Source organism: Ammodytes marinus, assembly GCF_949987685.1.
Source record: "Ammodytes marinus genome assembly, chromosome: 10".
NCBI classification, from domain to species: domain Eukaryota; kingdom Metazoa; phylum Chordata; class Actinopteri; order Uranoscopiformes; family Ammodytidae; genus Ammodytes; species Ammodytes marinus.
In genome coordinates this window covers 4445951-4518039 of record NC_137214.1, presented here as the reverse complement: position 1 = coordinate 4518039, position 72089 = coordinate 4445951, and the positions used below count along the sequence as shown (strand labels likewise).

The 72089-nt window shown below is 40.5% G+C and overlaps 4 protein-coding genes across 4 annotated transcripts; all 4 read right to left on the bottom strand.

Moving 5' to 3' along the window:
• Positions 1–22177: 22177 nt before the first annotated feature.
• Positions 22178–24459, bottom strand: foxi3b (forkhead box I3b). Its single transcript, XM_080035138.1, has 2 exons — positions 23618–24459; positions 22178–23442 (listed from the first exon to the last, which is right to left on the bottom strand). The coding sequence occupies exons 1-2, from the start codon at positions 24216–24218 to the stop codon at positions 22877–22879; spliced, it is 1167 nt and encodes a 388-aa protein (XP_079891264.1). The 5' UTR covers positions 24219–24459; the 3' UTR covers positions 22178–22876.
• A 13640-nt stretch (positions 24460–38099) lies between these two features.
• LOC307256634 (protein Wnt-8a-like) lies at positions 38100–39984 on the bottom strand (the record flags this gene model as incomplete). The annotated part of the gene is made up of 6 exons (XM_080035668.1): positions 38100–38657; positions 38752–38894; positions 39083–39208; positions 39562–39691; positions 39794–39827; positions 39926–39984. 6 exons carry the CDS (start codon positions 39982–39984, stop codon positions 38100–38102), a joined length of 1050 nt encoding a protein of 349 aa, XP_079891794.1.
• A 606-nt stretch (positions 39985–40590) lies between these two features.
• LOC307256633 (protein Wnt-8a-like) lies at positions 40591–43496 on the bottom strand (the record flags this gene model as incomplete). The annotated part of the gene is made up of 6 exons (XM_080035667.1): positions 40591–41151; positions 41351–41493; positions 41600–41725; positions 41991–42129; positions 42270–42303; positions 43480–43496. The coding sequence occupies 6 exons, from the start codon at positions 43494–43496 to the stop codon at positions 40591–40593; spliced, it is 1020 nt and encodes a 339-aa protein (XP_079891793.1).
• Positions 43497–47732: 4236 nt separating this feature from the next.
• On the bottom strand, positions 47733–49688 carry tmsb2 (thymosin beta 2). The gene is made up of 3 exons (XM_080035158.1): positions 49566–49688; positions 48383–48487; positions 47733–48065 (listed from the first exon to the last, which is right to left on the bottom strand). Exons 2-3 carry the CDS (start codon positions 48480–48482, stop codon positions 48028–48030), a joined length of 138 nt encoding a protein of 45 aa, XP_079891284.1. The 5' UTR covers positions 48483–48487; positions 49566–49688; the 3' UTR covers positions 47733–48027.
• Positions 49689–72089: the final 22401 nt, after the last annotated feature.

Below are 72089 nucleotides of genomic sequence, written 5' to 3'. Positions count from 1 at the left end.
AATAACACCCAATTACATCTGCCTCCTGTCCGTTTGTCATCTAACTAGCATTGATCCCTTCATCCTCAGGGATACTGTGTATTGCTATAGGCAAATGTTGTGTTGATACAATATTAATATGGATTTCACACCGCATTACACGCTACTCATTCGTACTACATTTATTTTGGCCAATGCGCAAGCTCAGTGTAAGCCTCCTAGCTCCTGCCTGCTCTGCCCTCAGGTCAACCCAGGCTATTATAAAGCTGTCAGCGGCATAGACTGACACAATGGACAGTCATCATATACTTTTACGCCTGAGTACAATTCTGATGCAGATGATGATGATGAATTGTAATTTGCCAGAAACGTGTTGTCATGGTGTAAAAAAATTGTCCAAAAAAAAAACTTTATAGTTCTCACAGTGACATTGCTGAATCTCCTCTTTTCAGCCTCTTTCTGAAACGCTCCGTTATAGAGCCTCTTTCTTTAGGCCCCGCCTGCTCTGATTGGCCCTGAATCTAACTCCCGGTTGCAGGGGGATCTGTTGGGTGTACTTATCACAGGTGGAGGTATTGCTAAGTTAAGTTGGTTATGAGGGGGCTTGGCGTCATAAGGAGAGAGTAATCTGACTGAATCGACATACTATATCATCTTTAGAGCATCTCATCTCCTTTACGGTTAAAGATGAAGACATGCTATTCTTTTAAACAGCAAGCCAAAGAATACTTGTGTGAGAAGCCCAAAAAAAAGGTGCATTTTGTATTAGATATTATATCAATAACAGTCTACTGATCTGTAGAGGGAAATTCATTCACAAGCTACCCAACAGTCTGTCAATGAATATATTTCAAATATGTTTGAATATATTTAATTATCCCCATATTTACAAGATGAAAGTGATGCACACAATTACTGAAGGGTGGATTCAGTGATTCTGGAGAATGCTTGTTGTCAAAATCAGTGAATATCTCCTCACAATCCGCTACCTGTCCGTACTGTGTGTGCGCTGAAAAAAAAATCTGCAGACTAGCTGTGGTGGGCCCTCAATGTTTACATACCAGTTTACAAAGCCTAGGCTGTGTATTTACACCAGATTTGTTTTTCAACGCACACACAGTAAGGACAAGAAGTGGATTGTGAGGAGATATTCACTGATTTTGACAACCAGCTTTCTCAAGAATCGCCGACTCCACCTTTAATAATTATGACCCAATAATAATTTTCCTTCTGAAATGGGTTATCATGCATCATGACTACTTTTACTTTTAGTACTTTAAATATATTTTGAGGCTAGAAATGTTGTGGTCCCATTGTAAACGCAGGAGTATTTTAGTTTTTTTCTGCTATTCTTACTTTTACTTTCGAATAGGGTTGCAAAATTCCGGGAATTTTCAAAATTGGAAACTTTCCATGGGAATTTATGGGAATTAACGGGAATTTGGGGAATTAACAGGAATAAACGGGAATTTACTCAATATAAAGCAACCCAAATGCACTAAATTATTCTAACTATGTTATTTCAGTCCTGGCAAACGTTGTAGACTGTAAAAAGCAGTTTTTTCAACTAAGTATTAGAATATTTATGAACATTTAATTTCTAATCAGATTTTTTTAAAGCCTATTGAGAAACCCAACTTGATATCATATATTGATTTTTACTAGACTAGGTTTACAGAGGCTTAAACAGTGATTTTAAATATAGTTTGGTAAAATATATTTTAGCATAATCTTGACTTAAAACAACCAGATTTTATGCAAGTACACTTGGCAAATTGCACATAGCACACTGCTTACTGATGGGGTACTGAGGCCACGCCCCCTACATGCACTGTGCATTCCTCCATCACACGGGGGGCATTTTACTTAATTTATTGAATGGGTGGGGTGAGACATAACAAGTAATATTTTACTCAACATTCATCTTTTTGTTTTCAGTGAAATTATTGATTGTTCATAAAATAATCAAAACTTGATAAAGTTCTACTTACAAATACATCTGTTCAAATGTGATGTTTTTTAATTGTTTTAGTTTGCATGAATGTCTGTCTTCCTATGTCAAAATATAGTGTTTATATGTTTATATTTATGTTTAGATATGAAAAAAATCATTTAAATGACAGCCATTAAGTTAATTCCTATAATTCCCCATTTTGAATATTCCTAAAATTCCCGAGCGAAAGTTCCCTTGTAAAGTTTCCGGAATTTTACCGGAAACTTTCCACCCCTTTGCAACCCTAGTACCCAACCAACACACTTGTAAATTATTTCACACAGTTGTATTTTCTGTCAATAAGTTTCTCAAACAAATCTTGTGCAATTTTGATTATGTGAACTCTAAGGACAAATTAATTAACTACTATATGTAACGTAGTGTCACTACTGTCACAATACTGAATGTCATTACTACCACATCACCAAGACATTATTCAACCCCACCAGTGACCCTGCCTCGCCTACTTTGCCTGTCGGGTTGGGTTGCTTCTGTCACATGACATAATAACACAATGATGAATTCCAAGTGAACGGTGTGGAAAAACATTCATGGCTAAGTTGGGTATTATTACTACCATTTTTGCTGAAACTAAACATAGCTTGGGGTTCTTATACTGACTAAAACTAACAGATACAAATATATTTTGTCACATCAGTAAAATCTCTAACTTGAAATGTGAGCTCAAACATTTGACAACAAAAATCCAATAGTTAAAAGGCAGTGAAAATGTTAATGTTTAATTCAAGATTTTAAAATCAGATTTGAAATTATAAATGAAAGTGGACTGTGGCACTCAATGGAACATCTATCATAAACACGTATTAACCAATCTGGAATTCATAGCAAGTTTAAAAGCTGTTTGGAATGCTATTAGTGTGCAGCCATTTTGTTATTATTTGAATAAGAGATTGTTATTTTGAATGTACTGATCAAAGGAAAATAGAATGTGTCATCAAAGTTACATCAAAGGAATATTTCCATTGCATGTGTACTATGACATCATCAATAAATTCTATGAGTAGAACCAGCTCTACAGCCAGTCAGATGATTTCAAACCTTTCAACAGGTGACACCACTTACAGAAAGCAGAATCTTAAAAAGATAACAAAGGAAGACCACTGATTAAGACAACTGTTCAGTCCATTCATCAGAGACCAACTACAATTGTTAACAGCAGCATCACTTTGAAACTTAAACAGCCAAAGAAAATGCAGCCAGAAAAACACTCAAGAGGATATGACAGGACCTACAGACAGCAAGGCACAGGTAGACCTCAGCAGAAAAACTTCAGGGAGTGCGATACACCTCATGAAGAAGTTAGGAAGCTTAATGACCTGTTAGATAAAACAAAAGAAGAGTTGGAACGGCAGAAAAGCCTAAAAGAAGTTTTTATAAACAGAGAAAAAGAAGCAAACAGAAAGCTAGAGAGGCTGCAGAAGTACAGTTCTGCAGAAACTCTCAGCGCTGCCAAGATCGCTAATCAGGTGAGCGATACAACTAAAAGAAAGAAAAAGAAACTCCTGCAAATTGACTATGAGGAGCTTAAAGTGGCACATATCACCAGCCAAGAAAAGCATACAGCTGAGCTCCAGGGTGAGAAGGAGAAGAACAAACTTCTCAAAGAAGAACTGGATAGACTCAGAGTTTCCCATCATGAGGTCAGCCAAAGGTGTGAAACTGATGTCCTCACTGCCAGACAGGAGGCTGACAACCTTAAGCGTGAACTTGAAAACAAAAGCAAGTCACATACATACAAGGTTATTGAGTACTGGCATGTGATCCACACCTTTCTAGCTCAACAGGAAGCCCTTCGTCAAACGATGGCCAGGGAAATCAATATCCTGCAGCACAACGCCTTTGAGAGGGAGAGGGTTTTCAGGAGAGAGATGGAAGAGTTGAAAGCTCAGCTCAACAGCCAGATCTCGCTCAACCTTGAGATTTGCAATGAGCTAAAGGCTGAGAGAGAAGAGTACCAGCCATCCAGACGAAACATTGGCACGATTCAGCAGAAGCAAGATGATGAGTCATCCAAGCAGGAAGAGCTTCCCCCTCATGGATCAGCCACGGAACTCCTGGAGGAGGCCAAAGTCTGTGAAGATAAGCCATGTCGACACACTGAGTCCCTCCCCAATGAACCAATCCTGGACATTCTGAAGGAGGCCATAGTATCTGAGGAGAAGCCGTGCAGGCAGTCCCTCCCTAATGAACAAGCCCTAGATTTTCAGGAAGAGGCCGAAGTAGCTGAAGAGAAGCAGGATGACTCCCTCCCCAAAGAACCAACCTTGGATGGTCTGGATGAGGCCGGAGTATTTGAGGAGGATCCAAGCAGGCAGGAAGAGTCCCCCCCTAACGGACCAGGCCTGACACTTCTGAAGGAGGCGGAAGTATCCCAGGACAAGCCGTGCAAAGAGGAAGAGTCCCTCCCCAAAGAACCAGCCTTGCACATTCTGGAGGAGGCTAAAGTATCCGAGGAAAAGCCATGCAGGCAGTCCCTCGCCATTGAACTAGCTCTGGATACTCTGCTAGAGGCAATCAAATCTGAGGACAAGCCGTGCAGGCAGTCCCTCCCAAATGAGAAAGCCCTAGATTTTCAGGAAGAGGCCGAAGTAGCTGTAGAGAAGCAGGAGGACTCCCTCCCCAAAGAACCAACGTTGGATGGTCTGGATGAGGCCAGAGTATCTGAGGAGGATCCAAGCAGGCAGGAAGAGTCCCTCCCTAACGGACAAGTGCTGGAACTTTTGAAGGAGGCAGATGTATCCCAATACAAGCCGTGCAAAGATGAAGAGTCCCTCCCTAAAGAACCAGCCTTGCACATTTTGGAAGAGGCTAAGGTATCCGAGGAGAAGCCGTGCAGGCAGTCCCTCCTAATTGAACAAGCCCTAGATTTTCAGGAAGAGGCCGAAGTAGATGAAGAGAAGCAGGAGGACTCCCTCCCCAAAGAACCAACTTTGGATGGTCTGGATGAGGCCAGAGTATCTGAGGAGGATCCAAGCAGGCAGGAAGAGTCCCTCCCTAACGGACCAGTGCTGGAACTTTTGAAGGAGGCAGATGTATCCCAGTACAAGCCGTGCAAATATGAAGAGTCCCTCCCTAAAGAACCAGCCTTGCACATTTTGGAAGAGGCTAAGGTATCCGAGGAGAAGCTGTGCAGGCAGTCCCTCCCAATTGAACAAGCTCTGGATACTCTGGAAGAGGCCTTAGTATCTGAGGAGAAGCTGTGCAGGCAGTCCCTCCCTAATGAACACGCCCTAGATTTTCAGGAAGAGGCCGAAGTAGCTGAAGAGAAGCAGGAGGACTCCCTCCCCAACGAACCAACCTTGGATGGTCTGGATGAGGCCGGAGTATTTGAGGAGGATCCAAGCAGGCGGGAAGAGTCCCTCCGTAATGGACCAGGCCTGGAACTTCTGAAGGAGGCAGACGTATCCCAGGACAAACCGGGCAAAGAGGAAGAGTCCCTCCCCAAAGAACCAGCCTTGCACATTCTGGAAGAGGCTAAAGTATCCGAGGAGAAGCCGTGCAGGCAGTCCCTCCCCATTGAACAAGCTCTGGATACTCTGGAAGAGGCAAAAGAATCCAAGGACAAGCCGTGTAGGCAGTCCCTCCCCAATGAGAAAGCCCTAGATTTTCAGGAAGAGGTCAAAGTAGCTGAAGAGAAGCAGGAGGACTCCCTCCCCAAAGAACCAACCTTGGTTAATTTAGATGAGGCCGGAGTATCTGAGGAGGATCCAAGCAGGCAGGAAGAATCCCCCCCTAACGGACCACGGCTGAAACTTCTAAAGGAGGCAGAAGTATCCCAGGACACACCCTGCAAAGAGGAAGAGTCCCTCCACAAAGAACCAGTTTTGGATATTCTGAAGGAAGATAAAGTATCTGAGGAGAAGATGTGCAGGGAGTCCCTCCCCATTAAACACGACCTAGCTATTCTGGAGGAAATCACAAACAAACCACCCACTAAACTTCTTCAGGCAGAAGTCTATGATGGTAAACTCCCAACAACAGAGAAAACAAAGAGAACTTCAATCTGGAAGAGAGTCCGCCACTTTCTGGGGTTGAGGAAACCTCAGAAGTGGAAAGAGTAGAAGATGTCAACATTCAACAAAGGCACCTGAGCTGACTTTCCCTCCAGCACCCAATAATCTGCCAATGGATTAAAAAGAATAAACATCAAAAACAACAAAACATGCAATAAAATTTTAATTCCTGAATATACAGTTGTTTTCTGTAATAATTGAAAAGTTACGTTTTATTTTCCAATAAAAAGCTTTTATGGTTATGGGTAACGCACACTATGAATATTGAGCCTATTTAGAATATGTTTTGGCTAGGACAACTGATCAGGGCCAATGACCTGTGTTATGAACTGTGTTTACTGTTTAAAGCTGGGGTATCTGATTTCTGATTGGTCAAAATTAACATGAGCTGTACACTTTGACAAATCAGAGCGAGGCTCCGATTCTCTGTTCTTATTGGCTGTTGGGACTGTCCATTCACTTTGGCACGACTTTGTTGGTGTAGAGTGTGTCAGGGAGGGACCATAGGGGAGGGACCAAAGAGAAAAAGTGGAGCGGTTGAGGTATTTGGATTAGAATCTCTATCCCAACTGCCATTTTCTCCCCAAATCCTCCACCCCAACTTTAAGTGATTGCTGTATAAATATAGAGTGATTTAACATGTTTATTAACAAAACATATCACTTACTTCCCCTTTGATGGTCATTAAGCACACATGTTCAACTACCCCAATTTGCAGCCTCTCAAATGTGAGGTTTTGCTACTTTTGTCTTTTTCTATATCATTATAAAACTAGAAAAATCCCGCAGAGATTTTGAAAGTACGGACCACCCGGTGCCGACCGCCAGCCCAGCATCGGCGGCGCCCCACCCGTCTGCCCGGCTCGAACGCTTCTACAAACCGCCGCTGCACGCTTTCCTAACTCGAGTCCCAAGTTGTGGCCTTGGATGAAGAGTGCCTTGAAGGTTGCAATCGTGGCAAATATGTTCTAATGTGATGTTTTTTTTATTGTATTAGTTTGCATGAATGTCTGTCTGCCTATGACAAAATATTGTGTTTATATGTTTAGATTTATGTTTAGATATGAAAAAAAATAATTTAAATGACAGCCATTTAGTTAATTGCTATAATTCCAAATTTTGAATATTCCCAAAATTCCCGAGCGAAAGTTCCCGTGGAAAGTTTCCGGAAATTTACCGGAAACTTTCCACCCCTTTGTAACCCTACTTTCTAATAGGATTTGAATACATCTTCCACCACTGATGGAAGGGGATTTGTGAAGCCTTATAGCAGGAAAAAAGGAAAGCCTTCTTATCATTTCAGAAATCCAATTTTCCCCCTATCCATAAATGGGCAAACAGCTGTGGGGACTTTATATTCCCCTGTATCATCAAACTATAGCAACCACTTGGGAATCTGCAGGTCGGCTCCTTCTCCGTCTTGTCTAGTTTGGTCTGTCATAGAGATAATTCCACTGGCAAATGAAACGAAACACAACCAGAATGTGGAAGCTAGGGTTTCACATTTGAAGGGGGAAATGCTTTGACATGTTGTGTAGACATCAGGCTATGAGGAACCTGTGGGGATTCATTCACTACAGGAGGGTTCAGTGGGAATAAGAAAATGTAGACGCTGAGATACTGCACAGACATACAGCTCCGGAAAAAATAAAGAGACCACCCCAAATATTCAGTGTCTCTTGTTTTACTGTTTATAGGCATATGTTTGAGTAGAATGAACATTTTTGGTTTTATTATATAAACTACCGACAACATTTCTACACACAATTCCAATAATTTTTTTGTCATTAAGAGCTTTTTCAATAAGTAATGTACAGATGAAGATCGAAGAAGAATCCAGACTGGTCTCTTCATTTTTTCCAGAGCTGTATATTTGAAGGATTGGAGGAGGGTTAGAAAGCTCCTTTGCCCTTTCTGGAAAAGTAACCCCATCCTTATTAGCCATGCTGATGGTCATTACATAACACATCTCCACCTCTGTATCCTGCCTCTATTTTATTTGCTGTTTCTGCTCAACTTTGTTATCATATAGCATTGGTCTGATATCAAGAAGCTTCTTTACATTTCCCTTTATTTTTACATTGCTTTGTGATCTGATCCTGAAAGAACTCTCTCAAGACATTGAAGGAATAGTTTGACTATTGACATTTTTGGGGAAATGCGCTGATTGGCTCGTTTGTCAAGTGTTTCAAGAGAAAATGTACACCAGTTGTATTACTGTACAATAAAACGTGAAGGATCAAGACTGGTTGCAGGTTTTTTTTTGTCCAAATTTAAATATTCACCAAACAGTTAAAGCTTACTGATTAATACTTTGTATCTAGATACAAAGTGTACAATTAAACATGTGTCAATGTGCAGAAAAACAACCCTGTACATTGACAATGTGTGATTTAATTTTTATTTTATATTATACAAATGAGATAAACCATGCAGAATGGTATGCTTTCGTGGCACTGGTAATGGTCTTGTGTAAGAGTGGTGTTATAGACAGAATGGTATCCATCTCTTTATCTAAGTCTCGGCAATAACGCTGATAAACGATAAGCGTTCCAGCTATTTGCTTCCTTCCTCACGTCCATCTTTGGCCATTTCCTTTTTTTTCCTTCTCTCAGATGTCTCCATTCTCCCATCGATATTCCATTTGCCAATCCAGTGAGGTGTTTTGCCCCCCCACCCCCCATGCTCCTGTCTGTTTTTATTGAGTGGCAAAGTGTGAATCTATTAACCGTGCCTGGCCTCTCCCAGGGGATCTAGTGGTGGATCGGGTAATTTAATCAACCACAACCCTGGCATCAATAAGGGAAAAAAAGGAAAGGTCAAGGCTGTTAGGTTTAAGCTCTCCATCTGTGCCAAGAAAAACTGATGTGGAGTTGTGGTGTTTAGTCCTAACCTGGATATCTAGTCCCACATCTAGAACAATGTACGTAGGGTTGGACAATGAGCAATAGACCTTACCAACTCAAGGGGGCGGCACCAACGCATGCATTTCAAATACCACTGCACGCAATTGGATAGCCCTATAACCGACTACGACCAATCAGAGCAGTGAACAAGGTGACGCAAATTGAAATGTGCTAGCGGCGGAATCTGGACTTCCAGGGTAGATTAGTTCTATATAATAGGCTATAGAAGTGTGTCATTTTTGTGAGCTTGATGAAAATGGAAATTAAATTTATTTCATTTTGTAAAAAACAGATATAAAGACATCATCTTCACAAAGTACAGAAATTTAGAAAAGCCTTTATAACATGGACATATGTAGACTGTAGTTTTGTAGAATACATGGTATTTGTATTTATATTTGTAATATTTATATATGTATAGTAACTTACAATATACATGTATGGGTATTTATAATGTAATATAAATAGTTTATAGTATATATATATATGATTGTTTATTATATATATGTATATGTGTGTGTGTATGTATGTATGTGTATGTATATATATATATATGCACAAAATGATTCGGTACTCATGTATATATGCATTATTATAGCTTTTTATTATACTGACATGCTAATAACATAATCTATCCAAGCAAAATTGATCTGTTAAGGGGTAGGACTAGATAAGTTTTTTACTTCCTCCTACCCCCTTTCGAGCATGTCTGTTTTTCTTTTGCTTTTTTTAATTCTATTTCTTTGTTTTGCTTTTGTTTGTTTGTTATTTATTCATCTATTTTTTTTATTGCATGTTCGAAATAAAGACAATCAATCAATCAATCAATATTGTCCGTTTTATCATGATTTGCCATTAAGTTTATTTAAGAAAGTCGAGGTAAAAGAAGTTCATTATATGTGTGATGGAGAAATGTTAGCTTGGCTGTTCCAATATAGAACTTTTTTTATTGCTGACTTTATTGAAAAGGCGTGGGCTAAGAGGAATATGTCTCTTTATATTTAGAGTGTTTATTCGGTGCCGGATAAATTGTATTGTATAGTGTATCTTGATTGTGTATGTACTACACGCTTTGTGTAGTGACATTGGTGTCATGTAACCTGTGTGGGATGGGCCACTTGTGTGGCATGACACGGAAATAAAAATATTATTCATTCATCATTCATTGCTTTGCTTTTTGTACATGCTGTATTTCGCTTTCCCCTGACCTGCATCTTCGTATACTATAATAGTATTATAAGCTTTAGTCCTTTTAGTACTTGAGTTCATCATGGCACCCTTTACCTTTATCAGTCTACTGACCCGTATATTTTTCCTTTCAGACCTAACCCTCTCTCTCTCTACCCAGAAGCAAGTCCTGTCCAAATTGCCTTTTTCTAGTTGAAATTCAAATGAGTGGAGTGTCAGTAGTGGTTATCATCTGGTCCTGTGGTGCTATCTCATTTAATCTGCAGGATGGAGAAGAGGTGAACTGGGAATAAGCTCCTGTCCCCTAGACGGCTTGATGAGTCAATTGTACTGATTGTTGCCCACCAGGATAAATAGTATAGCCCCCTTTTCTGTGTTTAGAATATAATATATACTTTTTTGTCATTGCACATGAAGTACAGCTAAATGTGCTGTGCTGTGTCTGAAAACCACACAATAACAGTGCTTGTAATAGACATCCAGTCTTTTATTTTTTATTTTATATTATTACATTTTTAATCTAAATACATCATCTCACATACTCTCTCTCGCCAAGAGTTAGAAGAGAAAATGCATTGCCCATTGTAAAATGTGGTGATTAGTGAGCTTTACAGGTGCTGGTTGGTTAAATGTGGTATTCTTTGCAGTAGAGCGTATAGCTTGTTGTTTTCCTCTGTTTCCAGAGGGGGGACAAAGCTAAGCTAAGCTAAATTGCTGCAGACTTTAACCTTATAATTAACAGACAGACAGACACAAGAGTGGTATCAAACTCCTCATTCACTCTTATTGTTCTGTGACCTGTGATTCTCTCAATGATACTTCTAAAATGTTAGAACTCAACCACACACTGTTGCTGCTGATTTGTAGCTCTATGTAGCATCATAAACCGTAACCGCAACCAACCGTTCAGACACGCTATCACATTTTTTTACACACTCTCTGCTTTATTTGATTGGTTTTTAACACAATCAAAGTGATGACAGAGATTTGGAAAGCCTCTTGCTGTTGGTTTTTCTCAGAGCTGCTGACACATGGTTCCCTAGCAATGTTGGTGAATGTGTCAGCTTCTTCTTTGTCCTGACCAAACTGTGGAAAACGGCCACATTCAAACACGTTCGAGATTATTTACGATTATTTCTTTTTGAATATATATATAAAGTATCCACATAGGAAGTGTGTTCACTTCCTTGGAGTTTATTGTTTATTGTTTGTTGGATCCCCATTAGTTGTCACCATTGTGACAACTATTCTTCCTGGGGTCCCTAAAAAGCAAAACAATTCCTATACAGTTTTCCCAAAATAGGAATCACATACACAAAAAAAATCTGAAACAAGCAATTGCATTTTTCTCATAAAAAAGAAGAAACTCAAATCATAGCCTACATCATACCGTGTGCACACACACCCGCTTAGTAAAGTGAGTGTGCATGTGTGTGTGTGTGTGTGTGTGTGTGTGTGTGTGTGTGTGCGCGTGTGTGTGTGTGTGTGTGTGTGTGTGTGTGTGTGTGTGTGTGCATGCGCATGAATCAACTGTCCTCTTAGATAGATCTTATAGATCTATAGTACTGATGTGGGCTGCATGGTCTAGTAGAGACTTCTCCACCAAAACACACACACACACACACACACACACACACACACATGACACATGCATCCCTAGACATACTGGTCCTCCTTTTGCCACAGGGAAAAAGACACAGCAATTACTATGCACCAGTTGATTTAGTCAGGAACTGGAGGAGAGCCCAAGGGAAAGATCAAGATTCAGACGGCCAACGCTGTGTGACATGTCCTGGGTAAACATTAGAGTTAGACCTGCATTGTAGTAAGAATAATTACAAAGCCGTTCCTTGAATGTGAAATTATTTTTGTGTGAATTTCACCTAATTGGCCAATTACTCTGAAATGGGCTTGGAAACTCTCACATATGTGGTGCTATTCCTCTTTGGGGTCGCCAATCCTTTTTCTATGATGACGAATGGATGCAGAAGTGAAAGCAATTCATTTTCCCTTGTTGGGTCTACCCCGCGTCAATGTACTGAATATATGTAAATCCCAAATGAAAAGTCCCAGTTGGACCACTTACAGTTTTTGAGCCTAGAGAGTTTGAAGAATGTGTATGAACATATATGTATCAAATGTTATATATTTGTTATTTGTAAATGGCATTTCTGTCACTGAATTTATTGATCTCCCAGTCCAATATTTTATATTTATGTTAGGCTTGGTGAATATTTTTGTATTTTGTGTATGTATGTTATACTGTATGTAAGTGTGTTACAACAGTTTATTGTGCTGGCTGTGGAGGAAACAGGAATCCTTAGTAAATATATTCAGTTTTTGATGAATGTCAATTAATTTATTCCTGCTCTGGGAGCTTTGTGCCTGCTGTTTTTTTAAAGTGTGGTCACACTTCAGTGGCGTTCATTTTATACCATAGCAATCATCTGTGTTGTATTGCCCTCTGCATGTTTTACATGTTTTTACACTCTTCTATTTATACGTAGTCTGCACACTGTCAAGCCCTTTCAGTATATTGTACATTTTCAATTTCTTTAATTTACATATTGCACACATTTTCCATAATGTTCTTCAAATTGCATATTTTTCAATTTATTTCATTTACTATGCTGTTTTGTTGTTGTCTTACTTTTTGCACTATCTAGAATGTATTAAGTGTATTATGTACTTATCTTTTTTCATCCTTACTAATTGCACCGCGTGTCAGAGAGAAAGGCATTTTCGATTCCTCTGTATGTTGACGTCTCCAGTTGCCAAGATCAATTATTCAACGGTGCATGAAGGAAGTCCACAGAAGCAGCACACAATAAAAACAACCAATAATGAAAAAAAAGAATCAATCTCTCTGTACAAATGTCACTGTACGGATCCTATATTCTCAATCACTGTGCATAATTAATACTTTCTGAACACAGTATACACCATGCTTGCATTTGTTTAATTCCAGCCTTCCAGTTGATTTATTATGTATCCAGATCAGCCATCATGTGTGTGTAGCCTGTACAACCCTCACTTCACCAGAACAAAGCATTTAAATTGCCATCATCGATTCTTCCTTCGACCGCGCCCGCAGTCAAATGAATGAAAAAAGCAGATTGACTTGTTGGCTGTTGTATCTTCATTAACATACGGTACCTATGTGTAGTAAGGTTTTCTCATGATGCAGTGCAACATTTCATTCATTATTACATTTCATCTAGCTGATGCTTTTTTCCAAAGTGACTTTCCAATGAGTGCAGAACATCAAGAATACATTGACTTAATAATGTCAGAAGTTGACAAATGTGGAAACACACCCGAATGCACCACTGCTTTTGTATAAATAACACAAATGTTGAATGCAGTTAATTGCACAATGTATCAATCACTCAATTGGCCTTCTCTCCCATCAAGAAGACATCAACATTGGCTTAAATTCATTTTTAAATAAATTCATTTAAATTATCCTCACTAATTTAAAGCAGTTGATGGTTCTTTTCTCATCCACTTACCAACTTCGACACTCTTCACAATTCTTTTTTTCTGTTCCTTTTGTAACCAAAAGAATAGCTAAGAAAGCATTTATGTTCAAAGCTCCATCTGATTGGAACCATTTGCCTGTCAACATTTGCTCTATTCCATCTCTGCACCTGTTTAAAAATGCTCTCTCATCTCACTTTACAAACAGTTGTTCATGCTACTAATCATGTATTCTAATGAAATGTTTTACCTCACTTTACCATGTATTTATTTATTTATTTTTCTCTGAAAATATCTATGCAAGATTGATGTCAAGTACTTATTATGCGTGTGCGCGTGTGTGTGTGTGTTTGTGTGTGTGTAGGCATGTTATGTTATGTATTTTTATTATATATATTTTCTTTTTTTTCTTTCTGTATGTTAAAAATATGTTTTAATTTAATTTTTTTTCAAACTATTCAATTAAAACATGATCACCATCATGACCCAGCATTTCACACCAAACTATTTCTCAGCTGACACATCCTAAGCATTTAACCGTTTCCTGGCATGAGGGACACAAGCATTAATCTGTTAGAACTCATGGGCTTATAACAAACAGTATGCAGCTGCTTGATCAAAACAAGCAGTTCTTAAGCCAACGGAGCCGAACCGTAGGCAGGTGTTAAACCTTTTTAACTTAAACCAGATAACCAGATAAGTGGCAATATACAGTATGTGTAACCAACAACATATTGCCTTACATTAAAGAAAAAAACAGCATAGATACATTATTTTTCATAATTGTGAGTTTTGAAGCATCACAGACACATTTACTTTGATTATTATTTTTTGTTTATTTATATAACACACCAAATATCTTTAGGGAAACTACCAATCTAACCAGTGGAGTCAGGAAGCTTGTTTTTCTGCTTAGAGTTAGAGCAGTGTGTCATAACACGGAGATTATGAGGGCTTGGGAGACGTGCCTGGAAGATTATTTTTCAAGCATGCAGGTCCAAATTTACTGTTTACCCCCTACAGTACGTGACTTGTCTAATCTATCAGAGGTAACCATAAAAAAAATCCTCAAATAATCCTCAAAACGTGTTTGTTTGGACACTAATGGAATATGTTTAGCTTTTTGCCTTACTCTCCGGCTCATGAAAAAGAGACAGAAATGTATACTGGAAAGAAACCAGGATTTTTAACCTTTATTTATACAGGTATATCCCATTCATACCGAAGACTCTTTTGCAAGGGAGACCTGTTTTTCTTTCCCACGTTACCATTCACACACACACACATATTCATACACCGATAGCAGGCTAACTATCGACATTCACACAAGGCAAGGTGGGTGAAGTGTCTTGCCCAAGGACACAACAACTCTGACACAGGTGGCAGGGCGGGGATCGAACCTCCAACCCTTTGATCATCAGCCGACCCGCTCTACCAACTGAGCCACGTATGTTTTCGCTCTAAATTTTCATAAAATGTAAAAGTATAGAGGGCAACATAACGTGGTAAATAAACAAGTCCCAATGAGCACACAGGAGCTTTTAGTGACGTTCAATTTAACTTTTGACCTGCTCCCCTTGACGATCAGTGGGTGAGCTAAGCTAACCATTATTAGCGACCTTTGCCCATTTATATCTCAAAAATGCAAGCACAGTTACACGAACAGTTACTATTCCTTTAAAATCTCAGCCTCTGTGCTTCTTTACAACATAACACAGTGCCAGTAGTTTTTAAAATAACTATTGAGCTTGGACACTCCATGGTTAAGTATTTGGATTTCTCAGTGCATGTGGCCAATGCTGGTGTCCTAGTTTGTGCCAACACATGTTAAGCAACTACGAACAGTATATAATCAAAAAAAAATGTTCATGAATAGTTAGATACCTATGCATTGACTTAAAGACATGATTGCATTAACTGAATCATTTGCAGCTACTGGGTCTGAATGCTTTTCACAAATTGAATGAGGAGGAAGTGGAGGGGGAAGTCACTCACATTTTATGGACGAACCACAAGTGTCATCATTCAACCTCAAAACAAACCCATTAAGGAAACTACAGCCAGCCTCTCTCTCAGAATATAAAAGAAAGTGAAGTATTAGGTGACAGTGCCAAACGCTACACACCTTCGCATTATCACCCTTTTGCCGTAAGCTGACACTTTTAATAAAAGAAGAAAAAATATCTGAGTGTGCAAAGCCAATATTACGCTAGAAAAACTGCCTGAGGCTAAATTGCTGGAGAGAGTAAAAATGCCTGAAGGTCAATGGGGTGCACATTGCCGACTTGGAAACTGAGGCATATTTGTTTTTCTTTCTTTTTTTGTTTTTGTTTTTGTTAAGCAGTTCTATTCACCAATTCATCTTCTTTAATGGACAGTTGGATCTCCTCCATACTGCCTGGTCCAGTTTCAAACCATCCTAACAGTAATAAATCTTCCGTCACAGCCCTCCTTCGCGTGAGGACTGTATTTACTAAACCCAACCACTTCTCAACCCTAGTATGCGTGTCCTTTGAAAGTCCTTGGGACTTCAGATGGAATCTTCAAGACCAGCTCGGTTTTGTAGTCAAAGGCTAATGTTATTTATTTGTTGGGAATAACATTAGAAAAAGCTTTCTGAAGACAGTATGAATGTCACAGATAAACATTTTTTTTTTAAATCATAGTAAATCAGATTTTCAATTTTGCTTTTAACACGGCCAGCAAGCATTTACTGCGTAGCCCCGCTGTTTTACCAGAGACATTAACTGAGGCACCTAAATATACAATGAGAACACCCTCTAACTCTCACTGTAGCTCTTCCCAAATCTGTTCTCTCATGAATATTGTCTAGGCATGTTTTAGTGACCTTGGTGTGACCTTTCACTTGCTTTTAATAAAGTCACTGTGTTTTTGGACCCCAAATGATGTACTCAAAGACCACAACCAAAGTACAACAAACATCCTTTATTGATATTATTACAACTTTAATGTAATTTTATATAAAATGATATAAAATAAGTTATCACAATATTAAATAAGACAAGGATGCGCTATATATATATATATATATATATACAAATAAATCTATCTATCTATCTATCTATCTATCTATCTATCTATCTATCTATCTATCTATCTATCTATCTATCTATCTATCTATCTATCTATCTATCTATCTATCTATCTATCTATCTATCTATCTATTACCCTTAAAGTGTATTCATTTAGTCTGGAACAAAGAACACTTATAAAGTCTGAAAACGACTGAATGTGTGGACCTTGTGGTTAATTCTAAATAACTGTTAGTAACATCTCCACCCACACTGAACAACACAGGTGTGCATGTCTGCTATCAAGCCATCCTATCAGGTAACACTGTGAAAAAGTACCATTCCCAGTGTGTGTATTAGTCAATAAATAGGGACAATGGAAGAAAGGACAGGAGGCTTACATAAAACAAATATTCCAAATCCTTATATATCTCCCCAGTCAGTTGAGCAGATGTCCAATAAGATGTATACACTTTATTCCCCCACTACATCTCCCTTCTCTGTCCCTCCCTCACTGCAAAGCCCTGTTCATATCGGCCATGTTTACCTCATGTTGACATGGAAAATATTTTAGGGTGAAATAGTAAATGATTGATATATACACACACTCTCGCTGTGCTCTCTGTTTGTCTTTAAACTTACCCAATTCCCCAAATCGTGTATATAAGCCATGTTTGGGAAGGGGAGATCACTCACTGCCTTATTCTCCTGGGTATATGACACACTGGGATTTACACTACTTAACAAAGAAGGAGCGGCTGCATTTTTATATTTTTTTTTATGGATGATTTGAAAATGGGATTCAATCGGGGCATACTTGGAGTTTTTTCCTCTACGTATACATGGACTGAGAATGGTGGAATTTTTTGCTGATTTTGCTGAGTTTCTGAGTATTCAGGCGTTTTTTTTTAATGGATTATATTATTGATTATATGTTAAAAAACATTTCCATGTCTGTCAACGCTTCCGCCAAATGCTTTAGGATTAAAAGCCATGGTCTTAAGAAACTGGCATTCTCCATTGACCTCTACAGAGCACCTGTATAGAGAGTAAAAGGTTGTTCAATGACGTTTCAGACTAATAAGGGCAAGGTGTTTCAATCCTTTTATCACCTGTATGCGTGTGTCTGGAGTGTGTGTGGATGTTTACACATAACAGCATGGCTGCTACGGCAGGGCACTGGGACACTGGGCATGACCACATGTCTCCAGGCTTGACGTTCCTCGGCTACCGTTTACTAAACAGCCTTAATAGGACAAGACTGTTTTTTGTAAACAGTGTGTGTGTGTGTGTGTGTGTGTGTGTGTGTGTGTGTGTGTGTGTGTGTGTGTGTGTGTGTGTGTGTGTGTGTGTGTGTGTGTGGGGGTGCATGTGTTTTGGGTTGATTTTGACAGAGGACAGTTAGTTTTTCCAATCAGGTAGCAGTTATCCAAGAAAGACAAGAAAGTGTGTCTCCTCACCTTAGAGAAGGCCAGAACTTTTGATTAGATTTACTATAGCTGTCTGGATTGTAAAAAAACAAATACATCTTAATTCACTGCACAGTGGGGTGTGAAATGTGTTTTTTACTCGGCCATTATCAGGTATACGGCTCCTAACCATCACAAATCTGTCATGCATGGCAGCGCTGGTATAATCGTTTTCTCTTTGTCTGAGTTTATATTATAAACACCACGCACTTCCATGTAAGCCCCCCTCTTACCGCACAGACGCGTACGCACACGCGCAAAACAGTCCTGCTAGCGAGTGTGTGTGTGTGTATGGGTGGGTTCCGTTACATGGACAGGTGTGTGCCACGAGCAAGGCAGCAGGTGGAAAGAGGATTTATAGATTTTAATCGTATCACTCTGTTGAGCAATAATTCTAGCGCCCTGAGGCAGGCCAGCTCCATGGCTACAGTATACATGTGATTGATGGGTTGCCTGTGCATGGGTATCCCTCATCATACAGAAACTAGTGGCTTCCAAAATACACCAAGAACAGGCTTGGCTAAGGTTTTATTGTATGGCTTTGTAATGATGTATAAATGTAAATAATGTGGTGTACATGTGCAAATAGCTGATACCATTCTTATAAGATAAGTGTAAGCAGTTTTACAAGGGGATGGAATCAATAGGCTTTAGCTTCCTCCTGCTCCTTTTGGTACACATGCTATTGATTTATGCATAAATATTGTTTATGACACTATACAATACTAATTGTTTTTTGTTTGTTTGATCGATGTGAAAAATAAATGAATGGCCTGCAGTCTACAGTGGCACAGCTTCATTCGGGGAAACTGAATGCTGTGAATGTTAAGGATTACAGACAGTCAAACCGGTGACAGTTTTTAGAATAGTTTCTCTATTGTACTACAGATATACAAGCAAATAGCAGTAGGAACTTAGCAGTAGGAACGTAAAGTTATTGGATGTTAAGTTCAATCTGTGGATAGACTCATTTATCCAAATAAAAATTCATTCAGTAAAAACACACCAACTACACAAAAACTAACGAACAGACAAACAGACAAGGGGAAGTTCCAAAATATCAAGATGTGTTTTTGTTTGTTAAGCGTTTCCAATAGTGAGGTAATAAATCCCTAATATTTTTTAACCGTTCCTTATCTGCAGAGCCCCATCTGGAAACTGCACATTCTCCCCCTGACCCTGTCATGCTCGTCCCATGGTGTGATTAACGGCTGTACAAAATTTGCATCAATTTGAAACTGTCTGAATGAGACATGCAGAAGGTGACGTCTGCAATGCTGTTAATGAAGTTCTCCAAGACTGAAAAAAAAAGCCCTAGAATATTCCTGTTGACAGATAGATTCATAAGGAGCTCTGGCATGAGGCAGGAGGCTGCAGCCCTGATCCCCCCCACCCCCACCACCCAATCCACATCACCTGTCAATGTCTGAACAAGATATGGTAGAAACTAATTGGCTTTACAAGCTATTCAGATGGTTACATGTCAGGACAGTAATACTTTGTGTGATATTTACTAGAACTTCTGTCTCCCCCTCTCCTCTTCTCTGCCCATCTCCCGCTCCTTTCTCTCAAACTTTTCCTTTAAAAAAAAGAAGAAAAAAAAACACTCCTGATCCACTATTATATCTGCAGGAACGGATCTATTTGCATATGGATTTGGCACTGTCATAATTCCCCACAAAATGAGTACCAAGGTTTTTTTTATGGCATTCAAGTTTTGAAGGCGGGGACATTTTTTTACACAGTTAAATCAGATATGCTTGCAAAAAAAAAGAAAAGTCTGACACAAAGAGCATGATCCACCCCTAATCGCAACCCCATCACTTTTTTTTAAATCAGTTATGCAAATGTTGACAGGGTTGACCCTACTCACCCTCCAACCACTAATACACTTTGTCAATTGTTGCTAGGATGTTAAATTCCACTCGATCTAGGTTTTTTTAGAAGTGTGTGTGTGCTCTCTGCTTTCCTTGTATTTAGTGTAAATGACTGTCATGCTGCCTGTGTTTCGGGGTAAATAAAAGCCTAAGGGTAACACCGATCAAAGGGTTTATACTCTCTTTGGATAGTATGCAAGCAAAATAACAAAGTGAAGCAAATTAAAATCCTATTAATCACAGTTGAACAACTTTGATTAATAAATTAAACAAAGTAGACAATGGTTATCGCTAATTAGACAGTTTAGGGGATGATTTAGCGTGGAGAAAAATGCACAAGTTGGGGCAGTACATTCATGGACTCATTCCAAGAGTATAGATCTTATGTGTGGAATACAGTAGCTGCAACATGTCATTTAACGGACAGCGACTTATAAGCAATTTGAATTGATACATGAGAATCTACTGTTCAGTTTCTTGTTCCTGAAGTTCACAGTCCAACTTTCCTCACCATATCTTTATCTTTATTTTTGTATTTTTTCTTACTATTAAATAAGTAATAAATCACTACATATTACCCTATGTACAGTATATTTTTCTTTAAAGTACTTTTCCATGAATCGCAGACACAGAACAAAGCAAACCAAATCATTTTGTAAAGTTCAAAAACCTCTTTCTCTGTGCATATGACGATGCAATTTTTTTTAATTTAACACATATTCCCTGTACATTATGTTCTTGGTGAGTGTTTGAATACCTTCAGTTGTTTATGATGTTGAATAATGTGTCATAACGTGGAGAAATTCTTCCTAAAATGACACGTATATAACCAATGGGCATAGACGGATTATGAGATAATGGGCCCCTGGGCACAAACTCTTAAAGGGCCCCCCACTTGTCCCTATCTAGACAGGTACACTAACTTTTCCACACAGATACATACAATTAATGGCAAAAACATATAAAGGAAGTCAGCGTTTCCCACAGGATTTTGGGATACTGTTGGAGGGACCCTGTACCTTGTTGGGGGGTCCGGGGGCATGCCCGCTCGGAATTTTTTTACCTTTGTAAAGTAAAATGCATCAATCTGGTGCACTTTGAGAGGACATTTTAGAGGCTATATCAAATCCTGAGATGCAGAAGGAACATTAGTTTTCAGATTTTTCTTAAACAGGCAGCACTCTTTACTCTGCAACTGTAAAACAGTAGATTGGTCTGCAGACCCATGTTCTATGATGGAGGGGCCCATTTCAACAGATAAAGGGTGGATAGCTACTTTTTATGAACAATTTACAATTCACACATGGAAAGCTTATTTCTGTATGTGTGAGGGGGCCTTCAAGGCCCCTCATGGAGCCCCTTAGATATAGCTACTAATGTTGTTGTTTTTAACTTGCTTTTGTATTTCTCCCCTACTAGTTGAGGGAATCATGATGATTTCTATCTTGTTAACATTTAATGAGTATACTTATATTTAGGCTATTCCTTTTTGGACCCTGTTATTGACATGTGTGACTGAGCTCTTTGACTATGCAACATGAAAAGTTACTATCAGTATCTCTGGCTTAGGGGCCCCCTGAACCCTTGGGCCCCTGGGCCTGTGCCCGGTGTGCCCGTGCAGTAATCCACCCCTGCCAATGGGACGCGAGCATAAAAGAATAGCTGTATAATTTAGGCCTCTTTCCACATCTTTACTACATCTTTTTTACAGTTGGTCCCTCTCTCCTAAATAACGCTGCTTCACAAGCAGTCAGCAGTATCAGTGTATAGATGTTGTGACCGAGAGGTGATTTCAGTGTTTGGCATATATAGAGGGGCAGCAGCATGGGAATGTGATTTTTTTTTAACCGTTTAGGAGAATCAGTTAACCATCCATCACACAGGGATCGAGTTACACAGACATGCAGGTTACCGCACTACTGGTCACCGCTTTTCTGACAGGACAGTTTTCTGTCAGTGTGTGCTAACCGTCTTCTCTCTCTCTCTCTCTCTCTCTCTCTCTCTCTCTCTCTCTCTCTCTCTCTCTCTCTCTCTCTCTCTCTCTCTCTCTCTCTCTCTCTCTCTCTCTCTCTGTTTTATGTTGAGGGAAATCATAAAGCTTGAACACTTCTAAGTCATCATTTTCTTTCATTAGAATAAAACGAAAAAATGCAATTTGTACAACTCTTAAAACATTTTATTCATATCAAAAACACAGCATAATAATTAGCATTTACCATACATTAACACTCAATTTTGTACCAACATACATCAATGTATAACATTACACAACCCTTAACGTATTTACAAGGTCCAATCATCATGTATGTATCAGACACTGGGTTCAGCCATTGTTTAGTTTTAGTACTACAAAAAAAAAACATGACACGAGTGTCTACCTTTTACCTTTTTAAGAGCAGTGACTTCACACACTATGTACACAATGCTGTAATTTAACTCCCGTTCTAAATGTGCTGTCTGAGCGTTGTTGAGGTGCGATACCATCAAAGAAATCCCAGATAGCAGTGTGGAATGGCCTTTTGTCAGCAGATCAGATCTGGGGCCTGTTAGAAATGAGTCAGATCTGATAGAGACTTGGCTTAAATTAGAATAAAAGCTGACTGAGGAGCTGATAGTGGGGCTGACTGTGGTTTTAAAGGGAGTGACACTGGTAGTCTTTCGGCGCTGACGCAGCTGTTCCTGTGGGAATCAAAGCCTTTTTACTCTGCTGTCACACGGTATAGTGATCTCAACTGTCTCAGTCAGCGCAAACATACAACATAGTGTGTGTGTGTGTGTGTGTGTGTGTGTGTGTGTGTGTGTGTGAATTGTCTTTCACGACAGAACCTCTGTGAAACAAAAGTAACCAGACAGGTAAAGTCAAGAATCTTTCTTTTACCCAAACTCCCCCACCCCCCCTCTCTCTCTTAATGTCTTTTTTTAAACCTCTGTGCCCTCACGATGATAGATGATTCCTGTAGAGGCCAGTGATGGGTAATAATGCCCAGCGGACCCATTGTACTGGCTGAGGATGGGGCTGGTGTAGCCCAGGGAAGAATGGGTGGGTGAAGAGGATAGCACAGGGGGAGCCGGGCCTTGCTGTACCCACTCTGGAGCACCTGAGTTGGGGGAGTAGCTACTGTAGCTTGCGGGTCTATGGGGCCCATCTAAAGGAAGGTTTACATGCAGCGGTCTGCTCAGCCCGTCACCTCCCACCTCATTGGCCGGTCCAGCCGTCACTCCAGACATCTCGGATAGGAAGCTGCTAAGACAAGGTGTGGGGCCTGATGATAGAGGAGAGGGGATCCTGTCGGCTGTGGGGGACATGCTGTTGAGGGGATTGTGGTTGGGGCTGCCCCTCTCGCTGTCGCCCCCCGACTCCGGAGCCCCCGAACCCCCATCGCCACCGGAGAGGGAGTCAGACTTTCTCTTTCTCTTGCGGCGGAAGTTTCCGTTGTCAAACATCTTCTCACAGTTGGGGTCGAGAGTCCAGTAGTTGCCCTTGCCTGTGACAAAAGAGTGAGAGAGAGATTTAGTTTGTTGGTGAGGTTTTAAATCCAGGTTTTAAACAATGGGAAGATTAGCAGCACACCAAAATAAAATAAAAACACCACAGACGTGGAGAGAGAGTGATATTCAAAACATGAAAAAAAAAAACATTTGTATTGAAACGTATATTACCTGGATCGTCCTCGTCTCTGGGTACTTTCTTGAAGCAGTCGTTGAGCGACAGGTTGTGTCTGATGGAATTCTGCCAGCCCGCTTTGCTCTTGTTGTAGAAGGGGAAATTGTCGGCGACGTACTGGTAGATCTGACTCAAGGTCAGCCTCCGGTCCGGCGCTCCGTGGATGGCCATGGCGATGAGCGCCGAGTAGGAGTAAGGCGGCCGCACCAGCTTCATCAGGTCTTCTTGTGAGGGCAGAGAGAACCAGCTCAGCTCCCCTCCAGGCCCTCCGGCCCCGGCTGGCCCCAGGTAGGGCCTCTGCATGCCGTAGTGCTGGGGGACGAAGGGCGGTCCGGGGTTACCGGGTGGGCCAGTCGTGGCCAGGTATGGTGGTGTGTTGATGCCCGAGCCGTTGAACCACAGATAAGGGTTGGGAGTGGAGGTGGCGTAGTCGCTCAGGTCGTAGGAGGTCGGAGTGGTGCGCTGAGGGCTGGGCAGTGACGGAGGAGGGTAGTAGCAGTCGCTGTACATGCTGAGCTCGGGGGGCTCCTGGCCGAGGCTGGGGAACTGAGGGCCACAACGAGGAGGAGACTGGCCCTGGGTCTCAAAGGAAGACATTGCCAAAAACTGGTGTCTCACCTCTCAGACAGTCTCTTCTTAACTCCTTATGCCTTTTGGTTTGTCCTTCCTTTTTCTATGTCCGTAAACCTCTTTTTGTTCTCTCTATGATTTTGTTTAGATGTTGAAAGTCCTTTTCTGGTTCAGGTATTTGAGTGTGTGCAGCAGATCCAGATGATGTTTTTTTCCATATAAGATTTCCAGGTTGTAGGCTGCTCCTCTTCAACCCCTCTCTTGTCTGTTTGCCCTTGCCGTATGTCAAGATGTCACCTGTCATACCTGCTTTATCTGTTTCCCTGGAGACGCCCCCTGTCTCGTCTGATTGGTTGTTTTTCTCAGGTGAAGAGCCTGTTCCTGCTTTCTCTTTTTTTTCTCCTGCTGTCAGCTACTTCAGTTCCTCCAGGGGGTTTTTCACCCTCAATTAAATAATTTTCCACTCAAGCTGTTGCTCCGGCACTAATTGAGAACAGTCATGTGTAATCTTTTTTGATGATTAGGATGCAAATTTAAACAGACAAAATAGCCTACTGTTTTTTTAAATATTTTTATTAGGCTACATTTGAATCATTCTTTCTTTTGCATGCTACTCCTGCTGTCGACAGTTTAGTCGTTGTGAATATAAACAGACCTTTAACCTACAGTAAGAAGAGACGCAAACCCCCTGGTTAATGTTTATTTACTTATGGATAGGCCTATATGTTAATAATAAATGTTACCTTGATGAAAAAGTGATAGCCTACTAATTATGATGAACAAAATAGTCTGCAATGTTTAAAAAAATAGGACAATAAAAGCATTAAGCTACACTGATATGGAGTTGGATTTGGAGCGTTTTGATTGTGGGCTTTTCAGCTCAGCCAAGTCAATTGTTGTATTTCTGACTGTAGGACCAGTTATCCTATTAGGTAGGCGTAGGCCTAATATAATTTCATTTTTATTTAATTATTATTAATATTTGTTTAAGAGACCCATATCTAATGATAGCAATGAAACTAATCGTTTTCGAAAATTATGTTTCAAATCCTACTTCCTGACATTGTCCTTCCTAAAAATACACACACAACAGCAAGGGTTAGCTGTTCTTGTCGTAGTGACGTCATCCCTTTTTTAACGGAGAGTGCGCGTGACGAGCGCGAGAGAACTTGCATTTTCAACCAAACCTACTCACCGAAGAAGGAAAGCACTCTATCGTAAGTTGTTAGCACTTTATAAAGTCAGGTAATAACTCTGAGCTCCATACACGTCTGGTTAAAATAGCTGTATGTGTAGACACAGTCGTTCAACTTGAGAGAATGTCAATAAAAAAATATATTTCTTAGAAACGCCGTAGGTTAGCTAAACGCTTACCTTAGCTGCTGCGGCGAGAAGTTTACGGCAGTTGGTGTATTTTAGCAGAGAAGTCCCTTGTGTGACTGAACCATAGACATACAGTGCCGCACAGTCAGTGAAGCCATTACAGTAATAATGGACTGGACCAACACGGTGTAAAAAGTCACTTGCCGGTTTTTTAATTTAGATGGCCAGTTCATCTTCGCTCCCCGAGCTTCCTCAGAGCAGCAGTAACAACGACGACGACGTGTTGGAGCTCAACAAGGATTTGGAAAGGATGATAGAAAACGTCGAAACCATATCAGGTAGGTTTATGTGTAACTTAATCTTATTGCATCGGAGCATGGTGTAAACCCTGCTTCCTGGCTGATGAAAAATTATAGAGTTTCTTTAGACTACTACAATTAGAGGACAATTACCCTTAATCTATTTTCAATATTGTTATTTGCTAGGCTACTTAAAGAAAATAATTTCCCTTTTAGGATGAATAGGATATCTATCTATAAGTGTTGGATAACGAGTTGCTTTTCCTGTACACCTGTAGTGCAGCTGACTTGGATGGCTTATGACACAGTGGCCCTGCGGACCAGTCCAGAGCTGGGGGCTTCTAAAAGGAACCTGGAGGAAGCCTACAACAGATGCAGAGCTGCTGTGCTTGGAGACAGGACAGGAGAACAGGAGCCAGAGATGGGCAAATGTCTTGATCCACCTGCCTCAACTCTAACTCACATGTGATGTTAGAGTGTATTTATTTATTTATTTAAAAATAATTGTATTTTGTCAAAGATAATATTGCAATTGCTACGGCACTATATGTTATTATAGGTGTGGCATGTTTTTGGAATTGTGTACCTGACCTCTTTGCACTTTGATTGTTGTAAGTTGATGTGGGCATGTGTCCTGTACTAAAGTGTGCTCTTCCTGTTTAACCTGTTCAAATGAACAATAATAATAAAACAAAAATAATTAAATGAGAATGTGTTCTCTTTTTTTCTAAAGGTGATATGAATGTTCGGCACCTACATTTTTTATTGCACTAATGTTGTATTATGTTTAACTTTCAGTTGGACTCTTACACCAGCATTCAGAGTTGCATTTCAAGTTTGTTAGATCTTGTATGGTATGAAGTTATAGTTGACATAGCCTCTCTTTATTTTTTGCTTGTTGTGCAATTTCTTTCTTCTATCAGACTGCCTGCATGGATCTGGAAAGCATACTGAAAGGGCTGGACTCCTTGTCTAACTGCATGGATCAACTGTTATGTATGTACAACTATTTATCCCCACTCCGTTCCCTTCACACCTCCACAATTCCAGTAAGAATCCATTTTTTCCCAGAAAAGATGACCCAGATGATTGATTTGCAAATATGCAAAGCACTTGGATGTATGTAACTGTTTTACTAGATCTGAAATGTGATAGGCAAAAGTGGATTTTTGCCCACCAACGGCTTCGCAACTTAGCCTTGCTTGTAGATGTCAGTGGTGCAGAGTTACATGATGCTACATGATGTCTGTCAAAAGCGCACAGTGCTGATGGGCTAGATAGGAGTAACTGAAGGATTTTCACACATCCATCAGGTCCATTTGTTGTGTGAGGCATGATTTTCCAACTAGTTTTTTTTTTTGCCTGGAGGGACAGATGTGGGCAAAGACTCAGAAACAGCCTGAAACAAATAGCAGAGCTTTATTTTTTTATTAAACATTGTAAGGGCAAGAATTTGTAATACTTAAAAAATATATATTTATTTATTTACAGTATATAGTTCAATGTGTTGGCATGTAGTATACTAAACTTATCACAATCTTGTAGCAGCACAAACTGATAAAAGACATGCTTGTACTGAAGTCAAATTGTAATTTTAGAAAGCCTTTGCCGGTTTCGAATGTGAAAACCTACTAAAAACAAGTAGAAATGTATTTGCCCGGACATTTTAACAATCACTCATAGTCAAAGGGATATTATGTGCTTCTGTTCATATGTATGTATGAACTGTATGTAAGCATGCAGACTCCTGGCCTGGTTAGAATCCATGTGTAGAAGACAATAATATGGGAGATAACTTGACTCTTTGATAAATACAAATAATGTGCAATTTCTCATGGATTAGGGCAGAGTACTTTATTACACAATCAATATACCATTATTGCTTTATAAAACAGGAAAATATAGAAATGTATTTTATACAATAGACTATGTGACTATGCAGGTGATTTCCTGTTGAGCTCTATCATCCTTGATGTGGAACCTTTTCTATATGCTGCAATGTGACATTTTAGAGGCATGTGGACCTGAGGCGCTAGTGAAGCAAACGTATTTGTTTTTCTGCCTGCAGTGCGAACCCAGCTGAAGCAATGTGATCTGATCGTGGTAGTTGGCCACCCTGACAAGCTCGCCTTTCTCAAAGTCCAAGAGGCACAGAGACAGCATGCCCCCAGTATGGCCTGACACTGAGGAGTCAACAACACAGGTAATTCTGTGTGTCCTAAAAAAAAACTGCTTTAGCAAAAATATACAAACCATCCACCATGTAAAATTATTTTTTTCTTTATTTCATTCTGTTGACTTGACATACAAGTAATGTTACCAAAAAGAGGAATGACATAACAGTGACCTTTTGGATTGTTTGGATGTTCCTAAAAGGTTTTCTGAACAGGCTACATTGCATGCTTGCAAATGCATATACATGTGGCTTGCCTAAAAAAAAAACATAGATGAAAATCAAAGACCCACATAGCGCTTGGTGCCGGTCAGAGTCCCGCAGGGTGCAGCAGACAGCTCTGACTGTGCTCCTCACAGCTCTGGTTTGAGGCATCAATGAGCATCAGTGGGGTGTGTGTGTGGAGGCTTATCATCTCCTCCACTCCAGGGAAACTCTACAAGACAACATGACAGGGACCTAATGACGCAGCGCAGCACGAGTCAGCTTCAAAACTTCACTCCCCGAGGCGGGCGACAAAATGTCAACTTTTCCATTTTTACTTTGAGGGGAACACACTGCATTTTTATTCTCATTTTAACATTGTGTTATGGTACTGAACCTTTTCAGTTACCTTGGCGTTGTTGAGGCTATTGCCCAGGGAGTAAGAATGGCCTTGGTTACGGATCTTGATGTTGTAAATCTTGTCTTCTTTCAGTAGCATCAGAGTGTAGGGGTGCTCCACCGAGCCTTGTGAGCTGTCCCTTACCACAAATGCCCCGTCCTAGAGACACACACATGTACATGATGCATTATTCCACACACACACACGCACACACACGTGCACACACAAACACACACACACACAAGAACACACATGCACACCAGTTATTTTAACAGACAAAATCCTGTGTGATTTCAGCTGCATGTTTGTGTGTATGTGTGCGTCTGTGTCTTTCCACCAGAAAGAGAGGGTTGATTTAGAGAGACAGTGAGAGGCAGCACCTGACCTTGTTCACCTCTCTGAGAGCAACTTCAGCTTGATGTCTGCTCATCTGTCCTCCGTACCAGATGGGATCCAAGCCCTGCATGCACCATAACAAAAACAGTCATAGTAGGGATTCAAATAACCCTGCGTTCCAATACCCATACTTCCATACTATTTAGTATGCCAGAAAAAGATTTAGGATGTCCCAATACATGCACGTCAATTGTAGTATGCTGAAAATACATACAGTAAATGCCCCACTAACTCCAATAGCATTTTGGAGTATTCGTCTTTATCCTTAACATTTCTTGACATAATGAAAAAAAACTTCCTTATGTGATTTTTTATTCTCTCCTGTGGCCCTTAAACTCTTCTGTACTTTAGTATGTAGTGTAGTGAAAAGAAAAAGTATGTGATTTGGAAAGCAGGGATAGTAACCATTTCTTCTCTTTCTTTTCTGCAATGACAGAAATGTGTCTTATTTTTGTATTTTTTTTTACAACAGCACCATCTGCTGTTTCCCCTCTGGAAGTACTCGTTGTGTTATTGCAAAGAAATGTTTTCCATCAAGGCGAGAGAGACGCTGCAGGCAGATCTATTTTGCTTCCGTAACATGTCTTCTTTCTAGTATTAGCTCAAAAGGTCAAACAAATTTCATTGATGTGTTTATTTCACCAGACCTTGTCTGTTTACGTCTGGATATTTCCTCATGTACAACAATCTGTAACGCCCATTATCTCAACATAAGTATTTTTCATTGCTCTGAACCAAAAATATCAACTTCTTAAGCACTTCCATCAACTAAACTGTCCACAATCATTCTTAGCACTATTCTGACGGTTATAACAGAAATATTTGCACATGTTTTCTTCCTAAAATGTGGGGAAAAACGCATTTTTAAGATCTGTACATACATAGTATTTTTCGATTTATAAAATGAAAAAATGCTGTATCCAAAATCTGTTCTGTAAAAACTTTGGACACTAATAAGAAATAAAGATTTTGACTTTGGCTTTATCTCACGTCTATTTTTTTTTCAAAGAGATGCAAATGTACACATAATTAGTTAGGTATTGCCAAATTTGCACATTTATTATTATTTGTATATATATATGTTTTAATGTACGTAAACAACTGGCAAAGTTTCATGATGATATCTATAAGTAAAAAATGTACCCCTATTCAGCATGCAGTGTCTCGCCCTAATAGTATGTGTGTTGTTCAGCTAGGACAATATAGACGGAAAGCATAGTTATTTGTGTTTCCTTTTGACTCTCACCTGTCCTGGTACTGAAGTATTACACCTAGCAGGTTGTGTTGGCACCGGACGAGCTGGGACGAGTTTGCGTGCACTGGGAACAGGACATGATAAACATAGTAATAGAAAACAACTTGAGTAACTGTATTACCCAGAGTAGGCCTATTGGTCTTTGCTAGGCTCATTAAGTGTTCAGGTTGGCGTTGGCCTACCAGTTGTACACATCTGTAGGTTTGTAGCTTGTCTGTAGAGGTGGCTTGCTGGTGGTTGAGCCAGAAGCCTTGGCACTGCTGCCCTCTGGTGGACATTAGTGTGAAATACATTTACTGTCATGATAAGAGATACATTTAGCTGTTCAAGCACTAAAGACATGGCAATATTAAGCAGCACATACTTGATTTTTTGATATCCTTCTGGGATGGGCCAGGTGGGGCAGGTTTCTTGCTCCTGTCAATACTCAGACTAGGTCGGCTGCTGGCTGGTGTTAACAGTGGGAAAATATGTTTTTACATAAGGCCTAGAGATCATCAAAGTCATCAATTATTCAGGTGGTTGTGGAATTATGAAACATCTAGTCACCTGTTGGTCTGACATGTTTCTGAGGTGTCTGCTTGATTCTTGGTTGGGGAGGAAGTGGAGGGTTTTTTGAGCTCCACCCACTAGCGAGGGGTGGATCCGGAACAGGATCTACACATACATACACAAGTTGTTATAGGCCTGCAGGATACATTAAGCTCCTAATTCTGCTTTCTAAGTGGGGTGAACAGTAGCAAATACACTGAAATGTTTTTTCCAATTGACTACATATGGGCCATTCCACCAAATGGGTGACATTTGCATGTTGCAACTCTTCCAAATTAAACTTCTGATTTTTTATTTGTTCAAAGCTGAATCTCATAACACATATATTTAACCATTCAAAACATATATTGGTCAATCTCAGGAAATTGTATTGAATTCTTAACTAGGTTTATATATAAATGTATTAAAGTAACAGGACTGAAAGTAACAGGACTGAGTTTTTTAACATATAATTGGCATAAACATGCAAATATAGATACATAGGGTCCATTCTAGTAGCATGAGTACACTCAGCACATTCTGGTGATTTATTAAAAAGTATTATTTTAAAAATAAACAAATAAAATTAAATAAATAATTTAGGTAACAGGACTGAGCGTTAAGATGTACCCCGTCAACTATTGTTAAAATATCATCCAATATACTGAAAATAAAAGGGGGGAACCTACTTTTGGTCTTCCCATGACCTATCAGAAGAGCTACAGTGCTCATATTCCAGTTTAGCAAGGGCTGTTTGTAATGTTGCAAGGATTTTAGAGTTAAATGTGTTAGGGTAACAGGACTGAGTGTAAACCTGGGGACACGACTAAAATGTGTATTTTAACTAAAATGTTATGGATTTCTGATGACAACATTTGCATTAAAGCATATATTGAACATAGAATCACACAACAGTGCAAAAATATTAAGATTTCTGGAGGATTTTTTAAATTATTTTTCATAGTAAAGTGTTGTGTTAGAGAGTGGGGACAGGTTACAAATGCTATTTTTCAGTGTAAACTGTGGTTTTTATCAGTATTATAAAATACATATTTTAAATTCACAATCAGGTCAATGTGGAAGAGATATTAATTAATACATTAATGTATGTTATATTTAATTTTCATGCAAACGTATACCTTTGAAGGCTTGGGGACAGAAATGTCACCCATTTGGCGGAATGGCCCATATACAGCCGCGGAAAAAATTAAGAGACCAATCTGGATTTTTCTTCAATCTTCATCTCAACATTACTTAATGGAAATGCTCTTAATGACAATATTTTTATTGTGAATTTGGTAGAAATGTTGTCAGTAGTTTATAAGATAAAACCAAAATGTTCATTCTACTCAACCATATGCCTATAAAGAGTAAAACGAGAGACACTGAACATTTGGAGTGGTCTCTTATTTTTTTTCGCGGCTGTATTTGTGTGCATTGCTGTAGTCTTAGTTGCCTTTGTGTTTACCCCCTGTCATGATCCTCCTGAGGTTGTCCACCCTGGGTAGTGGAGGTGGTGTCACTGGATCAGGCACTAGGTAATCCTGCTCACTGTCTGGTTGGTCAGCTGCTGCTTGTGGCTGAGTCACAGAACACATGTAGCCGTCTCCCTCTCCCTCCTGGGGCCAGCCCTCAGAGTCAGCATCACTTTCGCTGTCCTGACCACATAGGACATGAGTATAGTGACTCATAGTCAACTCAGAATACAGATGACTATGATTTTTGGGGAAAAATTCCTTCTGGTTTATCTGCCATACTTACCCTGCGTTCCAATCCACATACTTCCCTACTATTTAGTATGCCAAAAAAAGATAAAGGATGTCCATTGTAGTATGCTGAAAATGCATAAATGCCCCACTAAATCCGATAGCATTTTGGAGTATTTCGTCTTTATTCTTGACATTTCTCGACATAATGAAAAGAAAATCTTCCTTATCTTATTTTGTTTCTCTCCTGTGGCCCTAAAACTCTTCTGTAATTTAGTATGTAGTGTAGTACAAAGAAAGAGTATGTGATTTGGAACGCAGGTTGTGTCACATTGGTACGTAGAGACAGCAATTCTGGAGATTCATGTTTGTTGACAAAATCCCTTTTTATCAAAGTAAGTGAATATCTTCACCTCACAATCTGATACCTGTCAGTACTGTGTGTAGGTGCTGAAACATAAATCTGGTGTTAATACACAGCCTATAGGCTCTGTAAACGGGCATGTTGCTTGCTATAGCCAGGTGGGTCCCCTCTGTTTACATTCCCTTTGTTCACATACCAATTTCCAGAGCCTAGGCTGTGTAATAACACTTGACTTTTTTTTTGCAACGTACACACACACACACACAGCAGGACAGGTAGCAGATCATGAGAGGAGATATTCACTCATTTGACAAAAAGTGATTTTAGTCAGCAAACATTCTCCAGAATTGGCTTACCCCACCTTTAAGTTTAATGCTTTGTAAAAAAGTATATTTGTTACACTTACAAACTCATCAGACCCCCACAATTCCTCCTCGTGTACTAATACTGTAGAAAAATATATGTCAAAAAGAATAGTATTGTTAAAAGCTGTCTCTATTATATCAGTTGCATAGTTAAAGTTGTAAGAGTGCTTTACCTTGTTTATGATGCTGCTGTGCCTTTGACCTGCAAAACATGGTAGTTATGTACAGTAATGTTGTACACAGTAACACATTGAGTAGAAGCTGCAAAACAGTTGTCTTACTTCAGACTGAATGTCCTCCTCTTCTTCCCCTTGCTGATTTCACCATGGATCTGAGTAATGATTCTATAAAGATAAAACATGAGCAAACCATTACAGAACTAGTATGCATAGTTAACTTTATTGAGATCAAAACTACCTCAGAATATATTTGATTGAGTCACCTGTATGCCACAGACATTGGCATTGTTTTATCAATTATTATTACTTTAGTTTTTGTTTTGTTTTGTGTCAGAGAGATAAATATATTCTCAGTCAGACTCACGGGATATATCGGCTTGGGAACACTTGAAGGTCATACTCTGTCATTTTCTAGAATAGATGATGTAGATTTGATTATTAATGGGGATTGGGGAGTAGAAAAAAGTCAGAGTATTATGGTTATTTGTAAGGTGGGGGTTACAGAGAAGAGAAAACATACTCACCATGAACTGCGCTCCAGTTATGCTGCCCTTGGTCACTACTCTGTCGCAGCCCGATAACTTCAGCTGAGAAGATGTCACACACTTTTAGTGTTTACTTCAGACGACAAATCGTTAGCCTCATAGCATAATTGCCTAAATCATATTTACTCTACTCTACTTTTACTGCTCTATTCTACATCTACTCTACTCTACATCTACTTTTCGTTAGCCTAATAGCATAATTGCCTAAGTCATGTTCTAAGGGTTATAGAGTAGGGTAAAGTAGATGTAGAGTAGAATAGATGTAGAATGGAGTAGAATAAATATGATTTAGGCAATTATGCTATGAGGCTAACAAAATGTATTCTTTTTTTCAAGTCTAGAGAATTGATGTGACTCGATTCATTTTGAACCACACAGGCTCTAAATGTTTTAGGAACTTATTTTTTCTTAGGGGCCTTCTTAACATCCTAAAAGCCTAAACAACTCAAAATCAATGTGTATTATAGTATTTAATGAGTGTAATAAATATCATATACAGCCCTTTTAATGATAGATATTGTCGCAGAAAATGTCACACGCCATATAGTGCTTGACTTTTGCAGATAGATATAACAACATGTTATTTAAGCCTGAAGATGCTGGTTTTAATACTCACCCTCCTCATGTACTCAGCTAGACTGTCTGGAGCCCATCCATGTATCTCCCTTTTAGAAGGAACATTGTTTGAACTCATGCTATCACCTCGCATGTATCACATAAACTGACACCTTTTGGTTATGCAGCGGGCTCACAAAACGTTCACTCTTCAACCTGCCTTCTTAAAATGAAAGTTTACAATAACCCCGTCTGCCCTTACAGAAAGCAATTGAATCATGTAATTATAGCACATGCACACACTGCAGACTAGATCTGACTCTAAACATAGAAGCTGTTCATTTCCTTTCACACACATACACCACTGACTGCTTGCATTTAGCTACGTACATGTGGTGGCTATCTTTATACATTGTTCTAACTTAATGTGTCTTGATTTCTGACTTATCAGCACAACCTTATCGTGAGATGCAGATTTGTCTCACACTATTGTAACTCTGCTTATCTAAATAGACCAGTGGGGTGTTACAGTGAAATATGTATTGTGATCTCATACATGAATGCTTTTGTAATTAATAGCATAATGGCATTGTTTTAAAGGCAGTTGTGTGTCCCATGCTCGTCCTGTCCTGTCCCAGGCCCTCTTGGTATCTCACACCCAGGTGAGAGAGGAGGGCAGCCTAGGAGAAGGGATGATCAATCACGCTTAAATCCTCCCTGCAACCCCCCAGGCATGTCTGGGTGAATACATGAGTCCTCCTGGGGGGTCCACCCCTCCTCCAGCCCCATTTTCTTTCTGTCCTGGTTGGGGCCTGAAATAAAGTAGAATTGGAAACTTTTAGTTAGGTGTAGTAAGTTTACTCATGATGTTCAGAGATTGTGGTTGTCCAAAAAACTGACCCTGTCTCTTCCTGGAAGGGCAACAATTAACATCTCTTTAAAAATGTCTGTTTACGTTTTAGTGTCCATGCTGCACAAATGTATAATGTTAAACCATGCATAACTCATAATATACATCTGTACATATCGCAAAAAAAATGTTTTATTATATTTTTCACTATTCTATGTACATTATCTCATTTCACTTCAGTTATTTTAGTTCCATGTGCAGTGTTCTGTTTCACCTATATTTCATTTCATTTTATCTACTTTATATTTACATGGTTCACCTTATCGCCACACTTTTTATCTGCACTGTGTCCTTGCACTATTTTTCTGTTTATTTGTTTCTCAGGTGTTGCTCTCTTCCCCTGTGTGTTTCTGTCAAACATTTTCTCCTTCTATAAAATGCATTGTCGAGAGAAACGCTGGGACTTTAGAATTAGCATTGCAGATGACTGCTGCTCTAACTGTTTCTTTCCAATACGACACATAAACCACCACACATTTGATGACCTCACACACTGGCGACAGCAATTATATGGAACCAAGATGGAACCAATATAGCGCTCAGTGGAGAGCAGAGATAAGGGGCGGGACCTGGCGGTGAGGGTTTCCAGTAGGGGAGAATCCCCTTCATTAACACACAGCAGGATAGCATGGGAAATACATGGACAGCACCACAAGCAAAACAGACAAATGGGACGAATGGGAGACTGTGACAGCAGTGTTACCAGCAGTTGTTTAGTCTCAGCTTTTTTTACATCCTTTCTTTTAAAGGGCCAGCTTAGTATTTTTGAAGTGTGGTTGGTATGGTGGTACTTGGCGGCATTGTTAGTGTGTTATCTTATGGAGACTTACATTGTTGCAGAATTTCTGTTTTTCCTCCACATACCTGTATATGAATGCTAACCTGAAAACCTAAATATCCCTTCAATTGTACGCTAAACTGAGAACTCCATACAGTGACTGCGCTGATTGCCATCTCCATAAGGGAACACACTAACTATGCCTATGTACCCTTATACAACCCAAATTCAAAACTATACTGAAATACTGAACTATACCTTTAAGGCGAGCCATTATCTTCACTTAGGTCTTTTTACTATTCTCTGATAAAAACTATTTTATCTTCTAAAGCCCTCACATCAAACTGTCCATATCATTTACAGCACTATTCTGAAGGTTATTACAGAAGGATGTGTTCATATGTTGTTAATTGTCTGATTTATAATACATTTTCTTCCTAAAACATGACAACAATGAATTTTAAGACCTCAGACATACATTAAAACATTAATATGTACATGAGATAAAGATGTTTTACTCTGGCTTTATCCAACATGTAGATTATTGTTTTTTAAAGAGACGCAAAGGAACGCATAATTAGTTAGGTATAAATGTGGATATTTCTTTAAACTTTTCTATAAACAATTGTTATACAAAAAAACAATAGTTCTATTGTAAGTAATCAACTGGCAGAGATGCATGATGATAAGTTAAAAATATGACCTCATTCACCTGTGGTGTCTCAATTTAAGACATTTCCCAATCCAGGAACCCATTTTATCTCAACTAAGTACATTTATTCCATAAGCTTTTTAAAGGCAGTTTGGCTGATTGTATTATAGTGTCCACAATGTGTCTATCTGAGAACAGCAAGCAGTATTTGTCTACATATAAATGAGACTCCATTGACTATAATGTTGTTGAGTTTGTAATGCCACTATCATGTTATTTACTGCTTTTATAGTAACTGCTGCGTAAAGCCGGTCAAACAGCCCTGTTACCAGACTCCCTCTGTCTCGCTCACCCCGAGGCATGGAGACCCCCTTATAGAGGTAATATCCATGCCATCACTCATTCAGCTCACACACTGGCAGATTTATGACACTTCCAGCTGAGAGGAAGATTTTTGGAGATACAGGGGGTCGAGGGGAGAGGGAGGCAAATGAATGGCGCTGAGAAATAAAGAGAGGCAGGGTGGGTGGAGACATGGGCCGCTCATACCTAATTACTTTCAAATAAGATTAGAAATTAACTCGGATCCGAGGTGGAATGTGAGTCACGCTTATTTAGAAACTGGCGCCGTGGATTGACAATGTATTACATCTGGACCCCAATGTGACCCACTTTACCTTTTCTGATTCTTTCCCCTCATGCGCTTTGATGCATTGCGTACATTTGCATTGCCTGTGGCGCGTAGAGGTTATCGGGCCAAATTGCTTAACTGGTGGTGGAAATGCTTCCCTAATTTGTCTTTCAAAGCCTCGCTGTTTCTTTGAATGAAATCAATACACGTTGACATCAAAGTGACGGTGGATCAACGCAGGATCAACACCTTGGTTAAGGTGTGAACTGCGCCATGTTTTCCCATGTAATCCTCTGTTAGTGTATTCACTCCATTCTTATTCCAATAGACACTTGGTTGCTCATAACAATGAAAAGGCCGTATATTTATTAGGTGGACTAATCAAATGTTTCCTACTTGTTGTGTGAAGCAAACACGTGACATTCCAATGTGTACTCTTAAACCTTTATTACAAATAGACGAAAGATAATATTCATAAATAGACACCCAATGTTACAATGTACACGCAGACATAACATTTAACAAAAACGAATAGAAAGTGCAAACAGATTGAACATCATGTTGGCCCTCATCTAGCAGATCAACTGTAATCTAGATGCTTAGGCCCTCAGACATCAGATGCATATCAAATCTTTTTTCTTTTCATTTGGGCCCACGGTATCTCCGTCTGAAGCCTTGCCCGTCGGCCCCTTCCTTCCGGGCGCACACATGTTTCACCAGCACCTGGGAGCAGTCTTCGCAGTCCACCGTGCAGCACCAGCGGAATTTGCAGTTGCAGCTGCTCACTACTTCGGTGCGCGTCTCTTCCACCCTCAGGCCGCATTCATGACACAACCTGCGGCAGCTTCGCCTCTCCCACTGGGTCAAGCCCTGTCCGTGCTGCAGACACTCCCGGCCCTCGGTGCCGTGCAGCCCGGCGCTGATGTTCCACCTGCAGTAGTCCGGGGAATCCTCCAGGTAGATGAGCTCCGTCTGCGCGACGCTGCCGAACGCGTCCACTATAGCGCCCCTGTTGTCCGCGCTGTTGCCGGCCCGCATGCGCTTTCGGTCGATGTCCAGTTTTTGGGCTTGACTGTGTTTGAGCTTCAAGTAGTTGCCGATTTCTCTGAAGTCTGACAGCTGCGTCCAACAGGTCTGGACACTGCAGCTCTCAGACATGCCATGGCATCTACAGATGCGCCGCATGGTCGCCTTCACAGCCTGTCGGAAACCACGGACGATTATTTAGTGCCAACGTCTAAAGACTGTACAGCCCATAATGTCAGATGCGTGTGACAGTGCGATCATAACTTACCAGCCGCCCAGCCGCGTTGTTGTGCAGATTGACAGCAGCCCTGGAGTCCTGGCCTGTCTCCTGCGCGTCCACGTACTGTTTGGAAAGCCTCTCTCCAAAATCCACGTTATCACTGCAGCCTCCCCACAACCAGCCACGACCGCCTGCGGATAAAATACCATTCATTAATATCAATTCACCAATTTAAGCCCTCTAAAAAAAATATATAGCCTACATCATACTTTTAAGTTCGTATTAGCCAAATATAAGTTCACAGCAGGCCACACAAGGTTGTTGGCCTAATCGATGATCGTTCGAATATTAGTATTATTATTTTTGCTGAAAAGCTCACCAATCTGTCCATTCTTGGAGACATCACAGCCACAGTTGTGGAGGTCTCCCAGGCTACAGTTCCTGGTCAGAGTGAACATGACCCCCGCTGCACTGATGGCATGGATGAACGAAGACTCTCTGGTGGCTTCGATGAGGGGAAATAGTAACACAATAACACATGTAAGACACAGGCATTTCAAACATTGATCAGTCACCTTTAAAATTGAAAAGTGAACATTGGATATTCAAGTAGGCCTATAACAACCTTGAATAATGATGTCAACAATGACTCTAAAATAAATGTAACATAAATGTGTTATTATTTGGCCATTACATATATTTTTACATTTAGCCTACAGCCGGTTTTAGTGTTTCTATGTCAGTGTGTGTTATTGCATGAACACCGACATAAACGTGTTATGCATAATAACACTTAGGCATGGAGGCGCTTGCATAGCCTACATCACTCAATGAAGTAGCTATTTCTTCTGCTCTTACCGCGTTTTAGTTCTTTGAGCTGAGTCGCGCTGTCGGGACAGTTCCATCTGTCCCACGCGAACTGGTGTTTGCACTCGTCGATACCAGTCTGCGCACCCACCTGCACGCTTCTCGCATAGCTGAGATGGGCCTGCAAGGAGAGGAAATGTACTTTTAATGCTTTATTCACATTTTGAAATGTAGGCATATATCCTTATCAGGGTCTTTAGTGAATCACGTGTCTTCTACGTACCTTGGGTCCTGTCATAAGAAAGTTGCTCGCCACCCTAAGAAGAAAGAGGGAGGATAAAGAACGAGGTCAATTTATCTGTAGTCCACACTATACAGAGAACAAGACGGATAAGCAATGTAAATAATCTCTTACCAAGCATGTACCGGGCTTATTTTGTATAAAAGAGGAAGGATCCAAAATAAAGAATGCATCATTTCAATCTGCACCGTTAGCCCCCTCAAAGCAGAGATCGGTTAGGCCTAGTTATTTTGACCCGGTGCGCTGCAACTTTCTTTTTTATTCGAATGAAGAACAAATGGACCGCTTGTTCTTTGTCACCATGTGTCCGAGAAATGTGATTGGTTGACGAGTTCAGGAAACGCCTCTCCGCGCACTTCAAGGGATGGCATTAAGAGACACTTGATTTTCTTCAACCAAAGTAAGACGTCATATGACACCAGGGCACCAATATACAAATACCAATCAGAGATGTGTCCATTTAAAACACGGCTGAGACATGCATACTTTAGAAAAATATTTAATAGGTCATAATATTTAAAAATACATATACAATCTTAGACACTTTTCAGACAGAAGACAACCCCATCCCATCTGACCATTAATGCTCTAATCACAAACTTTGGTCCTTTTTAAAAAGCATAATTTCACAAGATCGAATCAATTATATGAAGTGCATTAAAAGGCTTCGGTTGATATGGTGGTTCAAAATGAAAAGAATGTCCTTTTTTATACAGAAGAATGCATATTGATGTCCATAATTCATTCAAATTGATTCAAGTCTCTGCAACACATGGCATTCAGTGCTGGCGCGCACGGTGCCTGCGCTTGGTTTTGTTTTGCGGGTTTCCTTCTTCACGCGCACAGTAATATTTAGTAACAACTTGCGTGCATCGGTCACACCTGACTGTGCAACACCAGTGGAATTTGCAGTTGCAGCTGCTGACTACCTCCATGCGCTTCTTCACCACTCTGAGGCCGCATGCATAGCACAGCCGGCGGCAGCTCTTCCTCTCCCACCGGGACATGCTCTTGTTGCCCTTCAGACACTCGCGGCCCTCGGTGCCCTTGAAGCCAAGGCTCTGGTTCTTGACGCAGTAGTTGGGGGAGTCTTCCAGGTAGATGAGCTCCGTCCGAACGATGCTCCGGAAAGTGTGTGCGATGGCTCCCCTGGTGTCTGCGCTGTTCCCGGCCCTCGCAGGCTTCTTGTCCATCTCCAGTTTCTTCGCGTGTTCGTACTTTAACTTTAAATAGTTGCCCACCTCCCTGAAGTCGGCCAGCTGCATCCAGCAGGTTTGGATGCTGCAGCTCCCGGACACGCCGTGACATTTGCAGGCTCTCCTCATGGTGGATTTGATCGCCTGAAAGGAGAGTTATACGTTTAATTATCAAACCATTCTTCCATCCTTCTTGGATTTTTCAACACATGCGTACATGCCAGTGACAATACACATCAAGTGTTCTCCCCCTAGCTTTGGATATTATTTAATTTCTGGAATACGCCCTCTAAAAATACCCCATACTAATGTTCTCCAGGCATATAGCAAAATCGTATCTTACCAGTCTGCCTGCCTCGTTGTTATGCAGGTTGACTGCTGCACGCGAGTCATGCCCATCTTCCAGCGCGTCCACAAACTGTTTGGAGATCTCATCTCCAAACGCCACGTTATCACTGCAGCCTCCCCAAATCCATCCTCTACCGCCTGAGGATTCAAAAAAAAATTATTACATTATTCAAGTCATACAAGGGCCCATCTTATGTAAGTTAAGTCTTCATATGAATAGATCACGCATAGTTTAAAAATATACCTGTCTGTCCAATTCTGGAGTCATCACAGCCACAGTTGTCAAAATCTCCCATACTGCAGTTCTTGATGAGTGTGTACATCACTCCGGCCGCGCTGATGGCATGGACAAATGACGTCTCTCTCGTGGCTACAATAAATGACAAAGAAAGCAAACCCATGAGTTACATTTTCACAATCCATTGCAAATCATGTGGCATCATTGAATGCGCAGTGCATTCAAACACTGTACGAAGAGGGCGATGGATGGACCCGTGCGTAAATGCAAAGTAAAACGGTAACAATGTTGCGCACTTCCTCACCGAAGGATTAACTTTTTATTTTGACAGTCGCGGCTGGAATTCATATAGGCATGTCAGAAATATAATACAGATATGTGGAGAGAAATGTCTCACCACTTCGAAGGCCGCTGTGTGTGGATAATTGGAGAGTGTTCTCCGGGCAGTTCCACCTCTCAAACGCAAACTGCTGTTTACACTCTTGTATTCCACTTTGTGCGCCCAGTTGGACACTGCTGACATAGGTCAGAAAAGCCTTAGGAGAGACAGAAAGGTCATTGTTAGTATTTTGTTGAAGTAAACTAATACAAGTTGTTTATTCGTGTCAAAAACCAGGTAGAATATTCTGGAGGTTTTTACGCACAATACGCGTCAGGCGAACATGCATTTATTTACCTTTGGTCCAGTCATGAGGAAATTATTCGCCGTCCTATACAAAGAAAGGAAGAAGAAAAAACAGTCAGGTTAATCCAAAGGGCACACGTGACAGTGTATTATATTTGAAGTAATTATTCCATAGGTTTGTGACGTACCAAGCGAGTGCAAAATGAACATTGTAGCACACGGACAGAAGTATAAGTGAATAAAGATTAAAAAGCTCCATAGTAATCCAAACGGATGCCTTGTTCGGTGCGTATCTCAGATGTAAGTACCAAGAGATAGAGAGGGAGGGAACTGAAGTCGGGACTGGACTCCACGCCGATGATATTTATATGGTCTAGCCCCCTTTGATTGATAGATTTGTCCCGCAGGTAACATTTGACTGTGAAAATGCCTTTAGGACCACTATTGATTGCCGCGTCCTTTAGAGCCGTCGGGTGAATAAGTGCACTTCAAAGCGGTGACGCAGACAGCCCCTCATTCATTCATTCATTCACCTGTTGTTTCCCAGGCCCCTAATCCTTGTGCACTTTTCCCATGAATTAAATACAGTGCATAGCATCCAATAGCAACATCATTAATGATGTAATCAGTCAGTGCAGGTATAACAAGATATACACTTGAATATATTCAAATGATGCCGAATAGCCTTAAGTCACTGCAAAAAAAAAACTAGTACTTGATACATAGCTTATATTATGGTCACATCAAAATATCATTGGGATTTATTAGGAATGAATTTAACATAACATGGTTCTGCCATGAAGCGTATTGGTTGTAATGATTGCAAGAGGTCTGAATGTTGTCGTGAGGATTAATGTATAGTTGGAAAAAAAACATTTGTGGAAATGGCACCAGCGCCTCAGGAGGGAGAAAGAGGGTGACTACAAAGCCATAAAGTCTTCCAGGAGCTGATGGTTTATAGTCATGTTAATACTGCCTCACACGTCGGCGACATTGGCATCGCCGTGATAATAGGATAATAGATGTTTCCCTGGAAAACAACTCGGTGTGAAAACAGTCTGGAATTTACAGAATTGTAACCATAACATTGCAAGTTCGAGAAAGAAAAAGGTCAAGCATTTTGCTCTATTTTGATTTTGGGGACTTTTTTAGCCGTACTCTAAAAAGAGATTTAATTGATAGTGATTCATTTAAGACATCTGTTAATTGTCCAGCATTTGGGACGCATCATCTCACATTTCATTCAGCTGATGATCCTTACCTTGATTTCGCCTCCATCAGCAATGAAATCATCCACACATTAATGGCAGTTTCTGGAAGTTTCCAGGTTAGTGATTAACATTGCAGTTTTTTTAAATCAACTCGTTTACACTTGTCAAATCCAACATAAAGCCACTCAAAATCCCTTAAAACAACAGGTCACTCAGCGAGGTGGACAATAGCGGGTTGGAAGGGCGAGGTCCTTCACACAATAGCGAAGTGGTGTAGGTGAGGATAATCCCCATTAATTAGACATAGGCCTCATTCATTCTGCAGGGTGACTGAAACCTAGAGCCCCTTAACACCAGGCGGGGGGAATAATACAGAGCGATTAAAAAAATCAATCTGGGATGATTTCATAATTTGCCTTAAACTAAGTGCTACTCTAAGGGGTTAATATATGATTACAATAGGCATAATCCATGGTCCATTAATCGAAACTCTCAAGGGAAAATCACGTGGATCGATAAGGGTCATTTAAAATAGGTGGCCACTGGGCTATAGCCTACTTTATCTTTTTCAATGTCAGCCTGTAACTCAGAAATGCATTCACATTTCATAGTATAATAATAATAATTATTATATAAATGAAGCAAATGTTCATTAAACTGTAGTTTACCTATTCAATGATCGATTTGAGTTGGGATGATGTGTATTCCCAACCCAGTCTATTCCATCTTTTTACATTTTACAACGTGTCAGCAACGTTTGCATAAACACGGCGCTTAAAATAACATGAAAAAAAATGTGCATTAATTAAATGGTTCTAACAGACATTTGGGACACATTAGGCCGTCCACGGAGCGTTGGTGAGTGATTTGTGGCGATCTAAGGTGTCAGAAATAGAGCAATAAAGACGCGGGAGGTGACGGGCTTGACAGGCTGAGGAAAGGGTGGCAGGACTGGAGACGCCAGCCTGCTACAAAGGCGGAGAGTTTGGCTCACAAATGACCACTGTCATTATAGCCTATAGGCTGCGAGAATCAAACAATAACCTGCAATAAACAAACAACAAGGTACGACATACGGAGGTGATACTTTATTGTAGACATGATAAAATACGATATAGGCTAAGTAGTGAAACATTTTTTTTTCTGAAATGTTATTTAAGCATTCATTATATAACGTATCTTAAGTGGGATGTTTTAATTAAAATGGCTCTCCCTCCAAGGTATAGCCTAAACATTTCATTTCATCATATTATATTTCATACATTTTTGCTTTTTTTGTAAAGATGCACAATGTAACTTTGGGTGTGTCGGAGAAGTGAACATTTTCTATATTCTCATAATTGAATAAACACACTTTAGTCACAGGAAAATGTGATCCCTGGAACACTGTTTGAAGTCGGAAAGCTTCCTGAAAATGCACTGTTTCACTGTTGTTTTTTACAGCAGTTTGGTTTACAAACATATTACATCTGGTTCAAAATGCCTCAAAATCATTTTGTCTTTATTAATGAGGATATAATTATGCAATACTATGAATGCCATGTAAATACTATGTTGTGTAAACAAACGGCAGGCTCTGCTAATGTAAACAAGTCTCCCTCACCTTAAACTGCATAGTGCACCTTTAATAATATGTCATCTTTCATGACAGTGTGCATTATCTAACCCCACCCTCCCCTAACCTTTCAGCCAACCACATTCCTACAACCTCTTCCAGGCTCAGCTAACAAGCTAGCTCTTATTGAAAAGCCGCAGCACAGTATATCCATAGACTGTTGCATGGACTGTTGTATCTTTTTGGTTAGCTTTAAAATCACAACAGCGATGATACTGCCATAGTGCAATATATAGGCTAGGCTCCTATATAAATATCATCATCCATCAATCTGCCAATGATTTACTTCATTAATGTTTGTGTGGATACAATGCCATTTTAACACACATTTTAAAAAAGTCACAATCCTCATCCCAATTCCTCAGCCTAATATGAGGTCAGTTTTAATTTCCTTAAATGTTTTTATTTTTCTTATTTTTTCGGGGAATAATTGCACTATTTCCCCCTTTTTAAAGCCTGTTGAACTGTTGCAAGTTGACTTTCTATCCATTAATGACCTCTAATGCCAATTAATAAAAACCCAGGCCAGGCCAGCTTGAAACTTTAGTAGAATGCATAGCTGCCTTGTTCAGCCAATAAAAAAAGAGAGGAGCGGAAACAACTTCTCATAATAAGGAGTTGAGTTTTAATCATGTATTCATATTGATTTTAGACGTTACTTTATTAACATGTTTCCAAGCATATGATTCTGTTGAATGTTCAACTTCAAGATTACTATTATTATTATGGTGTGAAAGTGTGCGATCCCCCAACCTTTATTATCAAATGACTTTCATTAAGAAAAAAAAACCCTGGAATAATTCCCACTTGTTCAGCTCAGAAATGTGTCCAGATCTTAAAGGTTCAGTAAGCGGAATGGTCAGTTTGGCCAACTTCATGTCAGTGACTGCAGTTAGCAGTCCCTTCCCTCGTTCCCACGTCACCACATTAATGCACTGCGGTCTTCAAGAAGCGAGTTATCTAGCATCATCTCAGATCCGTAAGTGTGATAAAACATGATAAAAACCTTCAAAACAGACATTGGGAATGATTTTTACCTGCTCCGCCATTGTAGGCGCATACACATTCAACCATCTGTCGCTCTGCACGTGCACCGGCAGTGAGACGGGTACCGGCTTGTAGTGTTCTCTCTTCTGATTGGTTATCAGTAGTGGGATCCCCAAAAAGTTTATTTGCCGATTACATGCAGAGCGGGTTAGCTCTGCTCATTTCATTTGTACAGAAGGTCTGGAACTGCTCTATTTGGCAAACGTTCACTCACTTGGAGGCGGGTGTCTGTTGAAGTTTAAAACTATTGGATCTGCCCAGTGTTTAGTTAGTCTGTAACTTTGTGTTGCTGCTGATGCCTACCTGAACAGGTCTCTCTTGTAAATGAGACCCTGGGTCTCAATGAGATTTTACCTGTATAAATAAAGGTTAATAAATAAAATTAAAAAGACAATGTACTGAAGTCAAACCGAGCATCAGAATGGTGAAGAAAGGGGGTTTAAGTGACTTTGAACATGGCATGGTCGATGGTACACGGCAGGATGGATCCATACTTTCATGTTGTTTACACCAAATTCTGAACCTGCCATCTGAATGTCGCAACTGAAATCGAGACTCATCAGACCAGGCATGATTTTTCAATCTTCTATTGTCCAATATTGGTGATCCTGTGAGAATTGTAGCCTCATTTTCCTGTTTTCAGCTGACAGGAGTGGCACCTGGTGGGGTCTTCTGTTGCTGTAGCCCATCTGTTTCAAGGTTGGTCGTGTTTTGCGTTCAGAGATGGTATTCTGCATACCCTGGTTGTAACAAGTGGTTATTTGAGTTAATGTTGCCTTTCTAACACCTTGAACCAGTATGCCCATCCTCCTCTGACTTCAACAAGGCATTTTCGTCCACACAAATGCCTCTCACTGGATATTTTTTCTTGGGCCATTCTCTGTAAGCCCTAGAGATGGTTGTGCGTTAAAATCCCAGTAGATCAGCAGTTGAAATATTCTAACCAGCCCTTCTGGCACCCTCAACATTGCCATGTTCAAAGTCACTTAAAACCCCTTTCTTCCCCATTTTGTTGCTCGGTTTCAACCTCAATAAGTTGTCCCGTCCAGGTCTACATGCCTAAATGCATTGAGTTGCTGACATGTGATTGGCCGATTAGTTATATGTGTTAACAAGAAAATGAACCGCTGTACCTAATAAAGTGGCCGGTGAGTGTAAGTGATCACTGTATGAATAAAGAGCGATTTAACACTTATATTAACATAAATAAACCACTTACTTCACCTTTAACAAATCAAAGGAGATGTAGGATTCGTTGGAAGGTCGACATTTGCAGCACCCGTAAAGTACACAAGGTGGGAATAACATATTGGCACATTTAAATAATTACAGGTCAATTGCAAACAGTCTAGACAAAATCTTTTTTAGTGTGTTTTTTTATCCCTGGTGGTGAGTTTTTCTTTTACAGTGTACATTCTTCACATTAGACATTAAGGAGACAAACAAGAGGCGCAGGACAGATCGCTTTCACGTCTTCATATTTATTTCATTATGAGAAGTAAAATGTTTTTTTTTTTTTTTTTTTTTTTTTTTTTAAAGAAAACATCCCACATAATTAAACTCCAATTGCTCCCACATCTGCCTCACACCCACCCCGCCCCGCCCTTCCACTAGCCTGGATGCCTGCCTATCTATGTGTGCTGTACCGCTTCACCACTCCCCAATATTGGAGACACGCTAGCTATAGGCTAATAGTGCTAAAAGACAGGCACCCAAGCTAAAAGTTATTCCACCCTTTGAGTGGTAAGAGAGCCCCCCATATGAGAGGTGCCGTTTTCACTAACACCCTTATGGCACCCCAGGGAGCTCACCAGCACCCTTTTTTTTTACTGAAGACAACGTAAGAGATTGCAATACTGTGATGATCAAAAGAAAGTGCTTTTTTTTAGCTATGGCATGTCTCAGCTTCTTTTTTCTTCTTCATGCGCTCAGGGAATCAAGGTGTGGCATCGCCTTTCCTCTCCTGCTCAATGGCTGAAAGAGAAGAAGAATATTGGTTTAGGTTTAGCAGGCTGCTGGGAGCTTACAGTCAACACGTGAGTCTGTATATCAATGAGCTAGTGCTGCAGTACATTATTTTATTTATTTATTTATTCATTCTGCTGCTGTGTGTTTGCTGAGCATGTAGTCTGTTGACAAGTGATGAGTAGCTTACTGACAGGCAAAGTGTTGCAGTGGGAAACTAAGGCTTTTGATGCTGTACAGAAACACACACACACACGCGCACACACACACACACACACACACACACACACACACACACACACACACAGACAGAAGGGGGCACTCACTCTCTTTGGTGGGCAGAGGGTTTTTCTCTTTCGTCTCGGTCTTCTTCAGCTTTGCCTTGTCGAAGCGGGCGATCTCGTTCATGTCAGGCTTGTCAGACATGTTGGCTGTGTGTGAAAGAAGAAGAAAAACACCTGAGCACACACACACTTTGCTTTGACCTTCTTTCTGTCAGCTGTCATATTGCTAATAATGCAGCGTGACATAATAGATATTTCATACATCTCTTTTGTGAGCCACTGCACATTAAAGGGAGTGGCTATAGGACATGCATGCGCAGCCGCCTCAGACACATCATCCACATGCACGCCTCTGAGTCGGTGGCTTCCTCCCACACATGCTCCGAAATGATGTGTGGGAAATGCCCATGTAGCTATCATGTGCTGCATGTTTTACTTGTCTGTTCTTTTTCCTTTGTCCCTTCTTCCCAGGCTGAGATCTTTGTTCTCTCTCTACCTCTGCATACAATCTGTCTGTCTCTCTGTCTTTCTCTCTCTCTCTCCCTCTCTCTCTCTCTCTCCATCCACCCCTGCAGCATGGTGGATCAAGACAAGAGTGCTTTTCCACTGCAGTCATATTACTTGACCGACCTATAGCCTCGGGTCTGACTAATCCGTCTCGCACAGTCTGGCCCAGTCATGCCTCTTTAAAAACCCACTGCTGCTGTTGAAATGTGAAGACTGGCCCCACTAGCTAGCCTGCAGCTGCTAATTTGCACACCAAGCTGTACTGTAAAATGACTCTCACTATAGTCCTTGAATGTGGGCCTAATAAAATCGGTTTGACACAGGCACACTGCCGGGCACATGGCCAGAATTTTCATACATTGCTGTTTTTCTTGAAAGGGGCAGCACTGAATCATTTCTCGATTACCCTTCCCCTTTACAAGTGGTGTCTGACTATATCTAGCCCCCCTGCCTCTAGGTCTAACCGCAGCGCTCATAATCTCACCTTTTTTCTTCAATTCATTAGTGAACCTAATTATTCAAAACCCCTTGCCAATCTGTTACCTTGTCATCAACATCCATTCAACATCATTTAACAGCTGCTAGCTGTCCCTGCTCATCCAGCCACACCCCAAAATCCTTTGTCTGACTCTCCTAAAACACAGATCCAGAGACACACGGACACACAGACAGTTAATATTAAGACACAATGAATAAAGAGATAAGTGGTGTTTCTTACCGGTGTTGCACACAAGCAGTGGGGCTGAAGATTCCACCAAGGGAGGGAGTGAGACACAGAGATGGAGCAGGGAGAGCGATGCGGAAGCTGAGTCAATCTGCCGGTGTGTGCACGCTGCCTGCATCCAGGGTGTGGGTTTAAAAGGGAGGAGGGGGGAGAGAGAGAGAGCGAGAGAGAGAGAGCTTGGTCAGCCTTCCTTCCAGCATAAATATTAATGCTGTCCAGGGAAAAAAGAAAAAGAGGAAAGCAACCACTGATAGGAAGCAGCTGTGATGTTATTCCCATCTGAGACCAATTTATGATAAATCCTTTGATTTCATTTCTGTGAAAGGTGCTTTACCAAATGAACTTTTCGTTTAGGTAAAGCAATATGTGAGTTATAGATTGTAATATACAGTGTTTTGTCTACTAGGTTTAGAGAAACACTGCAATGAGATGGCAGAAAGTGGTTTATGTACCATTTCCATAGCTACTACCTATGAGAATGCATTTACCATGTACTTTACCTCTACGATATTAATTACATGCCAAGAATGTAACAAAAATGTATTAAAATAAAAGGAAAAAAAATGCGTTATGTGATGTAAAGTAACATCTATTTTTTCTAGGGACATATTTTCATATTGCATATTTTTTATGTAATGTTTATTCTTTAACGGACAGTCAGTTATGTCATGGACCAGTTCGACATACCACAGCATTTATAGCCTCAATTAGTTTGCATTGCCAATCTCTAAAGGAGCCTTTATACATGTACACACAGCTTGAATATTCCAGCAGAACAACACAAAAGCTAACAAGAAAATACATACAAAACAACACAACAAAATTAATTAAGAAAAATACCATAAAACACAATGTGGCTAAGCACACTAGTCTATGAGAGTATGTGAATGTTCTCTGATACCTCCTGTAATTGTGTTAATATTCTGGGTATTCACATGTAGAATTACAATTCGTTTGACTGTTCATACCCATAATGCACTGCACAAACCCTATTTACATATCTAATGATTATTTTTAAAGTGACAAGTATAGGCTACAGCATGGAGCAGTGCCACATACCACAACATTTATAACCCAAGCTAGTTTGCAGGGCTCATCCTTAGAAGGGCCTTTATACAAAATACACACGTCAACATTTAAAGGTGGAGTCAGAGATTCTGGAGAGTGCTTGTTGGCAACATCAGTGAATATCTCCTCACAATCTGCTAAGTGGTTTGCGCCCAAAAAAACATCTGATGTTAATACACAGCCTAGGCTCTGTAAACTGGCATATTGCTATAGCTTTTGTGGGCCCCCTTTGTTTAAATACCAGTTTACAGAGCCTAGGCTGTGTACTAACACAGCGCACACAGTATGGACAAATAGTGGACTGTGGGGATATTCACTCATTTTGACCAAGTGTTTTTTTTTACAACAATTATTCTTCAGAGTCAATGACCACGTTAACATGCACAGCACATTCTGATTAAGGTCCATATTCCGCCATATATTAAAGGTTTCCATGAACAACACTACTGGAATATTCCTGTTTACATGTCAATCAGCATAATTATTCTGAACGTGTGTGTTTGATACGGTAGTGTCCAGCTCATAATGTCATTAACGTTGTTGGTCGGTATCTTTTATAATAGGTAGTCGGCACCAAATGTTTCTATTTTTAAAGGGCACGTTGCGGCTTCCTGGGCTTAGCGCTGCCCAAGATGATTGTGATTGGTTTAAAGAAATAAAAAACAGGCCAGCCCAGTTTTCCCTCTATACTCAAAACGATATACAGTCATATGAAAAAGTTTGGGAACCCCTCTCAGCCGGCATTATAATTGACTCTGCTTTCACAAAAAAAATATAAAAGTGGTATGTCTTTAATTTACCAGGAACAGTTAAGTACTGGGATGTTTTCCAAACAAAGATTTTTTGAAAAGCAGTATTTGGTTGTATGAAATAAAATAAAATGTGAAAAACTGGCTGTGCAAAAATATGGGTACCCTTGTGGTTTTGTTGATTTTAATGCCTGTAACAGCATGTAAAACTGATGACTTTAAACACAAAGTTGGTTGGATTATGTTGTTAAGCCTTGAACCTCATAGAAATGTCTGTTTAATCATGAGAAAATGTATTTCAGGTGCCTAAATGCAAGTTGCACTTCTCTTTGACTCTCTGCTGAAGTGAGACAGAATGGGATCATCAAAACAGCTCCCAAAAGATCTGAAAAACAAAGATTGTTCATTGTCATGGTTTAGGGGAAGGCTACAAGAAGCTTTCCCAAAGGTTTCAATTGTCAATTTCGACTGTAGGGAACGTTGTCAGGAAATGGAAGGACACAGGCATAGTGGCAGTTAAACCCAGGCATAGCAGACCAAGAAAAAAACAAGAGCGGCATAGGTGGAGGATTGTGAGAATGGTTGCACACAACCCACAGATCACCTCCAAAGGCCTGCAAGAACATCTGGCTGCAGATGGTGCATCTGTACATCGTTCAACAATTCAGCGCAATTTGCACCAAAACATCTGCTTTTTATAAAGACCAAATAACTTAATTTTTGTCTCATCAGTCCAAAGCATTTTCTTCCAATATGAAGCTGGCTTGTCTAAATGAGCTTTTGCATACTCCATGCAACTGTATCTGTGGCGTGGGCGCAGAAAGGGCTTCCTTCTCATCACCCGGCCATACAGATGTTTTGGTACAAATTCCACTGAATTGTAGAACCATGTACAGATACACAATCTGCAGCCAGATGTTCTTGCAGGTCTTTGGAGGTGATCTTTGGGTTGTGTGCAACCATTCTCACAATCCGCCGCATATGCCGCTCTTGTACTTTTCTTGGTCTGCTAGACCTGGGTTTAACTGCAACTGTGCCTGTGTCCTTCCATTCCCTGACAACGTTCCTTAAAGTAGAAATTGACAATTGAAACCTTTGGGAAAGCTTCTTGTAGCCTTCCCCTAAACCATGACAATGAATAATCTTTGTTTTTAAGATCTTTTGGGAGCTGTTTTGATGATCCCATTCTGTCTCACTTCAGCAGAGAGTCAAAGAGAAGTGCAACTTGCATTTAGGCACCTAAAATACATTTTCTCATGATTAAACAGACGATTCTATGAGGTTCAAGGCTTAACAACATAATCCAACCAACTTTGTGTTTAAAATCATCAGTTTTACACGCTGTTACAGGCATTAAAATCAACAAAACCACAAGGGTACCCATATTTTTGCACAGCCAGTTTTTCACATTTAATTTAATTTCATACAACCAAATACTGCTTTTCAAAAAATCTTTGTTTGGAAAACATCCCAGTACTTAGCTGTTCCTGGTAAATTAAAGACATACCACTTTTATACTTTTTTTGTGAAAGCAGAGTCAATTATAATGCCGGCTGAGAGGGGTTCCCAAACTTTTTCATATGATTGTAGCTTGGTTCCAGACCATACTACTTGCTGTAGTTTGGTCTGGCTGTGCAAGACAAGCCACAAATGACACAGCTTCTTTTAAGGAGACTTGATGCATGTTTACACACTGTAGTTAACAGCCATAAACCAGGGCATGCAAAAAAGCAGCAACAACTCCAGTGGGAATATTTAGTGCCATTAAGGTGGATACATGTATCAATAATGTGACTAAGATTGAATACTCCAGATTGCTTAATCTGATTATGGTTTACTCAGGCTATGGCCTTATTCTGATTAAAGGGAAGTTAGCGATATGATCCCGTTAGCTAACTCCCTGTCAGTGACTGCTGTTTGTCTATGGGAATTGTGATGTGCGTAAGCTCACTGCTCTCTGGCAATTTATAGACAAAATAATTACTTTTACCAATAAAATCATTCACAGATTGAATGATAATGAAAAAACAATTGTTGGTTGTAAACAGTCAAACGTTATATTTTTTACACTATCATTGACTTTTTCTCCCTCAACTTATGGTAGCTGCTAACGGTCTGCATCAGAGCTGTCATATCTGTATGTTTTTAACATGATTTGGGCCATCCTTTAGTTTGTGACTGATCAAGCAGCTCTTGATAACATCAGACACTTATAAAGCCATGATGTGTAGAGCTCACGGCCCATGGCTGACATCATGAAGCCTGCTGGTCTTTCCTCTGTACTCCTTCAGTTGCATCAATCTCAGAGCAGCCAGCTCAGCTCAGAATAGCACAGTGACCATGAGTCAACGTGATCTCACCCCTTTTAAAATGACTCTGTGAGCCAAGCCAGCGGATGCACAGTTAGTAAGCACAGTGTTTTAATGTGTGACATATTACTGGATGACTCTGGGGTTTCACTGAATGAGGTCATTAATACTTCTGACTGTAAGGAGGCTGCACCACCACCTGCTGGCTGAAGTCTAGAACTGCTTCATTCAACAATGGCACGTGGAGTTTAAATTTACATTTAAACACAAATTAATACACAGGTTGCGTTCCGAATCGCATACTTTCTACTATATAGTATGTAGAAAAAAGATTTAGGATGTCCCGATTCTTGTGGCCAGATTTAGGATGGTTAGAAGTACCCGGATGTCCTACTTCATGCGGCCAAGATTGTTAGTGTTGAAAAGTGCATCCTATTTGGGCGATTCTGACCCACAATCCAGTGCGCACGTGAAGTGACGTAACATCGACGAAGCCTCCATATGAAAACAAACGGGGATGCGACGGATATAAAAGCAAGAGGCAAGATCAAGGCGCAATGTTATGATGAAATAAGAGAGAAAAATATGTCCCAATAGTATGCCTACTGCATCCTAACTAGATTCTTTTTATTGTCGGATGTAGTATGTAGAATAGAAAAAAGAAAGAGTACGCGATTCGGAACGCAACCACACACTTGAGGCAAAATAAGCCATTTCAAGCTCATTAAACAGTAATGTATTTAAAAAAATGTATGTTAAGAGGGAGTTTTCCATATGTTTGATATGGTATATGGAAAGATACATGATTCTTGTTCAAATATGGGCCGGTGTTTTATTTTTAAAGTCAAAGTCAGCTATATTGTCAATTGCAAAATATGTGGCAGACAAAATAAGATAAGTAATATTTACAATAATTCTAAATAGTGCAAAAAGTAAGGCAAAACAAAACAAAAAACTATAGCCTACTATATATAAGAAATAAAAATAAAATAAGTAAATAAATTGAAATGTGCAATATGTGGAACATTATTTACAATATGTGCAATATGCAGTAGACTGAAGACATTGAAAGGGTACATTATAAGGGAAATACATGGGTTCAAAGTCCAGAGTTCGTGGAGGCAGAGGGGAGGGAAGGGAGATAGGGGAGAGAGTTGAGCTTGCTGACAACATGGTGGAAAAAGCTGTTTACCAGTCTGGTGGAGCCGGCCCAGAAGCTGCTGTACCTTCTCCCAGAGGGCAGGAGGCTGAAGAGGCTGTGTGAGGGGTGGCTGGGGTCTCCCACAATGCTGGTTGCTCTGCGGGTGAGGCGGGTGGCGTAGATGTCCAGGAGGGAGGGGAGTGGGACACCAGTGATCCGTCCAGGAGCCTTCACTGTGCGCTGCAGGGTCTTGCGGTTGGAGGCAGTACAGCTCCCCTACCACACAGTGATGCAGCTGGTCAGGATGCTCTCAATAGAAGGAGCAAATGATGGGTGGGGGGGTTCTTGCCCTCTTCAGCCTGCGGAGGGAGTAGAGGTAACGCTGGGACCTCTCGGCCAGTGATGTGGTGTTGGTTGTCCAGGAGAGATCCTCACTGATGTGAACCCCCAGGAACTTGGTGCTGCTCACTCTCTCCACAGCAGCACGGTTGATGGTCAGTGGGGTTTAGGAGTGGGGACTCTCTGGAAGTCGACAACAACCTCCTTGGTCTTGTCGATGTTCAGGAAGAGGTTGTTGAGAACTGAGAGATCGGCTTTATGAAACGCGCACACTAAGTGATCACTGTATGAATAAAGAGCGATTTAACACTTATATTAACATACATAAATCGCTTACTTCACCTTTAATATAAGTGTTAAATCGCTCTTTATTCATACAGTGATCACTTATATAGTGTGCGCGTTTTATAAAGCCGATCTCTCAGTCACCCGCTCTGCATGTAATCGGCAAATAAACTTTTCGGGGAGCCCACTACTGATAACCAATCAGAAGAGAGAACACTACAAACCGGCACCCGTCTCACTGCCAGTGCACATGCAGAATGACAGATGGGTGAATGTATATGCGCCTACAATGTCAGAGCAGGTAAAAATCCCAATGTCTGTTTTGATGGTTTTTTATCATGTTTTATCACACTTATGGATCTGATATGATGCTAGATAACTCGCTGCTTGAAGACCGCAGTGCATTAATGTGGTGACGTAGGGACGTGGGAGGGGACTGCTAACTGCAGTCACTGACAGGAAGTTAGCTAAACTGACCATTCCGCTTACTGAACCTTTAAGTCCTGTTATGATGTCATTAATACTTCTGACTGCTCTTAAAGGAGGCTGCACCACCACCTGCTGGCTAAAGTCTGGAACTGCTTCCTTCAACAGGAGCCACTGTGTGAAGGTGGGAGTTAACACAATTAAACAAAGTGAATAATAACACATGGACTAGTTACACTTTCACTTGATTTAAATCCTGCTGAAATCTCAACAACGCTTGGAAAATCCAGACTAACATATTATATATGATGGCTCATTTGGACCTAATCCTATGCCAGTGCTCTTCAAATCACTAAAGCCCCTATCTCACATGGGCTGCGACTGTTTACGACAAGTTGGAGACACACAATTGCGACAATTTTCACTTTCACTGAGTTGGTTCCTCACGACACGTTTGGCCAAAAACATGTCTTGCGAACGTCTGGCGAGCGTCGCACGAAGGAATGTCAGTCTCATTTGTGTCTCAAATCAGTCACAATTTATTTTCATATGTCGCCAAACCCTCGCAAAGTTGTCTCACACTTCTCGCACTTTCTGACTCGCGGAGATTAAGGTTGCGTTCCGAATCGCATACTTTCTACTATATAGTATGTAGAAAGAAGATTTAGGATGTCCCGATTCTTGTGGCCAGATTTAGGATGGTTAGAAGTACCCTGATGTCCTACTTCATGCGGCCAAGATTGTTAGTGTTGAAAAGTGCATCCTATTTGGGCAATTCTGACCCACAATCCAGTGTGCACGTGAAGTGACGTCACATCGACGAAGCCTCCATATGAAAACAAACGGGAATGCGACGGATATAAAAGCAAGAGGCAAGATCAAGGCGCAATGTTATGATGAAATAAGAGAGTAAAGTATGTCCCAATAGTATGCCTACTGCATCCTAACTAGATTCTTTTTATCGTCGGATGTAGTATGTAGAATAGAAAAAAGAAAGAGTATGCGATTCGGAACGCAACCTGAATTGAGAAGAGTTTGCGACGCGTGTCACACCTGCGACCACTCTGAGACTATTTTGAGAGAACTTTTGTCGCACACATTTTTTGAAAATGTTCAAAATTCAAGCGACAGGACTGCGTGGCTCTGCGACTCATGCGAGGAAATTGAGACCCCCTCAAACGTTTCAAGACAGTGGCCGTGTCTGAACTGCCATACTAGCGTCCTACATCCTACATACTCATGCATACTCTCTACTCAAAGATCGATTGTGTATGCGAGCTGCGTCTAAACGTTCTCAGTTGAAGTATACTCAAGCAATGAAGAATTTCTTCTTCTTCTTATAAGATTCAGGCAGTTTAGACACTGTTAAGCTTATAACCGCCCTCTACAGGTTAGATATTGAACTAGACTTTTACAGTCCTGTGTTCATCATCTGTGTTTTAGACCTCTTGTTTTATAATAATGATGTTTTGAGGCGGAGGATCCCTCCGACGCTCTCTGTCCGGCTCATCAGCACTCAGCTGTCTGTGAGTTGAGCTGGACGAGCCGCGGTGTGTGGAACAGCGATCTGTTCTAATCTCTCTCCACTATCAGACTCACAACACTCATTTCACTTAGTGACTCTAATGTTGTTAGGTATTTATCTTCATCTCTTATCTATTGTAAGAGTGTATGAATGACTGCACGTACAGTTGTCAGATCACGGAACCCCAAACAATGTTGTTGCCTAGCAACTTGCTCGAAAATATTTCATTTTCCTGGGCGGGTAGAATTGACCCAGTGCATTGTGGGGCGGTTGAGTAGGAAAAGTATACAATCGATTCATACCCAAAATCTTCCCGGAAGTTAGTACTCATCCGGGAATTTCTCACATACCCAAACTCGCATACCCAACCGTCACATACTCAAATTGAAGTCAAAATGAGTATGAGTAGGACGTTAGTATGGCAGTTCAGACACGGCCAGTTTAGAGACTCCCTCGCGAATGCAGTCTCCAACTTGTCGCAAACAGTCGCAGCCCAGTGAGATAGGGCCTTTACTGATTCAATTCAATTCAGTTTATTTAAGAAGGGGACAGTGCAAATGAATAAAACACATGAATGATCATACATGGGTCAAAAGGCTATTTTTCATGTGTAGTCCCCTGACATCAATGTTAAAAGAAAACACAATTAAACAAGATAAAAAAACAACATAAACAGGACGGAACCCCAGAGCACAAAACAGGGCTTCACAGAACAGACAGAACTGACTCACTAAGGTAAAACAACTCAACACAAAGCACAAAGCACCAGTGAAAAAATCTAACCTTCAGCCTTTGTTGTTGTTTATCAAGTTGCCTGTTTCTCTGTGATGCGTGTATGTGTTGTTGGCGAAGGGGATTTTTGACCTTCTCTAAACCAACCCCTCCTATTAACCTTTTCTGTTTGAAATGTTAGCAGAGTTGAGGCCTGGAGACTAGATGCAAGTTGTCAAAAGGTCAGACTTAGCAGCCAAATGATCCGTCAGAACAGTCAAACAAACACACGCTTGTTGGTAGATGATTAGACCAGTAAAACCTTTCCTGGGTTCAGGCAGTGTCTCCGAGCTTGCTTGTCAATCCCTGCATTTCAAATCTGATACACTCTCCCTGCGTTCCGATCCCCATACTTACCTACTATTTAGTATGCAAGAAAAATATTTAGGATGTCCCAATACATGCACGTCAATTGTAGTATGCTGAAAATACATAAATGCCCCACTAAGTCCAATAGCATTCGTCTTTATTCTTGACATTTCTCGACATAATGAAAGAAAAATCTTCCTTATCTGAATTTTTACATTTTTAAAACTCTTCTGTTCTTTAGTATGTAGTGTAGTAAAAAGGAAAAGTATGTGATTTGGAACGCAGGGTCTATTTTTCTATTTTCTACATACTACAGCTGATCATAAAGGAATCTAGTTAGCATGCAGTAGGCATACCATTGGGACATACTTTCACTTACTTATTTCATCATGACACTGCGCATTGATCTTGCCTATTGCTTATAGTCGCATCCCTTGTTGTCATACGGAATCTCAACTGGATTGTCAGAATCGCCCAAAATAGCATGCTGATTTCAACACTTAAAATCTGGACCGGATGTAGTAGGGCATCCGGGTATTTTTATGCATGCTAAATCTGACCACAAGCATTGGGACATCCTAAATATTTTTTTCTACCATACTAAATAGCAGGGGGATATGAACGCAGGGAATGTCTCTAGATTGATTATCAACTCACTTTGTGGTTATGTGTTGTAACGGCCACAAGATGGCAGCATCGGGCAGTGAAAGACAGGTATCCTGGATGAAGGGATAGATACAGAGATTTTAACTCTATTTAACCTAAAGTCAAAATGTGTAGAAATACTTGTGATAACTTAGAAAATGTTTCGATTCTCTGACACACCCAAAGTTACAAAGTGCACCTTTTAACAGGTAAAGATATCTGAGCTAAACACATGCACTCTCCCGGGTCATTCCCCTCTCTGACCCATTTCATCTCTGTCTGTCCACACACTGTCTATTAAAGCACAAATGCCCCACAATGCAAAGTGCCAATGAGATGCCAGACGTGCAAGGATGGATGGAGTGTGTTTCAGTGGAGTGCTGGTGGGATAGATTAGGGCAGAGGGAAGGACCAGTAAGAGCAGATAAACACAGTCACTGCCTGGGCTCAGGATCTCACACCACTAATGACGTAGAGCGTTTGATTGGTGCCTGGCGCTCCACCAACGGGCCAATCAGCTCCCAGAGTGTCTGTGTGTGGAGGAGTTATCTCACCCAGCCAGCTTGGAGGACACAGGGACAGAGAGGAGAGGAGGAGAAGGTAGAGATGGATGGAAGATTAGAATGCTGCTTTAAACTCAAATACACCTCTCTCAATGCACCATATCAGGCAGGTGGCAATCTCTGAAAATTGATCTCCATCATAATCAGCGTGGGAGCAATGTGTTGTGAGTGTGTGATTGTGTGTATTTATGACATAATTTTTCCTGAAATGTTATCTACACCTTTTATAGTTAACTTAAGCTTTGTTTTCGCAAAAGCCTAACACCTTCAAAGTAAATACCCTCTGTTCATCTTTCTCTCTTTCAACATCCCACCCCTTTTTTTTCCTAAACTTTCTGTCAGGGACAAATACAAGCCATTAGGCACGCACACAACCGATGGCTGGATGGATTAAGCCAAGCATCAATCCCGCCCGTCGGTAAATTAGATGAAACAAATGGGTGACAACACAAACTAATTTACTCATTTGTTAAAAATTTAAAAAAGCAAGCTCCGGGTTTTAGAATGAATGATCTCTTTGCCTTGTGGGATATAAAAATTGAGCGAGTTGCAAAGTTGTTCATCACTGGCAATTTAAATAACAATTAGTAACCAAATGTTGTTGCGGTAAAGGAGGTTTAGAAACCCCATGTATCAAAGGGGATTTCTTCTTAGTTTTTACGGCGACAAAGAACTAGTCCTAGAAGTAGATTGAACAGCTCACAAAATCAGCTATTTGTCAGTTGATAATGTTAATCTATTCTTACAGAACTCTCTTTACAGGCCCTGTATAAGGAGAGTTCTGTAAAAATAGAATAACATTTTAATTTGAAGTTTTTTCAAATGTTTCTCAGCAGCACTTAGCAGACCAAATGACAGGATAGTACTGGTGTGATAAAACAAGAGACCGAACTACTGATGGAACATATGCACATCACTTCCTTGACATTGCAATGCCCCTCTTGGAAACAATTTGATTGATCTGATCAGACCAAGACACATTATCTAGTTTTACACCCAGTGATTTGGTCTATTGACCTGCTCAACTGATATCCCATCTATATACACTGTGTGCAAAAATGTTAGGCAAGTTGTATTTTTGAGGATTCATTTTATTATTGAACAACTACAGTGCTCTCGGTCAATCCAAAATGTTAAAGAACCTAAACCTGAATGTTTACGAAAGTAAAAGTGAGGTTTTGTCTTTCTTACGAGAATATATATATGTTTTGCTATTGTTAGGAAACTATTAGTATGCAGAATTATTCTGCAACTAAATAAAAAAATGAAAATTTTCCCATCTCACTTGTTTATTTTCATCTGTTAAAGTGAGAATAATAAAACAACTCAATTTACAAATAAAAATTTCCGACATGTCAAAAAAAAAGATCAGTGACCAATACAGCCACCCTTCTTTTCAATAACTGTCACAAGCCTTCCATTCATGGAGTCTGTCAATTTCTTGATCTGTTGACTTTTTGTGCAGCAGCAACCACAGCCTCCCAGACACTGTTCCGAGAGGTGTACTGATTTCCTTCACTGTAAACATCCCATTTAAGCAGGGCCCACAGGTTCCCAATAGGGTTTAAGTCAGGTGAAGAAGGGGGTCATGTCATTACTTTTTCTTCCTTAAGGCCTTTACTGGCTAGCCATGCAATTGAGTACTTCGATGCATGTGATGGAGCATTGTCCTGCATAAACATCATGGTCTTCTTGAAAGATGCAGACTTTTTCCTGTACCACTGCTTGAAGAAAGTATCTTCTAGAAACTGGCAGTAGGTTTGGGAGTTGATTTTGAGGCCATCTTCAACCCGAAAAGGTCCAACTAGCTCATCTTTAAAGGTAACTATTAGTATCTTTAAAGATGAGCTAGTTGGACCTTTTATTATTCTCACTTTAACAGATGAAAATAAACAAGTGAGATGGGAACATTTTCGTTTTTTTATTTAGTTGCAGAATAATTCTGCATACTAATAGTTGCCTAATAATAGTAAACATATATATATTCTCGTAAGAAAGACAACACCTCACTTTTACTTTCTTAAACATTCAGGTTTAGGTTCATTAACATTTTGGATTGACCGAGAGCACTGTAGTTGTTCAATAATAAAATGAATCCTCAAAAATACAACTTGCCTAAAATGTTTGCACACAGTGTAAATGAAGTGCAGTAGCATGAGCAATAAGATCTCTGCTACCAAATACCACCTGTCTTGCTTTCAGACAAATGTATGGCAAATGCTGCTGCATCGTAAATCCAAAACTGCAGGCACATGCAAATGAAGAGAGGGAGCTGAAATGACACAGATTCAACACCAGATAATAACAGAGGCAATAAAAGAGGTGTTTATGAGCTCTGGACATCTGCATGCTATACTAATAAGTACATGGAAAAAGCATTGAAGCAGTCGTAGGTAGGGTTAAGATGGTATGTTTGCTAGTAGCTATTAGTTGTTCAGGCATGTGTTGACAGTGTGCAGATGTCCACTACATTGTTTTTTAAGATAGCTGATAAAAAAATTCAAAATATACAGTGCAATCAAAATACACAGTTAGAGGCCCCTATCTCTTTCCTACTGGAATATGCCAACCAAGATGTGGCTTTGATATGGTTGCAGACTAAAACGAGCTAAGAGCAATGACTGGCCAATTAAGTTCCCTTTTAATAAAGCAACTGACCTTTAAAATAGTGTCTGCAGTTTCTGCCTAATTTATCTGGGATGTGTGGTTGAGACAATTAAGGATTCATTTCATTTATCTTATCAACCCCTGCGTGACATGAATATTTAATGCCACATATAGGTTGGAAAGGTTTTTACTACATATCTTAGATTGTTGTTTTAGGATTTGGTGGACGCAAAACTTTACAGGATTTTATTTACTTTTTACATCTTCTTAAAAAGTACGTGTATGGGTCAAAACATCTGTGATATAATTACATTTTTTTTAAGGAAATTGTCATATTTGTTCAGCAGCTGATCTGAAAATAACAGAAGAAAATACTCAATAATTTTCCCCGTCTTCTCAATCAATCAGATTCCTTGTTGTTTTTTAGACTAACGGTTTAGTGGATTTAGACAGAAGCTCAGCCCAGACTTTGAAGCCAGTTGTTAAGCTGAAGGTTTTTTGGTTGTGAAAATACCAGCATCATCATCATCATCATCATCATCATCATCATCAACCTTTATTTAAACAGGCAAAAATTGCTAAGAAACAATGTCTTATTTAAGCAATGGCCTGGTAGGAGGTGAATGACCTCCTGGGGGGAAAAGGGAGAGGGAGAGAACAAGACAACACTGTACTATAGCCAGTAAAATCATACATAGACAACAATAACATATTCAACATAGCAACAGAAGTTAGACAAACAGCAGTAACATACAGCATAGCAATAGATAAATGTACTAGATCACGGTGAGCTTAGACTGAAGCAGCTACAGGTGTGCTTTATACATTTTGTTAGGGCCTGTTTGAAGAGTCTAACAGAGGTAAAGGATTGTAACTTTAGGGATTTTTGAAGTTGGTTCCAGCTGTCAGCAGCCGCAAACTGGAAGGAGGAACGGCCCAGGGAGGAGTATGCCCTAGGAGCATTTAACAGAATGAGGGGGGCAGAACGGGTGTTGTGTGTAGGGTGGGGGCGCAAATACCAGCAAACTCTTCTTCAAATGTATAGGGCTGAATAACAATCATGGGCTGTGTTCGGAAAGCCATACTAACGTCCTCCCTCCTACATACTCAACTTCTATATACTACATACTGTCTACTTAAAGGTGAAGTGAGCGATTTATTTATGTTAATGTAGGTTTTAAATAGCTCTTAATTCATACAGTGATCACTTATATAGTGTGCGCGTTTCATAAAGCCGATCTCTCAGTCACTCGCTCTGCATGTAATCGGCAAATACACTTTTCGGGGATCCCTACTAATAACCAATCAGGAGAGAGAACACTACAAACCGGCACCCGTCTCACTGCCGGTGCACGTGGTTTTTATCATGTTTTATCACACTTATGGATCTGATATGATGCTAGATAACTCGCTGCTTGAAGACCGCAGTGCATTAATGTGGTGACGTGGGGACGAGGGAGGGGACTGCTAACTGCAGTCACTGACAGGAAGTTAGCTAAACTGACCATTCCGCTTACTGAACCTTTAAAGTTCAATTCTGTATGCAAGTTTCGTCGAAACATTCACACTGAAGTATACCGTATTTTCCGCACTATAAGCCGCACTGGACTATAAGCCGCAAGTGTTATAATGTTTAATTACCATATGTAAGAGTTCGTGCATAGAGGGGATTGTCGGGAAAGAGATGGCTGCTTGAGGAAGCTCCCATTTATTAACTTTTCAACAAACAAGTTGCATATTTGCATAACGTATTCAAGTGTTAGAATTTAGTGCAATAGTAGCTAGTACAGAACATATACTGTGCTGTGTAATTATTATACCGTTATATAAGCCGCAGGGTCGAAAAATGGGGAAAAGGCGCGGCTTATAGTCCGAAAATTACGGTACTCAAGTAATAAAGATATAGATTTTTACATACAGTCCTGTGTTATGTAGGAAATGCAGAATTGTAAATAAATAATTAAAAAAAAACTTCTTTGTCGTTTGAAAAGACGCAGTGCATTGTGGGGCGGTTGAGTAGGAAAAGTATACAATCGATCCGTACCCAAAATCTTTTCGGAAGTTAGTACTTATCCGGGCATTTCTCGTATACCCAAACTCGCATACACAACCGTCACATACTCAAATTGACGTCAAGATGAGTATGAGTAGGGCGTTAGTATGGCTTTCCGAACACAGCCATACACATTATAGAGCAGTTTATTGCAAATGGTATTCCTAAACACAACAAAGCATCGCACAATGCATTGCACTGCATCTTTAGAGAGATCACTTCTGAAAATGATCTTTTCATCATGTTTTAAAAAAGAAAAGTACACTTCTCTCTCTTTGATATTTCACTGATAATGCATTTCATTTCACTTCCTCTGAAATCAAATAGAAAATGTATTTTGTTCTCTGTTGTTACTGAACTTGTTTCAGTGAAGTGGGCTATTAGTGGTTTACAGTATCATTTAAATGAAAGCTGTGTGGGCCGGATTAGTCATTGCTGCTTTGAAAACGAGGCTCTTTTTGTTAAAGGAGCATCCAGTTATATTCACAAATCACTGTCCAGATGTCCGATGGTGACCAAGACACTGCAACATCCCCATGTCTTAGTCACTGGCATGGTTTATGGTGGCCTTTAATGGACATTTAAGGTCTCCAACAGTAGTCAAAATGCACTTTTACATGTTTTTCTTCCAACATTAATATGTGTCCCCTTTGTGACTAAAGACTCCCAAAGTATGACAAAAAAAAACAAGCCTCTATCTTTTTCTCCACATCCTTTCTGAAAACCTGTGTTCAAAAACCCCCAGTCAGATTTCTCTCCCCGTATGATGACATAAGGGGAGAAGGCACGCCCCCTCATTAAGAACCTAACTAAGCACTATACCTCCACCTTCAATAAGCCACAGACACACCTGAATCTAACTGGCAGCTGGATTCAAACCAGCAGTTAGATTCAGGGCCAATCAGAGCAGACTGGGCTTTTTGGAAGGCGGGGCTTAAAGAGAGTTGTGTTTAGGCTCTTAACAGAACATCTTCGCAGAGCGGCTTTGAGACGAAATACAGCAATGTCAGTGTGAGGAATAAAAAGGGATTGTTGGACACTACACCATGAAAACAGTTTCTAGTATAGTCACAAAATACAAATCTGAACCAGAAAAAATTGCATAATATGGGATCTTTAAAGCGCCTTTAGCAAGTGGACACAATCAATTAGCAAAGTTTTTTTGTCTATTTGATTTAGCCGTGGTGATTCTTAATGGCTTTTGTCAGCTCTGTTGGCTTGTTTTTTTCCCTCATCCTTTGCAATGACAGATCAATACAAAAGGTTGGCTGGTCACCGGAGTGTATACGTAGTGGCATGGTGGTCGGCATGCAGACGTAGTGTTAGCAAAGGCAGCAGCTGCAGAAGAGAGAGAGAAAAAGCTAATATTTTAACAAGAGCATCACACAATAGGACACTGGGCCACCACACACACACACACACACACACACACACACACACACACACACACACACACACACACACACACACACTTAGAAGTCAAGTAAAAAACTATCCAAAAACATACACTGTAGTATTTCTGAGATAATAAGGGCAGGGGTTTGGAAACGGAAAGATGCAGCCTTTTATAGTACACACTTTTTCAGCAGCAAAGGCAACAAAGCAGAACGTGGTTTTGTATTGTTGCTGCCGCTACACTATCGCTGGATATACGAGGCAAAATCTGTTCAAGAATCCTTTGCTGATACACCTGAAAGGCTTAGGCACTCCTCTTCTGAAATAGATAGATTAATAAATGTCCTCAAAAAAACCACACCACAACAGATGTGTATGTGTGTGTGTGTGTGTGTGTGTGTGTGCGTATGCTTGTGTGTGTAGTCAACACAATATGCTGTACGTTATCTCCACACGGCCACCTGTTCATATGAAGGGAGTCAACAAACATCGTATGAATTTCAATAAGGCTCACCCTCCGAGTGCACACACTTCATCGTCATGAAGCTAGCTAGCACTGTTCACTGTAATCTAAATCCCTTATTTGAAATGTATGTGTGTGTGTGTGTGTGTGTGTGTGTGTGTGTGTGTGTGTGTCTTATTAATGTAAGAAAAAAAGAAACTTATTAAAGAGATAAAATATAAAAGAGACAGAAAATATTAGAGAATATATATATATATATATATATCTATAATATATCTAAAAATATACTAAAGTGTTCTAGGAATACACACACCCAGCTATGGATATAGCAATGATATCTCCAGTATAAATAAAGGTTAAATAAAAAATAAATAAATAGCTCCACTGCATTGTGGGTCAGCCTCTTCAGACAAATGCTAAGGTAGCGAGCCCTGACAGAAAAGCAGTGTGCTGGCGGTGCACACTAGGCAGGCCTCAAGGACCCTGTAGCCTCCTGTAGTCAGGATGGGGACTGGTTGTCTTGTGGACCACCCATGCCACAAGGTTTACCTCTTCCTGGCGAAGATAGGGCTACTGGGCATGGGGCACCCCCTTTTACACTTTAACATTCCTTGAGCAGATATCCACTCTTGACCTATAGGTGCTAATGGGGCGAGGACTTCCAGATCCAGACAGTATCTTTTTCCTCTGTGAGACAGTGTTCCCATGTCTGGACAGCTCTCTACTGAGAAACTCCTCTGTAATGAAAGGAGAGACATTGGATAGGGTTACTTTGGCTGCCTGCTGCACCAGCGGCAGCACCTGCACAAACATGCCGTTCACTGTGAGACCTGCCTCCATGACGCGGTTCACCACAGTACTGTTCATCCAAGCGGCCGACCCTTACACTGCCGTGCCCGACCACTTCACCCACAGCCAGCCCCATGTCCTCCACGCTACACCGCCACCAACTTTGATGCCGTGTCTCCTTGTGAGCTGAGATAACTCGCCATTTACCATGCCGTCCACACAAGACGCATACCAGCAATTATGCCAACAGGCACAACCCCACACACAACACCCCTAAACCCCCAGAAAACAAATGTCAGTAAAAGAACTATCACCAGTGCACCTACAGTACATTACATTATAACTCATTACATACAAGATAAATCAAGATAGAAACGCACACCCCTCTGACTCCCTCAAACAACTCACTCCCAGCATGAGAGAGACAGACACAGTAAGAGAGATGCAGAGAGAGAGAGAGAGAGAGAGAGAGAGAGAGAGACAGGGCACATACACAGACATATACGTCATATAATATATAATGTTCATAATGTATATCTCAAATAATGAGAGAGAGATTAACACTGACAGTTTTCAGTGGTCTTGGGGGCAATGGGCCAAGTGGGGTTAAGATAAGACAATGGCTCTTCACTATGAGCAAAAGAATTGATCGCTGTCTTGACTGTATCAAGAGCCGTGCTCACCATGATACTGACAGCTAAACTACATTAGAAGAAGTTACAGCACACAACTCATTTTCCTCATCATGGCCATAGTAATACACACCTGCGTTCCAATCCACATACTATATAGTATGCCAGAAAAAGATTTAGGATGTCCCAATACATGCACGTCAATTGTAGTATGCTGAAAATACATAAATGCCCCACTAACTCCAATAGCATTTTGCAGTATGTGTTCTTTATTCTTGACATTTCTCGACATAATGAAAAAAAACTTCCTTATCTGATTTTTTTTTTCTCTCCTGTGGCCCTAAAACTCTTCTGTACTTTAGTATGTAGTGTAGTAAAAAGAAAAAGTATGTGATTTGGAATGCAGGGACAGTTTCAACGACCTCTTTCCTACTAGAAACTCCTTTGCTTCACTTTGTTTGGCTAAATATTCACCTCACACTGCTGCTCCCATTTTCATTGACCAAATTTTTTTAACTGTTGAGAATTAAAGCACTGCTAATCCCACGGATTAATACAATTGAGTTTGCGGTGGATTTTGTGGTAATGCCCTGTTTCCCTAAGCTTTGCCCATTAGGCACCTGCTGCTGTCACACACCGGTGCCCTCACAGGGAAATTGCCTGGTTTATAGAAGGGCGGGAGTATGCTAGGGCATTTGAACGGCAACACAGAAAACCACTTGGACACACACACACACACCGACACACACGCACACACACACAAAACAAATACAGGCAAGAGCCGAGATTTTGCTGTTCTTGTCCTATGGCTTCATGAGTCCAATTACCAGCTTCAGTGTGTGTGTGTGTGTGTGTGTGTGTGTGTGTGTGTTTATGTAAATGTGTCAATGCGTGTAGCCTGCAGCCAGGAGCGTAAGCAGACCCTGACAGTCAGATTTCATGCACCACAGCCTGTGCCACACAAACAGACACACACTCTGTCTAGGAGTATGAAGAGATTAATGGCCTCACTGCCCCCCTCCAGGAAGCTTTCACCAACATGATGGTTTGAAGGAGCCAATGTGAGTGAGCCTCTTGTCAAGCCATTACCATATACCTCCTCAACACAAGCCCATGAAACAAAGCTACAGAGATTGTACCTCCACGTCAGTTCAGAAGTTAATAATAGATCATTTTCAAAGTTTGCATACTATTAGAATATGACGTCGCCTATGTTGTGAAAAACCGATGTTTGAACGCCCTCCTTAAAGCAGAAGTAAGTGAAATATTTACGTTAATATACGTGTTAAATCGCTCTATATAGAGTGATCACTTATACAGTGTGTGCGCTTCATGACACAGGTCTCTCATTCACTACACTCTGCATGTAATCGGCGGAGGAACTTTTCTCGTGTCCCACAACCGTTTATCCAATCAGAAGAGAGAACGCTACAAAGGGGCGGCGGCTATCTCTGTCCACGAACGCGCAGAGAGCGACATAGAGGTGAATGTTTATGCGCCTACAATGGCGGAGCAGGTAGAAATCCTTCCCAATGTCTGTTTTTTATGGTTTTGGTTTTTATCATGTTTTATTGCACATATGGATCTGAGATGATGCTAGATAACTCGCTGCTTGAAGAGTATTAATGTGGTGACGTGGGGACGAGGGAGGGGACTGCTAACTGCAGTCACTGACAGGAAGTCAGCTAAAAGAACCATTTTGCTTACTTCACCTTTAAACATGTGGATGTCTTCATGTATGCTGGTTAGCATATGAGCTAAAATATGCCTCTATGTGTTACTTGTACTGTACAACTTAAACGTAAAGCTTTTTCTTTATTAAATGGGTTTTTAGATAACATGACAGAGGCTGGCTGTCAGACAAACAAGAAGAGGAAAGAGGAATCTGAGAAAGATGGGAATCAGGAGAGATTTAAGACCATTTGGAAGCTATTCATCTGTAACTTCTCTCCTATCAATGCCACTAGCATCACTCCCATTCTGCATTCAAACCCCCCCCCCCCCCCCCACCAAGCCCCCCTTTACACATCTATGTTGTTTGTGTTGTCAGTGTATTAGTTTGTTTTTCTCCTTTTGTATTGTGCTTTTTTTATGTACAGCTCCGGAAAAAATGAAGAGACCAGTCTGGATTTTTCTTAAATCTTCATCTCTACATAACTTATTAAAAAATGCTCTTAATGACAAAAAAATGTATTGGAATTTGGTAGAAATGTTGTCTGTAGTTTATGTTATAAAACCAAAATGTTATTTCTACTCAAAAATATGCCTATACATAGTAAAACGAGAGACACTGAACATTTGGAGTGCTCTCTTAATTTTTTCCAGAGCTGTATGTCATATAAAGCTTGAAAATGAAAATAAAAAAGGGCTAAAAAGAAGAGTAAAGAAGATGGAGGAGTGTAGCAGTGCCCAAGAGGACACAATTGAATGATGCAGAGCACATAGATGAAATATATGGGAGGATTCAGACAGGCAACTCTGTGCCACATGATAGCAGGACAAGTTGCCATGAGAGTGTGTTAGCAGAGTAACTATAGGATATTTGGGATCATGATCTTCATGCATTTCAATTTTAGAGAGGGAAATGAATTGATACATTCTTAAACATTCTTCAAAGCCTACTATTTTGTTTCCCAGCTACAAACTGAATTGTTTTTCACAGACAGACACATGAAAATGAAAACAGCAGCTGTAGCACTTTATGCCTGTAGGTGGAGACAAAGCTATGTTTATACTGTGTACTGTTGGACGACTACTATTCACATTGGGTTAATGCGATGCCCAACAAAGGCACTGTATGTGACCTGGCCCGAGTTGTGCTTTAATAATATTCCCCATTGGAACAGTGCAACAGTTTCATATCCTAGCATAACACCATTAAAAGCTGAGACACTGCAGGTGAATAGGGGTAGCATTCTCAACTTATAGATATCATCATGAAACTTTGCCAGTGGATTACTTACATTAAAAACTATATTAGGATCATACTCACACATTGCTTAATACTATTGTTCTGATTGGAAACATCTTTATTTGTATCAATTCAAAGACATTGCAGCTGCAGCAGGTCTAAACTGCTGTTCCAGGTTCACAGCTCTCCTTTGGGGTGAAAATCTACAGTGTGGAAGTGTGAGCGAGTTATTTGAACCCAGGTCCACTGGTTGTAAACAGAAGATTACATGATGAAGTTTACATGATGAATTCTACATGGTGTAAGTCACGGTTTATTTTGTTATAGCCCGACTTTTAAAATCCATGTACAAATGTTAGTCGGACTGAAAATGTACTTAATCTGATTTCTCAAAATCGAGCTAACACACCCAGATAATGCGGTTGGGAGCCGGTCTTCTCCTGCATGTATACAGTCAATCAGACTGTGATAGGCCTAGGCCTATGGCGCTATAGGCCACAGGCTAGGCTCTGATGCTCCAGTGTCCCGCCCCCGAGCTTTGACCCAGAAGTTGAAAGTATTGAATGCTAACAGAAGAACTAGCCTGGTCCTACCAGACCATCGTTACTTCATTTCATAGAAGGTCTAATCGCTCAATTGACAAACGTAAACTCACTTGAAGGCGGGTGTCTGTTGAAGTTTAAATCTATTAGATCTGGCCAGTGCCACTCTGGATCTGCCAACCAATCGCATAACGTTTGGTAGTGACGTATGACATGCAGCGGCTTCTGACTTCAACTGAAACTGGCGCACAACCTCAACATCATTGTTCTCAGCCACTCCCTCTGTTATCTGTGTATATTGGGACAAGGTTAATAGACCAACTGAATGTCCTAGTCAAGCTATTAGCGTAGCTTGACTAAACTGTACATGTAAACGTACTGACTGACCTCTGCTCTTTGGATCCATCTCTTTCTCTGTCCCAAAAGGAGTGTCTGAAGAGGGGTAGAGCTGATAAAGCAAGTGCACCCATGTCCTCTCGCACTTGCACTCACACTTTTGATAAACAATACCCGGGTATAAATACCTAGTCGTTATCTCTTTCCCTTTTGTTCCCTCCGTGATTCTCTCCCCATGTTTTGCTCTGCCACGAGAAATTACCGTTCTCTTCATTTCTATCTATGGTGATGCCTCCACTGACCCCATTCTCATTTATCCAGCCCTCTTCTACCCAACCTCGCCCTCAGGGAAGAAAACCTGTAATTAGTATGCAGATACATGAGCCAGTTGTGTTGCCATAATAACTAGTTAAACAGCTATTTCCACCTCTCGCTGCTCTGAATAAGCTTCTGATGTGTGTGTGTGTGTGTGCGCGCGCTGGACTACGTCTTATAATTAGGCTGAAGTAACACAGCCGTACATACTGTTCTTGTCACATTGAAAGGTATAACGTTGACGACAGATGCTCTCACTATGTGGTCTATGCTCTGACTCACTCCCTGTCTGTCTGTCTGTTCCTATGCGCGTAGGGGTTGTGTCGTTACATAAGAATACACACA

What these genes read in the sequence shown, in the direction of transcription:
- foxi3b (XM_080035138.1), bottom strand. Translation starts at nt 24,218, where the DNA reads ATGTCTTCCTTTGAGACCCAGGGCCAGTCTCCTCCTCGTTGTGGCCCT. An exon ending in CAGAGACGAGGACGATCCAG is followed by an intron (nt 23,443 to 23,617) that starts GTAATATACGTT and finishes CTTTTGTCACAG; the next exon opens with GCAAGGGCAACTACTGGACT.
- tmsb2 (XM_080035158.1), bottom strand. Translation starts at nt 48,482, where the DNA reads ATGTCTGACAAGCCTGACATGAACGAGATCGCCCGCTTCGACAAGGCA. An exon ending in CCCTCTGCCCACCAAAGAGA is followed by an intron (nt 48,066 to 48,382) that starts GTGAGTGCCCCC and finishes CTTCTCTTTCAG; the next exon opens with CCATTGAGCAGGAGAGGAAA.